The sequence below is a fragment of the Sesamum indicum genome, linkage group LG3, assembly GCF_026168435.1.
Source record: "Sesamum indicum cultivar Baizhima isolate 11 linkage group LG3, ASM2616843v1, whole genome shotgun sequence".
Lineage (NCBI taxonomy): Eukaryota > Viridiplantae > Streptophyta > Magnoliopsida > Lamiales > Pedaliaceae > Sesamum > Sesamum indicum.
Genome location: NC_142659.1, coordinates 22,859,281 through 22,931,369, shown reverse-complemented (window position 1 = coordinate 22,931,369; position 72,089 = coordinate 22,859,281). Strand labels below are relative to the sequence as shown.

Here is a 72,089-nt window from a genome sequence, read left to right as displayed (position 1 = left end):
CTTCACCACACCCCCCAAAAAAATTAAATTTTATCGAACTATTTTCCACGCAATATGAAAAGGGTACCTGATTATTTTGACTTATATTTATATTATCCGAATTAGTTAATACCATAATAGTTTGATATGCTAAAATACTTATTTAAAAAAGATATTACATGAATTGTGTTCACATTTATTTTATTTTTAATACATGTTTTAAGTTGCTCTCATTCTTAAATATTCTAAGAATTTTGTTCATTCACATGTCGCTCTCGCATTTGCTTCCGCGTAAGCAATATATGCCACTTGCATTCATAAATAAATTAGACAACTCACTGAAATCAATAAATTTTGCCAACATTTACTACACAAATTATTTTTTCTTTTTTTTTCTTTTTTTATGCAATGAAAAATAAGAAGAAAATTAGCCCATACACCTCATTTCTTCACTTTTATCTCTTTGCCACTCATGGTTGAATTGTAGTTATTAAATACGAAAACAAATTTTAAAAAATCGGAAAATTTGTGTTTCATGTTTAATTAATTAGTTAGGCTTTCGGTTTTATTAATTGTATATTATTTTACGTAAATATACATATGTATAAATTTATTTGTAATTTAATTTGACATATAAACAAAATTGAAATAAAAAGAGCTCTAAATACTATAGGATTACGAAATAAAAAGAGCTCGACAAACAAAGGAACTAAATTAACAAAGCTTCCACAATCTTAATTACGTAACAACTCCCTTGGCCTGTTTTATAGTAAGATCAATTAAATGCTTTTAGCTAAATTCATTGGGAAAAAAATGAAAAAGAAAAAGACATTATTTATCGTGATGTTAGAATCAAAGACTTGAACTAAACGATGAAAAAAAATTAGAAAAAACAAAAGAAATATTCGCATTTGTCATTATTCTATTTCTGTTTTTAATACAATCCTTTTGTTTTTGTAATTATACGGAAAATTTGATATTCAGCATCAAATTTTTAGCCCCACATAGGACGAAAAATCAAAAAGGTAGAGAAGAAGAAAAATAAAATGGATTGGGATTCTCCAATTCTTTTATATGTGGTTAGATAATCAAATTGAGTAGTTATCGATGGTCAATTTCTTTATACATAGATGTGTACTTTAAAGTTTGTAACTTTTCACATTGTCAAAAGTATGTTGAACAATTTAAAAAGTTTTCTTCTTTCTCTTTTTCTGCCGGCCAATTGTTACAGCCACTAGAGAAAAAATTTTACATTACTCCTACAATTTTAATAGCTATGAATTAAAAGTCGAGATAAAAAATAATTATTAATCATAATTAAATAAAAGAATAAATTATATATATTGATAGTCCATAAGATTCGGCCAAATATACAAAAATATATTGGTCTTTTGCAAAATTACAACTACACTGCTTGAGGTTATAATTGTATTACAACTACATTCTCTATTCGAAACCAAAGCATACACGAACACCACCTAATCACATTGCACTAACACCCCTCAAGGGCTGTAGCTGTAATTTTATAAAAGATATGGGGTATTTATGTAATTTAATCTAATCTCAGAGGGTCTCAATGTAATTTGCCCTAAATAAAGTCGATGCAAAAAATCTGGACTTATTAACCATGAAAAATATTTTTTCCTTGGCTCATAACCGTAACAAATATTTTTGCGATCCCTCTTAGTCATGACAAATATTAATTTTAGCCGCATTCGCAAAAACTACAGCCAACAATCATTGTATGATCGTGTTCATTTACTACAACTATTTATTTTTAATCATGATAATTAACTGTGGTTAAATATTATATTCCTTCTAGTATATTTAAGAGTATGTCAAGAATTAAATGGAAAATAATTATTCTAACTCATCTTATTTACTACCTTCATGTCATTTATGACATTTGATATCGAAATATTATGCACTATTAGAAAATAATGTACATATACATAACGTTATAAGTTTTATTGCGCAGAGCAAAAGTAATTAAAATCTTTTGTTAAGTAAAACATTATGTTTGGAATTTGAACTTTTAGTAAATAGAAAAACTTTGAAAATCTTTTACTTCATAATTTGTTTATATAGAAAAACACTTTTACACATTAATATATATCATATTGTATAAAGTGGTTCGTTAATTTTCCTATTACATATTTTTTATTGCAATATTTATATTGTATTTCAAATATGAAACTCTTTTATGATCAAATTAGTTTTCGAGCATTTCGCTTTTCCTTATTATTTCACATCTAACTTATAATAGGTCCAAACGGATCAAAGCAAAACTTGGACACCAGTAAGTCAACAGAGACTAACAGTACGCAGTTCTATTGTTTACATTTTGTTTTCTTATTGTTTTAAAAAATATATTTTCACTATAAGAAAACAGGCAATTGATCAGAGACAGAAAATTAAATACTGAATTTTGATCTCATTTAAAATTTTTGAAATATATAAGATGTATATATCGCTTAATACTGCATATATAATTAATTTTTTTATAAATATATTGTGTTTTAACAAGAGGCGCCTAATTTCAAAGGTATATATTTGTTAATTTTCATTTCTTCATATTAAAACTTAATTTGTAAATGAAATATTTATCATCATCATCATCATTATTATTATTATTATTATATTTCGATCTATAACCTTTAATTAAATTTGAGTCCCACAACTTTAGATTTCATTTTTAAATTCAATATAACTTCACAACGTACATTGTGTAGGTAGCCTACCATGCCTACAAATAACTTAGCATAATTTAGCTATATATATATAACATAATTTATACAAATTAATCACTACATCTTAGAAGAAGAAGTGTTTCTCTAGTGGTTGCAACTATAATTGCCTCAACACATACATGCAAAGACCTAATGTTCTACCTCACCAAAAAGTACTTAAAACCCTTTCTAGATGTCTTGAAAAGGTCAAAAAGAAATTGCTACTCCTTTTATATCAACAAGGAATTAAAGGATGGAAAGAACAATACTTAAAACTTTCTGCATAATGGTAAAAAGTTGAATGATGTTGAGAACTATAATCCATAGTAGGTGAAATTGTTGACCATGTGATTCAAGAATTCATAATTATGTAGAATTAATTACAACGACTTCTTCTAGAAGTTAGTATAATTATTATAAATTCATATATGTATTGTTTTTTTAAATTATAGAGACTTTTGTGTGCTAAGTTTATAACGGAGACTCTTCCTTCCGTTAGGTTTTTAAACAGGAAATGATAATGTCATAACACGTTTAATTGATTTTTCCAATGTATTATTAGTTATTATTAATTTGTCAAAAATAATTCAAGGGGCGTATTGTAAGGAATTAAATTTTCTAAGAGGTTGATATTGTGTAAGATAAATAATTTTATATTTTATAATATCGGGTATAGTTTCGATTATCACTATGAGCAATCTTGCTAGAGCTCTACAAATCTATTTTTTTTTCTCCAAAATCCAACCTATTAAATAAGGAAATAAGAAAAAATGTATTCATTGTCCATCTTGTCTAATTTTCATCGGTTGAGGCTAAATTATCTGGAAATTTTTCGGGCGTTTGCTTCGTAGCCATGCATCCCATTAATAAACGCTTTGATTGTCGCTTTTTATTAATATTAACATCGGGAATCATGCTCAAGAGTATTGGAAATGATGTGATTCTCGCAATTTAATTGTTGTTGGATGACATAATTTTGCCAAATCGAATATTAACTTATATAAGGGACTGATTGTACAATAATATTATTTGTATTGAGTACTTGACGGATGCCAAAGTTAGTCTTTTATTATTTTATATCCTCATGTCGTATTTACATAATATTTTAAATAATTTTAAAGAATTAGGCATACCTGTAGAATTAGGAGTCTTTATACTTAAATAAACCAACCAAATCGAATCGAAATCGAAAATTCAATTTTTGGTGTTTGAATATTCGATATATAGTTCAATTTTTTAGTGTAGCTTTATCGAATCATACCAAATACCGGGATATCATTTGGATATGTAATCTTTATATACATATATATATATTAATTCTCTTTATACTATTTTTGTTAGTTTACTTATTAAAAAATATTCAAAAACTAAATAAGAAGTGTGATTCCACAATTATCGAAATCAAACCCACTAATTCAATATAGCATTTTTGCCCGTTGAATTTTCAATTGGTGAAAATTAGTTCGATTTTATCGAATGAACCTCTCGACATAGAGTGTATCATAAATTACTAGTATATAAAACTAGTTAGGTTTGAAAGGTTTTATCCAAAACCTAGAAGCCGGAAAATGGGGAAAATATTAAAAACAAAAGATGGTTTCAAACATCACATCTAAGTGTTAGATCCTACTGCAACATGTTCAATTAATGTACAAGCGACGTTTCGGGTCCCGTTGACTTGGGATATTTGTCCGGAGCTTTCGATAATGCTAGGACATATTTAATAAGGGAACCGCGTTTTTTTTTTTCAGGATAAATTATATTGATAACTTCTGAACTCAGATTAAATTATATAAATACCTTCTATATTATATAAAATTTTACATCTTGTGCAGGTGTAGTTGAATAGGAGGTGTAGTTGTAATTACAACTATAATATCAGAATGTGCAGTTATAATATTATAAAACACAAAGGTGTTTGTGTATTTTGGCCTAACCTTAAGGGATGTTGATGTAATTTACTCTTACTTTTATTTAAAGATAATTACAACCTGTGGTTTATTTTTGTTGAAAATTACCAATATACTCATGAAAAATTGGGATAGTTACACCTTCTTCTACTGAGATCTGATGTAATTATACATAAACTCTCTGTGGTTTGAAAAATTATATTTAGTACCTGAGGTTTACTTATATCTAATAAATAAGTTCATCCATTAGTCAAAATTAACTGAAATTATTGATACTAACAAAAAAAATTGAATAAAAATCGATATTTGTCCTTGATTAACTAATTACTGACTTGTTGCAAGTAAAATAAATCTTCTGTGACTAAACCATCCTTATAATGGTGAAGGTATACCTTCTCACATGCATTAACGTGTGAATATGTATATAACGGTAATTTAGTCATAAATAATTTAGTTGACCTGCAATAAATCACTAATTAGTTAACCGAGGGTAAATATGAATTTTTGTTCAGTTTTTTTTGTTAATATTAATAATTTCAGTTAAATTTGACTAATGAAGGGACTTATTTGTTAGATAAGCAAACCTTAGGGCTACTAGATGTAATATTTCAAATCATATGGGGCCTACGTATAATTATACAAGCTTAGGGAGGGGAGTGTAATAATTTCTTAAAAATATCAACATAATTTATACAAATCACCTCTACTTTTTAAAAAATTATACATGCATCCCTATAAATATCAATATCATTACACAAACTATCTTTGTTCTTTAACTATGAGGGATGATTTTTATAATTACTCAAAAAATATCCATGGTTTGTGTAAATAGATCATAAAATTAAGGGATGTACATGTAAATATTTCTTTTATTTATTTATTTTATAAAACTGAAATTTTAATTAAGGTAAAATAAACATTTTATGATTTATTAAAAAAATTAATAGTGTAATAGTCATTTCGTTAAAATTTATTAGAAATATATAAATATATATATATATATATATGTGGCCCAATTTTATCAAAACAAACGTAATCCATTTGCATTCTTTAGTTTTTCTACGTCTAGTGTGATTGCAGTCTTTTTCTTTTCTTCCTTTTTTTGTTTGAGTAAAAGCAATGGAATATTTTTTTTAATAAATTTATAACAATAATTAAATCAAATATTCATATTTAACAACTATCAATAATTAAAATAACCATAGTAGAATAATATCCCACACGTTAGTGGGGTTCGAAACCCATGACCTTAGAGTCATGGAACCTCAACTTTGTCAATTGAGCTGAATCTTATCGACAGTATAATTACAATTATTAGTTAATTATAAATTAAAGATAATTATATTTACACTTGGTCTATTCACACATGCCACTTCTAATTTTTTTTTAAAAATTACACATACATCAATCAAGAATATCGACATTATTACACTAACTATCCATATTTTTTACTGTCAGTAATTTTTATAATTACACAAAAAATAAGAATAATTTATATGAATAGACGATAAATCAGGACAGTAAATATAATTATCCCTATAAAAAATTATAATTCTGGGCTTCAATGATTGAACATGTAAAGTTTACACATATTCAACTGCATTGACAAATTGGCATACCATCCCCAGCTGGTCCTATTCCTATATATTTTAGTTCAACAAAGTCAGAAGTCAGATCTTCTAAAAGCAACACAATGTGCTGGTCCATAATATGTGTTCAGATTTTCGCAATATACATACATATCTATATATATATAATCAATTATTTTTAAAAACTAGCTATTCTATAATATTAGTCTTCAAAATTTTAGAAAACACTCAAAACAATAATTTTGATTATGAATAATTATATTTACAGTATTGAATGATCCCGGCCGGTTGCTTTCCGTTCATATAATGCATACAGCTCTGGTTGCTGGTTGGGCGGGCTCGATGGCTCACAGTCATTAATTTATGATCATTTTACATACATAAATCATTTATGTAATTTGTTATAAAAATTATTTTCGACAGTCAAAAAGTAAAAGTGATTCGAATAATAATATTGATGTTTATGGGAGTGTATATATAATTTTTCAGCTTTTTGCATTATATATATACACGCATAGAATCTATTATTAAAAAGATTAATTATTCTATAATATGGGTCTACAAACTTTTAGGAAACATTTTTAATTGGTTCTCCACTCAAAACAATGATTTTGATTAGGATAATTGTTTTTACACCCTTAATCTATGATCTCTTTATATAAATTATTTATGTATCTCACAAAATTATAAATATTATTTCATTAATTAAAAAATAGGGATAAAATATTATAGGTGTATGCGTAATTTTTCAAAAACGAAGAGTGGTTTGTGTACATAAAGTTGAAGTTTCTGGTAGGTGCACGTATAATTTTCTAAAAAGTGGGATAGTTTGTGACAATGATATTAATATTTCTAGTGAATGCATATGTAATTTTTCAAAAAGTATGAATAATTTATGTAAATAGACCATAAATCAGTGGATGGTAATATAATTGTCCCTTTTGATTAACGAGTTTGTAGATGTGGTGTTAACTAAAATTGCACGTTAGCAAAAAAAAAAAAAAAAAAAAAAAAAACTTTTAAAAGGAGTTTAACTGAAAATAGCAATTTTAATCCCATGTGTTAATTAAAACTCATTGTTATTAGGAAGTTAAATAGTAAAACATTATGTTGCATTAATACATAATAACTTTTGGTCGAAAAATTCAAATACGTTCATTGAATATGCGTTTCTTTTCGACGAACTGCCCATAATTGAATTCAAAAATACAATAAGTAAATACGAAGATAATTCTCACATCCAACAGACTCGGAGGGCATAGTAATTATATTTGGTTGACAAAAAACCACCAAACTTGTCTATTCTTGTATAAAATAACCATCTCTTTTAAATTGTTCTATAAAAATATTTTATTCATACTACATTTAAAATTAATAAAAAAGTAATTTAAAAAAATCAATCATGACCAATTATTTATTTAATAATAAATTCAAATTATACATGCCCATCAAGTATGTTGTGGCACCCAGTGGTCAATTATGAGTGGGCTATCATAAATAAATTGGCATTTAAAATGGATTTAATCTCATAAGATGCTTATAACATTTAAATGAATTGACATAATGGGCCACATTCATCATTTTATGACTGTTGTTGGGCCTTTGTCCTAACACCACAAAATAGGTCCAAGACATGGGCCCATTCACTCTGAGTTAAAAGACAAAATCCCAATTATTTGATTAAGTAAAAGGAAATTCCTAATATAGAATTTCTTTATTTTATAACATTACTTTGAACCCTTTTAGTATTTCATCATAATAAGTTGTTTAATCATTTTATTTTGGTTTTAACATTTTTGGATTTAAATACAGATAATCTGGGAATATGTTCGGCCTAGTCATAGCAGATACTCGTGTATCTGCGTATACAACTAAAAAACTGGTTGTTAGCTATTTTTAAAATTCATATATTTGTTGCTAATTTTAGCTATATTATTTTAATTGGTGTTTGTATGTGGCAAGAAAGAATAACTAACTTTATGCACCATAAACTACCAACACTTTTTATAATTTTAAATAGATTAAAATAATAGATCAAATTAATCCAAGAAGAAAACACTTATCCAATGGTCAATTTTAAAAAGAATATAGATAAAAGACAAAAAGACGAAACAAGAAAGCGGTAAGAGAGAAAAGATAGAAGAGGAAAAGGGGGAGAAAAATAAATAAAAAATTGAAACAATCATTAAATGAGTTTAAAACTTTAATGGGTTTAAAGGACTAAATAAGCTTTGTAATGTGCATCTTTGATAACTTTTGAAAATTTATAATTTTCTTGTAAATAAATCTAAAAGTTTATATTTTATGAAAATAATTTTTGAAATTTAGTTTTCAAGAATTTTTGAAAATTTTCTAAAAAATTTTCGGTAATTTTTGAAATTTATGAAACTTATTCTAATTTTTCTAAAATTTCTAAATTTTTTTAATTACTAAATTTCTGAAAATATTTTTAAAATTTATTTTAATTTATCTGTAATCATATGAATATTAGAAAAAAGTTGGGATTTAATTTTATGTAATTTTTGAAGATATGTATAATTTGTATAGTTTGTATAAAATTTGTGTAATTTTATGAATATGTGCAATTTGTTTAATGTTATGTAATTTGTGTTAATTTTATGAATATGTGTAATTTGTGTTATTTTATGTAGTTTTTGTAAATTAAAAAAAATATGTGTAATTTCAAAAAAATTTCCTGAAAATTTTTAAAATTTATTTTTCTAAAATTTTTGAATTTTTTTCTGAAAATATTTCTGTAATATTTTCAGTAATTTCTGAAATATATATTTATGCATGTTGTGGAAGTTATTTTAATTTTTCTGTTCTTCATGAATATTAGAAAAAAAATTTGAATTTAATTTTATGTAATTTTTGAAAATATGTGAAATTAGTTTAGTTTTTATGTAATTTGTGTAATTTTATGAATATGTGTAATTTTATGTAATTTGTGCTAACTTATGAATATGTGTAACTTTATGTAATTTGTATTAATTTATGAATATGTGTAATTTATGTTAATTTATAATAATATTCTTTAATAAATTAGCAAAAATATAATTTTATACATAATATAATACATTTAATAGTTATTATTTTTTCAGATCCCAACCACCTAGCCCGGTCCTCAGCCACCCCCAACAGTCCCAGCCTCCAGCTGAACATTCAATGCTCGACAACGAGGAAGAAGACGATGCTTATGTGAAGCATGATCTGGATTAGGATAGTTTATCTTTCTTATTTTATTTTAAATTTGAATTTGTATATATATATTATGAATACAATTTTTAAATACTACTTTAATTTTGTTAATTATATAGTTACTATTTTCTTGCCAGACAAATTAATAGTATTTCACATTTAACAAATTCATCAAAAAATAACTAAAAAGGATCAAGAAAATAAATATACAACATTTGTAACGACTTGTGTAATGATTTTAAGAATAAACTTCATTATCACAAAATCTGGATCAATTCCTAAAGCCGTTTCAATAATTTCAAAGAACCATTCCAAAAGTCGTACCAAAATGGGATACAAACACTAGTATGTCTCCGGTTTAAAAAAATATTACTAAAATTGGAACAAAAATCACTCCAGAGATCGTTCCAAAAATTGGTCTAATAAATTCAAAATGTCGTGCCAAAATGAGCTCCAACGTCAATTTTTACATTCGGCCAATTATTGTAACGGTTATGTTGGCCGTTACAACATCCGGTACAATTAGGAAGCGCTTCGTCTAGAATTGTTATAATTTTTTGTAACACCTAAAATAGCGGTGGTAGGGCTTATGTTTCAAAAACGGTTCCAAATTAATAAAAACTGTTACAAAATTAAAAATGACCCGTTTTACTAAAATATCTTTTTTGTAGTATTTTTTACACCAATTACAACGAGGACCACATTTGATGGATACTTCAAATGTTAGGGACTAAATATGATAACTGTGAAACTTGAGAAATTAGATGAGAATAAGTGACATCGTTGAAGAATTAAAAGTGATATTTAACTTAGTAGCACACGTATAATATCAATGCAATGATGTATAAAATATAATACTCACGGTCTGATTATTTCTAATAAAACTTTTACATAACATTTACATAATAAAAGAAATTACTAATAAATAAACAAGTAACTCACAATTATAACATATATATGATTTTGTTTATTACAATGTCTTAATTTTGTCATCATCTAAACAAAACATTCTTAATGAAAAACAAACAATTTTTTAAACTACATTAGACAAGTTGGATGTGATCATCGTACAATAATTTTATCATTAAACGCGTCAAGAAATTAAACAAAAAAAAAAAAAAAAAAGAATGAAAGAAAGAGAAAGGGAGATGGCAACTTAAACGGGCAACACGTCCGGCCCTACCCTACCCGTTTCCCACAAGACAAGCGGATGATCCATCTTACTAGCAAACAATTTGTTGCAATATGATGACTAACCAATGGAAACTTACAAAGAATTGATGTTTGGATGATATGCGTGTTGGGAATGATTAAACTAATCCCCTTTTCTTATTCCACATAGGTTGTATAAATTCTTTTCTATTTATATATATTAAGTAAACTTATTATTTTTGAAATGAAAGAATAAGTGGATTTTAGGAGAATTACAACACGTGCGCGTCACTCGTCCCATCCGGTCCGAATTGAACACACACGATTATACATTTTTGGGAAATTTATATTTAAATTGTATATTTTTCTCATTTTTGGACTCTTCAGAATGACCAAGTCATGGAAATTGAGAAAAATCCTCCTCACTTATCGGTTTTTATTTTGCTGATGAAGAGTCCTACTGTTTTTTTTTCTCAACAAACTGAGCTAGCTCTTTTATAAATAGTCCCAGTTTCTGATTCATTTTACACATAAAAATCGAGCTCTCCTCTATCCTTCTATCTAGTTTTCTCTCTTCCTCTTTCTGGGTGTTCTTCTATTCGTTGTTCCCAACTCCCTACCATGAGTGCAGGTGTTAGAGAGTTATAGTTGTGTTAACCTTGGGGAGCAAATAGTTTACTATTTACATCCCGGTAGTACAAAAACTTTGTTTTTAAGGCAGTGATTTGTCCACGACACAACTTTTAGTTTGTAACAGTTGAAAACGAAATTATTATAATGGTTGTTCCCGTCAGTAAAATATTGGCTGATCTATCTAAGCTGGAGCCACTTGACGGGACCAACTACAAACGCTAGTCACAGAAGTTGTTCATTTTTTTCAAACAGTTAGATGTGGACTATGTGTTGTTCCAAAATCTACCAGAAACTCCAGCAAAGACCTCTGTAGTTGGCACGACCGTGAAATCTAAGGATGAGGCAAAGAAAAAATACGACAGAGACAATAAAACAGTGAGATGTCAGTTGCTTAATCATATGAATAATTCTCTGTTCGACTTGTTTGTAAATTATAAGAGTGCTAAAAAAAATTGGACTACATTAGAGGCAAGAAACAAACGTGACGACACTGGAAGAAAGAAGTACGTCGTGGGTAAATGGCTCTAATTTCAAATAATCGATGAGAAGTTTATAATGGACCAAATCCACGAATATGAGAACCTAGTGGCAGACGCCCTGAGCGAAGGTATGAAAATGTGTGAGATTTTACAAGCCAGTGTACTACTTGAAAATTTCTCTCCTACCTAGAGTATCGGAACCATCTAAAGCACAAGAAAAGGGATCTAACTCTCTAAAATTCGATCGGCCATATGAGAACAGAAGAAGTGAATTGCCTGAAAGAGAAACTTCTCTCTCTTCTCTTTCTGCAAAAGCTAACCTTGTTGAATCTGTTGGATCTAAAGATAGGTTTCACCAGAATAAAGGGAAAAAACTCCAAAAGTAATCAACAGAAATCATTCAAAAGACCTGACAGTAAGATCCAAAAGACCTGACAGTAAGATCCAAAAGAATAAACAATTGTGCTATTGCTGTGGGAAACCAGGACATAAAGCGTACCGGTACTATCAAAGGAAAGATCAACATAAGGCAAACCAAAAATTAGCCACTCAAGCTACTCCACAAGTCAACCTAGTAGAAAATGACGAGATCATCGCTACAGTAGTTGTAGAGGCAAACCTGGTGGAAAGCAAAGATGATTGGATACTAGATACTGGCGCATCTAGGCATTTTTGCTCCAACAAAGCCTATTCTATGAACTTCTTGACGCAACAGATGGCGAGTGTGTCTTCATGGGGAACTCCACATCTGCCAAAGTATTGGGTAAAGGAAAGATCTTCATTAAACTTATTTCTGGCAAAAGACTAACTTTGAATGACGTATTATATGTGCCTTCTTTACGCAGAAATCTAGTTTCTGGTAGTTTGTTGAATAAAGATGGCTTGAAAATTGTGTCAGAATATGATAAAGTCATAATCACTAAAAATAATGACTTTGTAGAAACGGATACTTATCAGATGGGTTATTTGTCCTGAACACTGTTTCCACTGTTCTTAATAAAAATTCCTCCAGTACTGCTTATTTGATAGAATCTATTGATGTATGGCATGGTAGCTTAGGGCATATAAACTATTCTTCAATTAAAAGGTTGAAAAATATGAATCTTATAAATATTTCTGACACAAAAGAATGCTCTAAATGTGGAGTTTGTATAAAGGCAAAGTATATAAAAAAACCTTTTAAACCTATCACATCTGGAAGCATTGAATTACTTGAATTAATTCGCTCAAATCTAGCTTATTTCAAAACCACATTAAGCAAGGATGTTAGAAAATATTATATCTCTTTCTTTGATGATTTTTCTAGATATACTAGGATTTATTTACTAAAATCAAAAGATGAGGCTGCTGAAATATTTTTGAAATTTAAAGCTAAGGTCTTATAGAGGTGGAGAATAGAAGAGTAAGTTCTCGAAGGAATTTTGCGAGATTAGTGGAATAATTCATGAACTTAGTGCACCTTATACACCTCAACGAATAACATAACTGATCGAAAAAATAGAGCTTTGAAAGATATGATGAATACTATGCTTTTAAGCTCATGTATGCTAGATAATATTTGGGGAAGCAGTTTTGTCTACATGTTTTTTTAATTACATTCCATTATATCGTCCTACCATGAGATTTGATGGAATTATATATAAATCTTTTATAGTTTGAAAAATTATATCTGATATCTTTAATATTTGTTTCTATCTAACAAAAAGACCATCCTGTTACTCACAATTCAATGAATTTACTGACATTAGCAAAAGAGTTAAATGAAAATATATATTTAACCCCAATTTATTTATTACTGACCTATTACAGGTCAAATAATAAGTCAAATAAATCTTTTCTCGCCAAAATATATATCCTTATAAAGGTGAAAATATACATCCCGCACACATTAGCTTATGAAGATTTATAAGTTTGGATAAAATAAAGGTAAACGTATACTTTCTCACATGTTTGGTTATAAAATATTTGTTTGACCTGCAATAGGTCAGTAATAAATCAATTGGGCCGAGTTAAATATGAATTTTCATTCAACTTCTTTTGTTAATATCATTGAAGTCAGTGAATTTTGAGTAATAAAAAGTTCTAGTTATTAACCGGAAACAAACATCAGGGTACTAATTAAATATAATTTTTCAAACCATATACGGGTTATGTGTAATTACACTAAATTTTCAGAAAGAATGGTGTAATTATCTCTTAATCGTAATATTATGTTTATTATTAAACTTATTATGATTGGTCATTTTTTTAAAAAAAAAATTATATTAATGATATTATAAATATGATGCACCCACCATATGATTAATTTCAAAATATTTAGCTCCGATCATTAGTGTAAAAATTCATCAATCGCAAATGATTTATTAATATCACATTTATTCTTTTTAATCCATACACGATCACAAAATAAATAGAATTGTCATCTATCAAATTTTTGTTGTGGTGCAAGATGAGTTAAACTGGCTCGTGAGCTTGATAAGCCAACTTGATCGAAACTCGATTGAAACTCGATTTGTGCAAAATTATACATATTTAAAAGCTCATGAATTTTTTCTGAATATTATTATTTTATCATATATTTATTAATATTATAATTCTAGTAATAGTCACATAATATAATAAACAGAATTATATTTTTATGTCATGTATACTAAAACGAAAAGTACTAATTACATGTCCTATTTAAATAAATGAGACATAATTCATGTTAATTTAATGATATTATATTTTAAGACAGGTGAGCTCGAGTTTCAATTGAAACTTGATATTTCTAAAATAAACTTAAGCTTGAAGCCCAACTTCTATACCCGAAGAACTCAAACTCAAACTTTGCGATATGATCAGCTCCTGAGCTTGGGTCTTAAAATTTTTATAAATTCAACTCGAGCTCAACTCGTTCATAGTTTAACCCTTATAAATGTAACACTTCTAACTTTCAAAATAATTCTATTTTGTCCAAATAATAGACAAACTTGATCGTGGTTAGAATTTTGGATACATCACATAGTTGATGCATCTAATGCTTCTTCACAAACTTAGACCACGAATTTGGGCTGCAAGCAGAAGTCACATGTAACTTGCATCATAGTACAACATTGTACAAAATTGAATTCTTGAAAAGAACTAACTTGTATGGAGATAATTTTAGTATTGCATTGTTCGGACAGCTATATGGAATATATATAAACAAACACACAACACATGAAATGAAACGTTGTAATTTTATGGCAACTTCCTGAAATTTGACTTAACTATAGATCTCAAAGGATGTAATATAATTTGTTGATCTACACAGGAACAGTCCTGTGAGCTGTTGGGGCTTGCCCGGTCGGCTCATCTACATCATCTTCGTTCTCGCCCGATAACTCCTCAAGCGATTTCCCCTTTGGCTCTGGCACCAAGAATGTAAACAGCAAACCTAATGCATTAACGCAGCCAAGTACGACGAGTGAGTATTTTACCCCTATGCCTGCCGGGTATCCAGCGTCCCTTTTGCTCGGGTCTTTCGGTTGGGCAGCGTATAGGAACCCGAACGCCCCGACTATTGCTCCAGCCTTCCCAGCAGCAGCCGATATCCCGTGGCATGTTGACCTCAACCGGGCTGGGAAAATCTCGGCAGGCACAACGAATGTCGTAGCATTAGGGCCGAAATTGGCGAAGAAAAACGTGAGGGAGTACATAACCACGAAACCGATCCTGTTTTTCTTGATGGTCCAGTGATCGTATGGGATTGCCAGGGCAAACATGAAAACTGTCATGAAGAAGAATCCCATTAACTGGATGGCAAACCTGCCGATTACATCGATGAGCAGCACGGTGAACCAGTAGCCCGGCACAGTGGCGAAGAGGGCGATGAGAGTTTGAGCTTTGGCGACGCGGAAAACTTCGTGCACGGCGTTCATTTCCTTGGCGGGCGGGATCCACCCGATGGCGCTGAAAATGTCTTTCTGAAAGAGATTGTTGCTGTAGAAGGCGATATCGAGCAAGAACCATGTGGTAGTGGTGCCCAACAGGTGGAGGCCGTGGCGTCTGAGGAATTGTTTCGAGAAAAGCCCGAAATTGTTTGTTGGCTTTTGGGCTAGTTTCTCCACTTTTTCTTCTTCGGGATCGAGATCCACGTTTAACACCTTGGCCATGTCTTGGGCGGCCTGTTTTGCGTTCTTGGCGACGAGGGCCGTGTAGCGTGCGGTTTCCGGCATCTTCATACGCCAGTAGAAGGTCAACGCCGCGGGCACGGCGCCGAACATGAGGATAATGCGCCAAATGTAGTCTGCCTGCGGCACTGTTGACGCTGCCGGGTTGTCCTCGTATGCGGGCGCGCCATATGCATGATCAAATGCCACAGAGACTATCAACGCAACAACTCCACTCGTTAGTATCCCGAATCCCTGCATGGCGAAGACGGCCGCTATGAAGGCTCCACGGGTGCGTTTATTGGCGTACTCAGACATGATCGTGGCGGAGAGGGGGTAGTCACCTCCGATGCCAAAACCGAGCCAGAATCTGAAGAAGCACAAGGTTGCCATGACGCCTTTCGGAGTTGCTCCAAAGGATAGCCCAGAGGCGAGGGAGCACACGATCATGAGAATTAACGTCACGCCATAGACTTTCTTACGCCCCATTTTGTCACCAAGCCATCCAAAGAAGAGCTGCCCCATCAGCGTGCCAACAAGGGCTACACCAGTAACGGAGGAAGAGACCCGCGGAGGTAAGGTTCCGGGCTTTGGTGCCGCAAAGTTGGTGTAGTAAATGCGACCAAGTAACCTTGTCACCAAGGAGATGCTAAAGAGATCATATGCATCAGTGAAGAATCCCATGCCTGCTATCACAATAGCGGTGAAGTGGTAGAGCTGCGTCTTGGCCGCATCAAGTGCATCAAGCACTTGCAGTTGTTCTCTAGCCATAATTGGAAGTGTTGCTCAGTTTTCTCACTGGAATTTACAAGCTGCCTGCTGGGATCCTGGTAGAATTCAAGCACAAAACAAGAACATAAAATCAGATCAAGACACAAAATTGTCATGGTTTCAAGTCGGACATACGACCGCCCCCGAAAAAGTTCCCTCCATTAGTTTAAACGGTCAACTAACAATCAGGACTAATTTTGATCATTTCAAGAAAATTTGAGAACCAAAATTGATGAGGTCTGAACACAAGGTACTAAAAGTTATTCAGTGACTAAGTTAAGAGAACAAAAGTGAAATTAACCCTATTTTTGTTGGGAAATTCTGAGCCAAACCTGGTTTGGTCGGACCCCAGTGCAAGTGCAATACACTTGTTAGTCGTACAGCTCACATAAAATGACCAATCAGTTTGTTTTGTGATTAATTTAGTTCGATCAAACCTGATTCAAACAAGAATTGCTCATTTTTGTCAAGTAAAGTAGTAGCTGCCGTACCTGCTAGCAAGACTGAAGCATGAGGAAACAAAGACCTCAGCTACAAGAAGAATCAAGAGAGACAAGAGGAATATAGTTGATAATTCATTCGGGTTAGAGGTTGATTTTATGTGAAATTTAAGGGGATCACGGGCCGGAGACACGGGAATCATGTAAGAATATTTGTGGTATATACTCTCCAATATTATATTAATGTAATAAGGGTCAACACTTATTTTACTTACAATGCCCTCAAATTAATTAATCTCAATATTATATCTCCTTAAAATATTTATCTTAAAATTCTTGATATATTTAATCAATTCCGGCATACGTAACCGCGAAGACTATATTTGTTGGAATCTTCAAATATAGGTGACTAAATGCGATGAGTTTAAAATTTAAGGGACAAAATTCAATGAGTTGCATAGTTGAGGACTAAAAGTGATATTTACGTGCTAATTAAGTTATCGTTGGCTCAATAGAGATGGAAAATTTAAACATATGCAGTTTATATGAAAAACAAAAAATTGATTTATGTGGTTCAAATAATTCTCCTACATCAATTATATATTGCTCAAAATCAATTTTTACTAAGATAGTTTCATGCGAATTATGATGAAAGACCACACATCAGCTTATTATATTAGAATATTTGCAAAATATTGTAAAAATTATAATTTTATCTCTGACAATTTACTTATACCAATTGGATCCCTAACCGTTGGATCTGAATGTAACGTGGGGTAAGACTTTTAGTGCATCATAAATTTGTATTGATAGGTTATGTTGTGTCCTATATATATGTCCATCATATGTGTCATATATCAACCAAATTGTTGTTTCTTGTTTTGGTTTATTTGCACATCTTTAGTCAAATGAATAAAGAATCCTGCAACCAAAATACAGGTAAGTTTAAGTCCTAGTCTTCTTGTAATTGTCCGTTTCCTACACAAATTCCGTGAAAATGAGATGATTGCAACTATTTGGACTTGACGGATATGCATCAAGTTTTTTTAAATTTTCCACTTTTTTTTATAGGTAAATTACATCGATGTTCCCTAAAGTTTTGCATAATTATAAATACCTCTTGGTATTTGGAAAATTACAAGTGCCCCTGATGTTTGATGAAATTGTGTAATCTTGGATAGAGGTATGAAATTGTCAACTAGACCCTTACTGTAGTTTTTTCTTTTTTCAAAAAATAAAAACAAAAATTTGTAAGAAAATTAGGCGGATTTGATGAAAAAATTTAATAAAATATAAAAAAAGTTATGCACTTAGTTAATAAAAAAAATTATAAAATAAATAAAATTGTAATTTTTAGCCCATAAAGGCAGTTTGATCAGTTCACCACAAAAAATAAATGAAAACCTAATTGAGACTAACGGCATGAGCTAATTATTGACGGCCTTTAAAATCAGGAAGGTATTGGTAATTTTTCAAACAATAAGGAGGTATTTGTAATTTACCTTTTTTTGTAAATATTAATTATATAATTATAGCAAAAATAAATTAAGCAATACATCAATTTGATCAATACATATATGTAAATCATGACAATGAAACAAGTTACAATAAATTCATAAAAAGTCAAATAAATACCTACACATCTATTAGAATTCGTACCCATGACTTTGGGGCCTTGTTCATATAGCCTCGCCCCTTATATATTAATTATTAAATTAAAACATCATAAATTCTTAAATTGTACACCTCGTAATAATAATTTGCGTGTGAATGCCACACATGCATGAAATTTATAGGAAATTTTGAAATCAAATCAGTAAAACTAATGTTAGTGTTGTAAAATTATTATTGTTATTATTAAAATTATATTTAGAACCTTCATGTAATATATGTTAGAGGGCGGATATTAACTCCCACTAAGGTGTTTATTCAGTAAAATTCAATCGGAAATTGAATAAATTAATTATATAGATTTTTTTTATATATTTCAATTGAGCTCAATGCAATTTACCCCTTACAAATAAACAAATTATCCATTTATAATAAAAAATAAAAATTTAATTCTCTATACTCTTTAAAATGAAATGACTAAGGAGGTAAATTGCTACATTTTAAAAAACACAGGAATATAAATTGTTATTTTTTTGTGTATAAGAATAATCTGTTGATTTATAATATCAAAAAAATTACTTGCACTTTTCCGTATTTCAATTTAATGTTCTGGTAAACTGAGCTGCTTATCAGGAAAAAGTAAAAAAGTAGTAATAATTTTAAAGAATCAAATATTAAAAATTATAACTATATTTTATTTATATTATTTATGATAAGTAAAATAACAAAGATGGTGTAAGATAATTCATAGATATAAACATATGCAAATAAAAAAATGTATTAATATTTCATATTTTGTAAAACAAAACCAAAGTCGAATCAAATAAATATGAAAATCAAACGCCAAAGAGATTTTTCAAATTTTTAATTTCAATTATTTGGATTAATTTATCCAACTGTAAACACATTCCATCTGCAGTACGTAATAGTAGCGCATATCATCTCTTATTAAGTAACATCGATTATTCTTTTTGAATTACATATAGAAAATAGGATAAATTACACTAACAACCATTGAAGTTGGGACAAAATACACAAACACTCCCTATTTTTTGCAAAATTACAAATACACTCCTTGATGTTATATTCGTATTATAACTACAACCCTTATTCAGAAGCAAAACTTACCGAAAACCCCCTAGAAAACAATTCACTAACACTTTTTAGAGGGTGTAACTGTAATTTCAAAAACAGAAATTGTATGTGCATTTCGACGTAAGCCCGGAGAGTTTTTCAATATAATTTACCCTAGAAAGTAGTAGAAATTACATTTTAGCCCCTCAAAATAACAGAAATTTGTACATATGATGATTTTTAATAATTTTCTCATTACATTCCACAGTTTCCACATATAGCATAATGACAATATATACTCTCATGGATAGGTCCGATAAATATAGAGGAAAGATATGAATGAGCGGAGAAAATTCTCCGCCCAATAATATAAGTACTAGCGCATGTGACACACTCAAATATATGTGCATAATTAGACGGAAGAGTTATAAACGTTGAGATATAGCTTTGAATTTCACATAAAAAGAATAATATAATCAGTAATTATCCCAACTCGCAGAAGAAACCATTTTTATAGTCAATGATTAGGGCGCAAGCCCTCGAACAAATTCAGTACCATTGGACCGTTCACCTGAACGACTTACGAGAAGTAAACAAACTCAAAACCAACACACAGAACGCTTTACAAAATACGACACAAAAATTCAGACAGAGGTAAAACAAAATGGGTCGTTTACCTTGGCTGGTTTGCCTTTCATCCCCTGCAAGAATGCATCACAAGGTCCTGCAGATGAGTACTATGTTTCTTGTTTTTCAGGTTCAATAGTTAGGCTCAGAAAATCTTTTGGTCGACAAAACGATCCATCTGACCGGCAGCAACTACACATTAGGCAGAAATTACAACAGCTGAAACGGTCCTAGGTAGAAATCTTCCTATGCAATTCCCGCTCATTAACTTCCCTTATTCTGAGATGGTCCTCAAAACTTTAGAGCCCGCCTTCAACCCTAAATATTGGACATTGGAGAGTGGCTTTTCCATGGAACTTCTGAAGATAATGAGTTTATCCTATTTTCGTACCAAGAAATGACTGCAAAGATAAACAACAAGAAATGACTGCAATGATAAACAATACCAAGAACTAAGGTTAATTTAGTACGACGAGGGTGGATTATGATACAATTACCTTACATGTTGGCCGAATATAGGTTCAAGAATGCAATGAAAGCAAAATGGAAGTAGGACGAAAAGACACAAATATTTAAAGGATTATTTAAAAGAGAAGGGGAGCGTACTTGATGAGGGGTATGGGAAGCTTGAGGGGTGTAAGGGAGTATTTGGTGGAAGGTAATGACATAGCTTCGGTATTTCCAATTCATTTAATATAACACGAATCTTAAAGCCAAAGAAAGTAGAAACCTTAAAGATCATTTTCATGTAATAAAAGGAAAAAGAAACGTATAAATAACATTTTCTTCAGTATCTTTTTAGTCTTGTACTGTTTTCCTCCTTTTTTCCCCTACTTTTGTTCGAGAGAAGCAAAGTGGCATTAGGTAAAATGAGAGAAAAGAGAATTATGATATCTCAAATGGAAGTATTTTTTTTATGTGCTGATTCTACTGCATCAGATATGTTATTTCAAGAACAGTACCTTCATTTTCATTTGTGGAGTTCCTGCCTTAGCTGTAGTTGTACTTCCAAAGCCAAACTTGGGCTTCTTTTCTGCGGGCTTTAAAATTTGAAATGAGCACATCAAAGTCTCATCCACACTCATCATGGCGCCAGCATTGTCGAACTCTCCACAATAGTTTGGGGCTGAAAATATTGTCACAAGTTGTCTATCAGCAAAAAACTCATATCCATCTTCGACTACCTGCAAAAATCTCATGGCTGGTTAACACGCGTTCCAAAACCTGCAGATTAAGTGTCGAGACGACATATCGTTCATACCTGGTGAGCACGGCAAATAAGATCGAGATCATGCTTTTGAAGAAATTCTGTCACCTTATCAGGGCCGAAAGTATATGAAACTCCCCTATCATTCATTCCCCACCCCTTGACATCTTTGCTGGGATCCGACCATAGTAAATCACATAATAAACCAGTTTCCGGGACATCAGTTGGACGCTGTAAATTTCTAATTTGATCCAAATCATGCAGGTCGGGAGAGAGTCCTCCATGCATGCACAATATCTTGTCATCGATTAGAGCAGCAACAGGTAGACAATTAAAACAATCTGTGAAAACTTTCCACAGTCTTATGTTAAACCTTCTCTTGCATTCATCATAAAATCCATATATACGATTGACAGATGCGCATTCGTGGTTGCCCCTAAGTAAGAAAAAGTTCTCGGGATACTTTATCTTATAAGCAAGCAGAAGGCAGATTGTTTCCAGGCTTTGCTTCCCACGATCCACATAATCCCCCAAGAACAAGTACTTTGATTTTGGGGGCAACCCACCATATTCAAAAAGTCTGAGGAGATCAGAATATTGGCCATGAATATCACCTGCCAAAAGATGTGATCATAAAAAAGGAAAATTAAAAAGAAGTTCAGATACTCTGAGAGATTAAAAATATTCCTCTGTATCAACAAGCCATCCTAAACTGATCACAGAGAGAAGGCACCAGTAGTTGTATTTTGAAACCCTACAGTAACATGTGCGAAGCAATTCTCAATATGTGTTTTCATACAATTGGCGAAAATGAATCATCAATCTCGTATTTGCTTGAAAATGAATTTATTACATGCGATTAGCAACCACTTGGTATAAATTAAGCAAATAACAAACAAACATATTTAGTTATTGTTGAATTTGTCTTATTCAAACCAGCCATGGATTGTCATAGGCACTCATCCTATTGCATATAGCTGGTTCGTAAAGGATATCTGCCTAAATTGCTGGATCCCAAACGAACAGCCAAAAGATAGAAATCAAAACAATTTCAGAAACTCAGAAGAAAGAATCAAAAGGGAAGACAATAATCACAAAACATTACACAACACGACAACTGGTTTTCCACTCATACTGTTAGTTTACAGCACTATCTAGCCACTGATCTGAAGATAAACATACAGATAATAAGCAATGACGCCTGGTTAGTATCAGGTCCTGTGGATGGAGCTACATGAGTGGGGTCAAGTGGTAATTAATTAAGACTGTTTACTCTCTGTGCATTAATCTTTTATCAGCTAAATTACTTCAAGTTCTTAATTATGGTTTCTTTATCATCACGTTAGTCAATTGTTAGTAAATAGAATAACTAAATCTCGTAAAAGCAATCATGAATGGCATAGGAACAGACTAGTCAATGTCAAAAGCATGTGACCAAAATTTCATGAATGCAATACACTAACTGTAAAAATAATAGTACCTTTTACATTGAAATGAGCCCAATTTGCTCGTGTATGAAGTGAGCACTTAAATTTAATGTATCTTATGTGCTGATCCCAGTGACAGTTAATGCTGGTCTCATCCCTAGTATTAAATTGAAACCAAAACTTCGATCCTCTCATCCCCCAACCCAACAAAGTTGGATTGATACCGCAGTCTTCAGGACCTCTTTCAAGAATTAATTCTGACATCCAGTATTCAAGGAAACAAAAGCATTTACCGCACCACTTCAGAAAGAACTAGTTTTTCTTTTTTCTTTTTTTGTTAGGCAAAATTAATCATATGCATAGGTAGTTTTCGAGAGAGATTTTGTTAAGCACTTTTTAGCTTCTAGCCACAAGAAAGCACCTTTGGAGTACTTTGGGACTTCTGAAATGAAGAAAATGCACTTTCAGGCCAAAGCTAGAAACACCTATTTTGTAAATAAACTCAACTTCATTTTGAACTCTTTTACCTCATTACAATTGTCTTAATACTGATCCACCCTTCTTCAATTATTTTTCATATTTGCACATCTAGAGTTTATATTGGGGCTTTCATATAATTTGAATAGTTTAATATTATTACAATTTACAGTTTCACAATTGTATAATTTTTTAGAATTTTTATATTTTAATCGCTATATCATTTGATATTGTTCTTATATAATAAAAGAATATGAACTAAACTGTTTTGATTAATTAATGAACCAGTAAATTTTTCTTTTACAATTATGTAAATTTACTTATTGTGCATTGATGAACAATCATGTTAGAATGCTATTTAATCACACAATAATTTTTCTATTAATATTCAATATTTATATTATCCTAATAATACAAATAAGAACTATTAGTAAATAATCGCATAGAAAATATACTAATTAAAGCAAATTTCATTATTCTTTTAGGAAAAATTATTATATGGCAAATGGCAATTGCATATATTAAGGAAAACAATATTGTTTTATGCATGGGGATAAAAATAGTCTTCAACTAATCAAACTCGTTTTAGATGCATTTTTGTTTCCCCCAAACACTCCCAATTTAGCTTTTTTCAACATTTCACTAGTTTTTACAAGCATTCCCAACTTTTGATTTTGCTACAAATTTCAACTTTTTCTATAATTGGCCCTGTTCTAAAAGTATAAGCCTTAGAAAAACTCCTATAGTCAAGTTAATGCAAAAAGGACTTGGCACAATGCCCAAATGAAACTTTTGGAAAGAAGAGCTTCTTCACATACTCTACCATGCATGCATGAAGACAAACACACGCACCAAGGACACCCATGCGTATATTGACAAATAATAGATACAACAGATTCTGGTAACAAGTGAAAAAGAAAAGCATAGTCATATGGTATTTTCTATAAATATAACAGCTAGGAAACTCTTTCTTGAGAGTCATCATGTCATGTTCAAGACACATGTTAGAATTGCACGACCTATATGCTATTATGAGGAATCTTATTATGCGCAGAATCGTGTCTTTAGTGGCCATGTCCAGTTAAAAGCAGTTTAGTCCTTCAGCCCCGTTTAGCACTAACCTAGCTGAACTCTCTCCTCCCTTGTCATTGTTCATTTCAGGTTTTCCATTGGCAGATTTCCAGTTATATTCTATTTTCAACTCTTAAGACATAAGAAAAATAGCAAAAGGTGGTACCCGGTTCTACATTTCCCTTTTTTTTCGTTTCAACATTTACTTCCTTTTATGTATAACCACCTCCAGGCACTGCCTGGGAGCTGGAAAAACTATCAATTATAGTCTGTGAAACATAATGAATGGTACGTTGGACAATTATAATAGCTGCAGACAAAAATTGTTTAAAATTAAATTCTTCCTAATCAAGAAATATGTTTGAGGCACTATGGTCTCAATTACCTCAACACAAGTACATAGAAAACTATAACTCTTAATGATGATAAATGACTCGAATGACATGAGAATTAAGCATACAAGAGCGCCTGGCAGAATCCATGTCAGTTAAATGGTAAATTCACATGCTAATACCATGAGGTCTTTCTTCCTCTGGTAAGAAATAAAACATCCAACTGGCTTTTAGATTTCAAGCTAAAAAAAGAAAATGGAAAGAAAGAAAAACTGCCTGCTGCAGTACAAAGAGTTTGCAGCATCACATAGTCAAAAGTGCTATTGAACCAAGTGAATTTCAATCTCTATCTTAGGTCCCTAATCTCCACACCAAAATAAATTGAAGCACTCCAGCCTTAACCATCCATAAATAATTATTTTACATTTCTACACTAAAGCTCAACAAATAAACCACCATCTTCATTCTTTTCAGTATCCCCACAAAAGACCAACTGATATAGGGTGAAATAAGTTAGAAAATAAACACACCCATCATTATATACCCACAAATTTGATAGTGTCCACATGAACATAGAACCCTATTACACAGCCCACTTCAAGTCAACCAACTACTGAAAAGATGAAGTGAGAAAACAAAGCCCATTCAGAGGAAAATCAATATAAGCCCATTCAGAGGAAAATCAATATAACCATAACAACAAACAAAAACCATCAATTCCTGACCAAAACCCAACTCAAATATTGCAAGCAAACAAAAACTAAAGACCCAAAATTTCAAGAAAATTCGTACCACAGATCTTAATGGGTGCTTCGAGCTCAAGAAGATTAGGCTGTTGCAGAAAAATCTCTCTAGACTGCAAACAGAGCTGCCTGATCTCTGACTCCGAGAGCTGCACCTGCTTCCCCGGCCGCCCTTTAACCTCAAGCAAACGGTTTATTATGTCATCAAGAGCCACTGAATCCATCTATTTCCTTCCTTCTTCACGGATTATACCATAAAAGGATAAAAAAGACTAAAGAAATATCACAGCCTTCTTTGAGCACCTGTCTGCGTAATCAAATTGACAAAAAGAAGGCGGAGAAGAACAACGATGGAGGCTCGCGTGTACTTTCAGTGGTTTTGAATTCAAGAGTTCGCTTTTAGCCTCTTATGGTGTGGGATTTTTTCTTTTCCTCTCTTTTTTTCCTTTCCTTTCTTCTCTTACTTTGGTTTTTGTTTTGAAATGGACACCCACACGCATACACAGAGAGAGTGAGAGCGCTACTTGGCTATCTTTTGAGAAGAGTCGAGAAATTTCATCAGTCCATTTTTCCACCAAAATAGAAAAGAAAAGACATTTATTCTTCTTTTTTTTTGGTGAATTGCATAACTTCTCATGTATTTTGATCAAATAACGTGAAATTCATATATATTAAAGCGAAAAATTCTTTGTAATATTAAAATAGGTAAATTATAATTTATCTATCTGTGATACAAGAAATAGGCAATTAATCTTCTTGTGAAAAATAAAATAGCAATTTACCCTTCTCAATTTTTAAAAAAGATGTAAAATACCCCTTCACACGAGTGGTGTTGTGCATGCGTGAATCTTCTTTTTTTTATTACTATTATTTTTTTACAACCGTTTATATACTATAAATTAACGGTTCATATTTTACCTATAATAATCTACAATCCAAATGATATGTTACTTAATTTATGGTCGATACTTTATCTTTTTAAATCAATCATTAAAACTTAATGTCATATATTATTTACATATAAAATTTATAAGAATATAAAAATACAAATAATTAAAAAAGAAAAAGAAAAAGAAAAGCAAAAATGGTCATCTTCCTCATGCTGCCCCCCCCCCCCCGCCCGCCTCCATCTCTCCCCCTAGCCTCTCCACCCCCGCCTCCCCAGTCCCAACCTGCGTTCCCGCATCCCAAGCTCGCCCGTGTCCTCGCCTCGCCTACGTTCCCTCCTCCCTATCTTCGCCTGCACTAGCGCCTCTTCATCCTTGCCTGTGCCTCCACCTCCCGCCACCACCCCTTATTTTTTTAATTTTTTAATACTATACATATACACACACATGTGTATGTGTATTTTATGTATTATTTATTATATATATTTATAAATTTATAATAGATTTGAATTATTGATTTGTATTGATGTGCATAAAAATAAGTTGGCCTAAAAAGGACTAAAAGATCCAAAAATAAGAAAAAATTGAGAGACCCATAACATCCTAGGAGGCTCAAGGAGAACTATCAAGCCGCCCCGGATGGTATCCCCAAAACATCCCCCTACTCGGATCATGAACAAAGCCCAATAAAATATTCGGCCCAAAAGGCCAGCGTGGCAGCCCACACTCCATAGTGGCATCCAGTTGGCTTAGGTGTTATGAGCCACCTTAAAACCACATTAACCCTAGTAAGGAAGGACTCCATGACGGCTGAAACTCCTTGCAGATGAGGGAGGTCCGCCTAAAGCTTTGGACTCCTTTGACAGCTAGGACTCCCTAGAGGTTAGGAATCCTTGCTGATAAAAAGTTCCCCAAACTCAAAAATAAGCATTCAATAACAAGATTAATAGAAGACAAGAACAAATTATGGTTTATCCGAATAGCCTTTATCCACTTTTTCCAAAAATGAAGAAAACGTACAGAGCCCCACCGTATGGGAACATCCCTTATAAATACAAGTTTACTCTTCCATACGAAGGAGACTTCCCATACTCTCTAACGTCTCTCACACCTTCCTGACACCTTTCTCACTCTTTGGACGTCCACCTCACGTCCCTCATACTTCTCTTACTCTCTAAACCACCTCTCTCACTCTCTAAACATTCTCTACGCACTCTACAAGCACGTTATCACGTGTTCTTACACTTTTCACCGACTTTATTCACCATATCTCAATTTTAATTATATTTATTTATTTTTGACTTTATTCATTCTCAAATTCAATACAACTTGAGCGTCGGAGTGTTGACGTCTTTTTTGTAGGTCCTCCCTTTAGGATTTGCAATCGCCTTGGCCAAAAATGTGAGCATAGTCCATATATATTAGACTCGTGTGTTTTTTTAATGCATCAATGGTGTTGTATGTGGGAGCACATAGTTGAAGACAAGAGTAACAATGGAGATTTCCAGCAACTTCGCAAACAAAAAAAAGGTTGTGGAGGCACCTAGCAATACCCGGGCTTTGAAAGTTGTTGCAGGAAACCCTTGCCCCTCCGCCCTAGTGGGGTTTCCCCCGTCAGTGGTGCACCCTCCACCAGTGGAGCGATGGTACCATGACCACCTAGACTCACTGACTGAACCTCCACGTCACAGTACCTCTTTATATAGGGAGGTAAATTGTTTCATTTTAAAAAGTATAGGGGGGTAAATTACAATATTTTTCTCATAAGGGGATAATGTACTCATTTTCAATATAATAAGGGGGTAAATAACTATTCACCCTTTTAAAAAGTTATAAGCATTTTAAAAGAAAAATTACGAAGCAGCTTTACAGAGCTTATATCTTTCAAACATGTTATTATAAAATAATTTGAGAAATTTGTTAGCTTAACCAAACACCCTCTTAATCATCATAAAATATTTTCTCACTAGAATTTATTGACATAGCAGCGAATTTGGTCATTCTAGTCCCATCTAGACATTGAAAATTAAACAATCCCTATTATACCAATGACTAAATTGTAGTCACTCTTTTTGAGATTCGATATAATTACAAATAATTCTTTGTTTGTTTTGAAAAATTAAAAATAATTCTCTAATTTTAATGTCTGCATAACAACAAATCTATTAGGTTTCATCCAATTTTTGTGATAAACTAACCAAAATTCTCTTTTAGATTATATTATAGGTTTGTATATTTTTTTAAATTTTTTCTAAAATATTTTTATGGACTACTTTGCTCTGTGGATTATTTACTATACATATCCTCAGATTGTTTTATATTTTTTCAAATATTTTTTTGAGAAAAAAATAAGCAAATGACATTTAGTAAAGTTCTGTTCATTCTTTCTGCTACATCATTTTGTTGGGGGGTGTAGGGGTTGTTCCATGCCTTTTGATACTGAACTTTTCACACAGATAAAAAAATTGTTTATTGCAAAATTCAAGACCATTATCAGTTCGTAATGTGTTTCAGTATTGAGAGGACCCCAAATATCTTCATGAACATAATTTAGAATGCAGTTTGAAGAAGACGGACCTGGGGAAGATGATAAAGGAAAATGCACTCTATGTTGTTCTCCTAGAATGCATTTATCATAGAAACTTAAATTTGAAGGTTTTTCATGCAAAAAATCATTTTTATGCAATAATTCAAGTCCTCTAAAACTAATATGACCAAGTCTCTTATGTCATAAGTCGGTTTTATTTTCCTTTAAAACATTTACAGCGAAAGAGTATATTTTATAGTACAAAAGTAGAGGTTTCTTTTCCTTTCTGCTTTAAAAATGGTAAGAGAACACTTCATAATTTTCATGACCCCTTTTCCCCACCTCCCTTCCAACCCTTCTTGTTCTAGGGCTGAGCAAGAGATTAAGTTATGAGTTAGGTCAGGGACATGCCTAACATTTTTAAGGGTAATTCTTGAACCATTTTCAAAGGTTAAACAGACATTACCAAAACCAAGCACATCACATAATTTTTGTTTTGCCATGGACACTGATCCTAAATTTTCAGTTTTATAGTTCATCAAAATTTCACTATATGGAGTCATATGAAAATTGCATCCAGAGTCAATAAGCCATTCAAATTTATTTAAAGAATTTTCAACACAATTTATATCAGAAACCATATAAACTCCATCTAATGTTTCTTCACTCACATTTGCAGAATCTTTTTTAAACTTCTTTTATAAAATGACCCCTACCTCCACAATTGTAACACCTATAATCTTTCTTAGAATTTTGTTTTCATCATTTCTTTTAATATTAGAGTATTTAGACCTAGAGGGACTTCTTCCTCTACTTTTGCTTCAACTCTTACTATGTTTCTAAATTTATAATTACAGTTCCTTGTTTTAGGTTTTCCTCTGACAAAGTTAACTTCACTATTGCTTGAACTAGGTTGATTAGTTTTTAAATCGAGTTCCTTACTTTTTAAGCCACTAATTACAGTTTCAAGACTTACATTAAGCAGCCTTAACATCCCCATAAGATTCAAGTATAGCATTAAGCAGGACAATAGGTGAATAGTCATCTATATTTTTATCTCCTATTAACTTAATATCTTGAATTAATTTTGTAAAATCATCAAGATTTTCTTCAATAGTTTTAGATAAATCAAGTTTATATCTAAAATTTTTTTCAAGTAGAAATAATTTACTAGGAAGTGAAGTTTCAGTAAAAAGTTTTTCTAATTTTTCCCAAAGTTCTTTGGCAGAATTCTGTTTACCAACTTTTCTAATTACATAATCAGACATATTTAAGATAGTTGAAGAATAAGCGTATGCATCATTTTCAAATCATTTTTCTTTAGAAATATTTTCAGCATATTTCCCATCTATGGCTTTAAAAACTTTCTATTGGATCAATATATCTTTCATTTTTTGTTACCATATAGAAAATTAGATTTTCCATCAAATGGTTGCAGGTTATATCCAGCCATAGATAATAGAAAATTTTACAGATAATATCACAAAAATATAAATAGAGATAATAATCTAGAATAATAAGAACTGGGGCGTTTAAACTACCCCTCAAGCCAGATACCCGACGGCGTCAAGAGCTCAGCCAGGTGAGGACAATAGCAAGGTTTTTGGGGAAGGGGATTATTAAAAAGTAAAGTATTAGAGTAAGAGTAGGAACAATATTACCATATATGTGGAGTTTTTGAGCCAGAAACTTAACCCAAGGCTCTGATACCACTGTAAGGTGTGGATCGCTCACTAGCTCGAACAAGCATACAAAAATTTAAAAAATTATTATAGGCCTTTAGGGTTGAACAAACCCCTATAACAAATTACAACAAATATAATGAATAGAAAGAATAACACAATACTTAATCCTAAGAACTACATGATTAATGAAATATAATGCATGTAACAAACAACAAAAGTAAAGGCTCAGATTAGCCAAGATCCAGAAGCCACACAAGCTAAAAGGCCACAACCCTTCATATCACACGGTTGCTTGAACTCACAGTGCCACAAAGGCCTAAGCCACAAAAGCTTAAATCATAGAACCACCAAGGTCAGCCACAAAGGCTTTTTCACAGTGCCACAAAGGCTAGGCTACTAAGGCTATCAATTAACCAGTGCCTTCAAACTTTAGAGCATGAAGAACTGGTCAAGGTTCAGAGAAAGGGAAGGAAGACGAAGATGGGGTTTTTCACTCTGTTATCCACCGAACCATTTTAGCACTAGCCATTTAAAGATACTGGCCATTAAATGGCTCGTAACAACCATTATCGGAGAACGAACAGTCACAAAGGAATCGAAGGAGAAGGGGGAGACCCAAAGGGTCGTTTGAGAGAGAGAACAGAGAGGCAGACGGCTGGGAAGGGGATAAGGGTTAGGGTTTGAGTGAATGACAGAGAGGGTATTAATAGGGCAGCAGGCGGGTCAAACCTCGGTGCGCCGGGTTGGTGGCTCAGACGGCCTAATAGGCCACAAGTGACATCAGCCGTCCAGTGGTGATGAAAAGGGCCCAAGCCAATTGGTTTTGGGGCACTTTATTTACAGACTATAGCTCTTGGTTGTGGCAAATAATTTTTTCATGGTGGAAAAACTAGTTTTTTGCATCAGTTTTGTTTAACTGTAGTTAAAGTACTCATTTACCATGGTTTTTAGCCATAATCATATATTGTAGCCAATAGTAATTTTTTGTCTAGTGTATGAATTTATGAAGGCTTAATTTTTATCTTTGAAAGCATGTTGTACCTGATCATGTGCGTAGAGAAAAGATAGTTGAACTATATATTTTCTTTGAAAGGACAAAATAGTCATTAGTCAGGTGTAAGGACCAAAATGGTAAATATATATTTAGGGATTGAAAACGAATTAGTGACAATATATGAGAACTAAAACTGTAATTATCCCACTTTGGTCCTTTCATTAAAAATTCGTAAAATTTAACAAATTTGTTAGGGAAAAAAAATCATAAATGAAATGCCAAAGAATTGAACCCACACATTTATTTACCTTCACAAGTAAGTGGACTCACCACTACATCAAACTTATTTTTAGTTGCTTTGCTAAATGACATTATTTATAACTTAAATTAAAAAGAATATTAAAAAATCTCAACAATCATACTGAAAAATTTCCAAAATTGATCGTTTTAATAACCATGTCAAATCCTAAAGTATTCCTATATACCTAACCAACCAAAATAACATAAATACCATACAATTTCATAAATTATAATATATAAAGTACATAAAAAAGGCCATAAAATTCATAAATAAAATATAAAATTATGTCATCAAGTACATAAAAATAATCTAAAAAATATTCTAAACATCAATTAAAATACAATAAAAAAATTAGTTCCATCACAACAAGAATATTTATTATATGTTCCTTTTCTTCTCCTTATTTCTACTCCCACTTAGTTCTCCTTATTTCTACTCCCACTTAGTTCTTAGTTTACGTGGCTGCTAGGATTCGTGAAAAAAAAAAAAAATTAAAATTCCTTTGGATTGTTGTCGGAGATTTGGGACTAGGTCATACTTTGTGAGACATAAGTAATATCTGAGTTACTAAAACGTCAAGAAAATAGATTTTTTTTTTTTTTGGCAAAAGTCGCCTATGCCTAAGCGGGGGGTTTGGCAGACCCCTACCTGTTTATTATCTCAAAAAAGTTATAGTGTACAATTCAAAAACAGTAAATGAGGAGTACTTACTCCCTTTACAATCAAAATAATTCTAATCTATGTGCAAAATCAATGATGATGAAAATCTACCTATTCTAACTTGCTGCGTAATGCCCCCGCTAATCTCTTCCCGAATGCCTGACCAAAAATCATCTCAAAGCATCACTCAAGCTCACCGACGAAGGTAGGGAGTGCCCAATTTATCCAGTCTGATAATGTCTCGTAGTACTCCCGTAATGTCCTCCTGATACATAACCCTAGTCAATTGCCGAGACGCGGCGTCCTTCGCAAGATAATCAACCTCTCCATTAGCATCTCGAAAAACATGTCGTACATCCGATCCTAATTCCTATTGGAGCTGCAAAATGCGCCATGATCAAATGTTGCACCTCCCACATCCCAGATACTCATGACTGTAAGAGCTGGAGAACTACAGTAGCATCCACCTGAACAACTATGGGTGCTAAACTGTGTGCTCTAGCTAGCTCTAGACCATGCCAAACAGCAGTAAGCTCCGAAACCACACTAGTGGCCGTACCCAAAGCAAACTGGTATGCTAGATGCACCTGTCCAATTTCATCCCGAATAACACCTGCCGCTGCTGCTGGCCCGGGGTTCCCGAGCGAGGACTCGTCCGAATTCAACTTAAACCACGCCGGAGCGGGGGTACTCCAACGCACCACTCTGGGTGCCCGAGGCACCATCGGCCTTAAGCAAAAACCCATAGCTAACGCCCGGTGCAAATCCCCTTTCCACTGTATGCTCGTCATAATCCGTGCAGTATATAGTGTGCGAAGCTGGCGCTGAACCTCCAATATGATTCCCGTTGTCGTAAAATGTACCTCTTGATACTTTGCAGCATTTCGTTGCGTCCAAGTAGACCATAGATACAAAAATGGTACCAAAGTGCGAATGTGCAAATCTGAGTGAAACGGGGTGGAGTATCGCTAGAAGTGCACCATAAGACGCAAGTTCCCCATTTCACAAAGTTGAAGCCCAAAGACGTTAGCAAAGTGCAGCCACACATCTCGAACTATTGCCCCTTCAACAAACAGATGAGAGATGCTCTCCTCTGCATCACAACATTGGCATTTTGATGGGAAACTAAATCCCTTTCGCTTCATGCGTTCATCCACCGGGATCCAATCCAGGAAAAGTTGCCATAAGAAGACAGACACCATTGGCCGCAAAGAACGGTGCCATATATTTGTAAAAAGTTGCCGCCGAGGAGATACCACTCGAATGGCCTCCCATGCCGATGTCGTGGAAAATGTCTCATTACTCGCCGCGGTCAACACAATTTTGTCTCGCTGTCCCACTGCAATAGGAATTTGGCAGATAACATGTGCAATCTGTGGCGAGTCTATCCTGAAGATCCTGGGGACATTCCATTCTCCCTCATGCCAATAATAGTATACCGGCTCCATAGTGTCAGGGGCCCCGTGAACTAGCTGGGCTAAAGGCTTCTCAACGAACCAATTATCATGCCAAAAAGACACTGCACCCTCGCCCAAAGTCCAGAATATTAGAGGTTCCGCCACATCCCTGATGCGACACAGATGATGCCAACAGAGGAATGATTGCGATTATACGGCACATGAGTAGGATGACGGGTCCTACAATATCGGTCATGCAAGAACTCCGACCATAAGGATGATTTCTACCTAAATCGCCACCAAAACTTTATGAAAAAAGTCCGAACATACTCCGCCAAAGTCCAAAGTCAAGAAAATAGATTTGGTGGATGGTGATGCCTCTCATAGGTCAATAGGAAGGTGCTGGTTCAACTACTTGGTAATAATCCCATTTATGATTTTTTTTTAACAAATCTATTAAAATTAACTAATTTTTAACAAAAGGACCAAACTCGATGAAATCTTTAAATTCAAGGGACTTAGTTTGATGAGCATGAAATATGAGGGACCAAATCTGGATAGATGGCATACTTCAGAGACCAAAAGTGATATTACCCTTAATTATATCAATTATTTTTCGTTTATGTAAAGTCAAATCTAATCTATTTTACATATAATCTTTTTTCGAAGATGCTATAACTGATAAATTACTTAATATTTGATATATAATGAACCACAATATCTGAATATTATATATGTAGATATACTTAGACAATAATATAAAATATAGATTAGTACATATAAATATATATTTAATGATAATATAGTAATTTCTTCTTTTATAATTATTAGTGTTTATCTAAAAAAAATTAATCATTATAGGGAGAATCGCTTCATGATTATCAGTTAATATTAATAATAAAAATACATCAATTTTATCAAAAGGTATCTATTATTATTGCCATTCAAAATTTAAAATTACTCAATAGATAAAAAAAATTGTAGATTATCATGAAAAATTCTCTTTCCACCTTCACATTTCTCGTTGTACTTATATTTTCGATTGGTAAAAAGCAATAATTTTAAAAACATGACAAAGTTATTTTTTAAAATTGACGATAAAACCAGTATGCACACGAATGTATCTCGTGTCAATAATAATGCAATGATTTACAACTCAATATTATTCATTAATAAGTTTAATATTTATTTTGTATTTTTATGTCCCAATAAGACGCAATATCTCTAATTTTATTATTTTTTTCTCGAATATCTAACTTTACAAAATTAAAGAAATAAATTAAAATAATTACTAATCAAAGATATTGCCATGACAATTTTAAAAAATGAGGAACCCTCCTATTTGTCCTCTTCTTTTAATTATTTTTTAGTTTTAAATTACTTATGAAGTACTCATTTTATTTTAAATTTAAAATATTTATAATTTTTATTGTTCACTCTTAAAGCACATATTCACCTTATGGTACCTTTTTTCTAAATTTTATTTTACCACCTAATAAAATAACATATTTAAAGGAGAGTTGGATCTATGTACATTAAAAAAGATTCATCCATCAAATGAATAATGAGGGTAAATTACATTTTTGGTCCCATAAGTAGATCTGTTTTTAATTTTGGTCTCACACTCAGGCCAATGTGCACATTGAGTCCCATATGTGGTTTTTTTTTTTTTTTTCAATTTGAGCACCATTGAGGGATTTCCGTCCAATTGATAATGACAACTACTCTCTCCGTTAGTCAATACAATCAAAAGAAGGGTAAATTACATTTTTCGTCCTATAAGTGGACTTGTTTCCAATTTTGGTCCTATATAAATTTTTATGCTTTATATTAATTGCGAGATGGGATCATAATAAGTATGTAGGCGTAAAAATAAAATTAAAACATAAAATAAATCAGCATAATCTAATAAAATGAAAAAAAAATCAGATAATAAAATTAGTCAAAGGATGGATACAAAAATTATAATTTCAAAATTATAGGGTATATATTGATTGTTACTGTAACAAAATATTTTGATTTTTTGGCTTAATGTACTGTAAAGAAGTTGTAAATATTAGGGCACATTTTTATAGAAATCATCATTTTGCTAATTATTGTTAAAAAAACTTAATTTGAAAATGTAATATTAAAAAATTCTCGTACATGGAATATTTGACATTAAAAGTTTAAAAAATTAATATTTTAGCTAATTATATTTAAGTAAATAAATGAGTAAAAAGTGCAAATAAATTCTTTAGGAAATATTATAAACAAAGAAATAAAATTAAATATCATTATATCACCTTTAAAACTTGTCATATAATATACTAAAATAACCATTAATATATTTATTGTGAAACTTAAATATGAAAAATATTAATTCCATGCATGAATAAACAAAAATTGATTTATCCACCTCATTTTCCAAATAGGAAAAAGATGGAATCATTTGTTGGTTTTCGTTTGAAATAAGGGGAAAATTGCAAGCAATTCTATTGTGATATTATATATGAGCAAATTATTCTCTTATAAAAAAATAAATAGCGACTTACCTCTCTGTATTTTTTAAAATACAATAATTTACCCCCTATGATTTTTAAAATGAAGCAATTTACCTTCCTGTATAAGGAGGTAGATTGTTTCATTTTAAAAAATACAGGAAGATAAATTACTGTATTTTTTTTTATAAAGGGATAATATGTTCATTTTTAATATAAGGGGTAAATTGCTGTTCAGCTTTTTAAATAATATAATATGATAATATTATAGGGCAGTCCGTTTGCCATACTGTAACATTCTCTGCTATTGTCTCCAGTTCCAACAGAAGTTGTTTAACACGAGAAATTAACTAATTTAACAACGAATTCTACCACCACAAAGCATTCCTCGTTGTCATGAAACACAGAAAATCTGCACTAAAGGATTCCCTGAAGGAATTTCCTCAAAATACGCAAATTAAAACAAAGAATCTTTCATCGGCAGGTGATGGGGAGCAGGAGGAGGGTTGAATCGTCGAACTACAGAAACCCATGTTTGACAATGCATCAGCCATGGGCTTCTCTACTTGTTTATGGCATCAAACGCGTTGAAGGCAGATCATGGCCTGCCCCTGTTAGAGGTACTGTACAACTCTATTCAATCAAGTTTTTGCAACCCCTTTCGCAGATTATTTTGCTTCCTCTTCTTTGTTTTTTTTTTTTTTTTTTTTATATTTTTCAATGCTTATTATCTAAATTTCGGGATTCTGAATTTGTGAGTTTTAGGGTTTTAGGCCGCTCGCATAGTTGATTTTTCTATGAAGCTTGTTATATTTTGAGTAATGGAGTCATCTTTCTCTCATGTTTTTCCAATCAATATTGAACTTTCTTGCTGATTTCTATTGCTCGAGTGTAGCTGCTATTGGGGTTGAATTCGAGAATGCAAATTCTTTTTACTTGGCTATTGTTATGTGCTTTTGGGATAATGTTTAATGATTTTAGTGGAGGTTTAGTGATTGGCAGAGGGATAGAGACTTACTGATTGTTGCACTTCTGTAGTGCGTTATATGTGTATGTTTTCTGTCTCATTGTTAATTTGAGTATAAATGGCAGTGGTTGAAAAGTTGGTGCTCTGAGTGAACGAACAGAAAAAATTAGATCTTAGAGTTGATGGTGGGATTTTGATTCTTTTTGCTTTTAATTATCAGGTAAAGATAAGACAGCTTTCTAAATGCAATGAACTTATGATATGGACTGAAAATTTCTATGTTCTTCGTAATTTTGTGCTGTGTAATGTGAGTTTGGGCTTAAGAGATGACAAAGTTAGGTGATTTAGGATGTTGATATGGCTTGATTAAGGAGATTTGAGGTTTTTGATTTGTGGGTTAAGATCGGACTACCTTATGTGAGAATTAATGGATCAGAGTCCTGCCATTGCTCCTCAATAAAGCGGTTTTCTCCCTGTCCGACTGACAATGGTTTAAATTTTTGGACAATATGTCTACTGTTGAATAGTGTGGTCATATTCTTGCATGACAAATAATGTCCGGGTCATGATTCTCGACGTGATAGGATTAAGTGTCAAGATGTAGGCATCACATTTACTGTTACAGAAATATATTATCAATAATCAGAATATTCAGAACGTACTGATGAAGAATGTTGAATGGTTTGTTTTCCCCATATTCAAACGTGAATAACCATGGCTTGCCATTAGAATGTTTATGATATTTGGCATCTACAAATGATGTTCTGTTCTGGAACTTCACATTGTACAACATTTTCTATGGTCAAAATATTAGACTTCATAAAGAGATTCCTTTTAACGCTATTTCATTTATCTTTAGGGTGGAATTTAGACTATAATTGATCTAAGCATTGCTAGTAATGTCTTGAGGATTCGGAAAGCTCTAATGCATTTTGTCCTTCTAGTTGGGGTTGTCAACTTCAACGTACTTCAGTTTTTCGTTATTTTTGGAGTATGCTTCTATATATTGGTCTCCAACATGTTTTTGGCCTCTGGGGTATATCCTACTTAGTATCACCATGCTGCAGTCTGAACCTACATTCTTCAGTCGAATTTAAATCATTATAAAATTTCAACAAGCTGTTCAGGCTGACTGGGCCTTGTATGATGGAGAAAGTTGAAATGGCCAACAGCCTTGTGTCACGTGGTTGATTTAACAACCATGTCATCTGCTCAAGAATTACACTAGACTCATCAGTAAGACACCTAGTAAGTTTCTTTCATACTGGCTTGGTTTCTTCTTAGGATTCTGAGGTGACTTTGTCTAAAGACATATACGAGAATATGTGTCTCTCAATTGCTAGATCAACAGTAATGTGTAAAACCATATCAAATTAATCATGTACATTTGCATGTATATATATTCTTCTGTGTGTGCATTCGTGTGCAATTGAGTGTGCATAGATGTTAGAACAAAGTTAACATTACATCTGACTTTTATGTCCTTTCCAAAGGACGGCTGTGGATTCATGCTGCTAGTAAGATTCCTGAACCGGAGACAATCAGAGCCATGGAGGACTTTTATAGAGAACTCTATGCAATGAATGGAATAACAGATATCAAGTTCCCAGAGCATTACCCAGTCTCCAGACTTCTAGGTATACCTCATACAAATTTTTTGATGCCTCTATATTTCCTATCCTCCATCATTCATATACTGGGATTTTGCACACATGTTTGTTTCTGGGGATTGATCTGCATTTGATATCTTTCTCCTGATTGGAAATGGCAAATACCAGGACCGTAAAAGATCAAATGTGGATTTGCATTTAGAACCACTTTTTTCAATTTGCATCTGATTGAAAGCAAAACATTTTAGTTCAACTTCCAATGCATGATCCCACTTCAGCTGCCAAAGGGCTGCTACATATTGTTCTCAGGCACGAATTTTGTTGCGATAACCTTGCATAACCCAAAACTTCATCTTTTAACAGGTTGTGTCAACGTGGTTGGTTGCGTTACCTGTGAAGAGCTAGTAAACTGGGAAGAACTACCTGCATCAGTGAGCACTTAAAACATCATATTTTAACTCAGTCTTTTCAGCTGTATTCATGTAAATATTGGTATAATTTGCTCTTAACACGTCAGCATATTCATGCACGGAATATAAATCTGTCTACCACAGGTGAGACTAGAAGGGCAAACTGCTTTTTGTTGGCTTTGTGAGCAACCCCAGGTTTCTTTCTTTCCTTTGTCTTCTTCTTCTCTCCTTCAGTTGTTGGTTCTGTTTCTTTTTGGAATACCATACTGGTTTTCTCTTTATCCGTAATCTAAATTATTTCAATTTTACATTCCACATAATGATACTTGTCAATTAATTCATGCAGAAACTAATAATCCCATTTGAGATGCGCGGATACCAAGGAGTTTATAATTTGGAAAGGAAGGTAGTGGCAAGAACCATTCTGTATATTTTCACTCAGCTAATCTAATTTATCACCTTCTTGTGTTGCTGTGGAATTTGGATTTACTTGACCACTTACATCTTCTCACTATATCCCCAGATATATGAATCGGCTGTTAGAGGTCTCTCTTCTGTTAAACCTCCACTACCAATTAAGTTTCCACATCCAGATCCGAAAGATCCTTTCTCTTTAAGGCCCGGCTCTCTTGCTTCTCGTCCAAATGGCTCCAGAATATCAGAGGAGGAAAAATCACCTAGTCTTGTGGCAGCTATTGCCGGCGCCAGAGCAGCTGCAACACAATTCGCAAAGAACAATATGTCTCCACCAACAACTGGGGGTGATATTGAAAGCGATGAGAAGCCCGTATCATCCCGAACAAGGAAGAACCAAGGGGAAGGGGTTCAGTGACTCGGTGGGGAAAATACCAGAGAACTCTGATGCCTAAAGTTTGAGTGCTAATTTTATTTAGACGGTAAGCTAAGCCCGTAAATTCTGTCCGTTTATTTGGGTGGTCGTTTCCATTCTGTCTTCCGCTCAGGCTCATTTCTGCGCAAGAATGTGCAGCGGAAGTGTACATGTAAAGTATCTACTAGTTATTTACATGACATATTCTCATTGTTCTTGGCAAGAAGTGGCTTTGTACTATAGTTTGATAGGAAATGTAAAATAGAAGGAGATTGTGTAACATCGTTTTCAATTATACTAGTAAAATGTCTCCGTGTTGCATGTATTGCATTATTTTTAAAAAATATTAAGTTCATAAAACTATCATTTGATATATTGAGTTAGGAGTAGCCAAATCAGAGTCAATTATATAGCAAATGTAATATATTTATTGTATGATAGGTGTATAATTCAAAAAAATCGACTAATTACATAGCAATTGTATTTGTTTGGTTCGATCAGACTTTGTTTTGGTAAGAATTGTACTTAAATATAAATCAATAAATTAAAAAAAAAACTTTAATTAATTTTGACCGTGTTCATTATGAAAACCTTTAGTTATTCAGAATAATACGTTCTTCATAAATTTTCTGTAGGAATATTTCAATCCTTCTTTTTCATAAGTAAAGGACAAATTATATTCTGTTATTCGATATTATATCTGTTTCTATACTCTGTCATTGAATTTTTTATTTTGTCAATTTATTATTTTAACTTTGTAAAATTTGCATTTTGCCATATATGACTGTTTTTTTGTTGAAAAAACATTACATGTTGTTCATATGTGAAATAATTTTCAAATATTACATGTGCACTGCATATCATGTTTTTACGGGAAAAAAATTGGTTTAAAAATAATTATAAATGATAAAGTGCAAATTTTATAAAGTTGAGATGATAAGTTAACAAAAAAAAAAAAAAATTTAAATGTCAAATTAAGTGTAAAGTTGACATGATAAATTAACTCATAAATAAATTATGTACACAAACGTAAATTTATGCATGCCTTTTCGGATAATTTCTTAACCTTACATACTTGTCTGTGTTTCTTCGGCAGCTATATCTTTTACATTATTAAGACATGTACTTTAACTCTCTCAAGGTAATATTTAATATTTAAAATCAATTACATAATTTGGGTAGCCAGATATTCATTATTATGATTCTTTTGTGATTAATTTTAAATTTATAAATAGATAAATTTTGTTTATTAGTACTTTTAAATATTTCAGTATGACTTTACCCAAAAAAAAAAAAATGTTAGTATATATATGTATATTGCATTTTAATATTTAAATTAAAATGTATGTCTCTTCGTATTCCTCCTATTGAAGTTGAGGTTAGTGGATGTTTATGGTTATATGTTTGTAATAATCTTTCTTCAATACCATCATCCCACTACTACACCATATTCATACACATTACTACACATTTATCACCACTTTCTATTACATAATTGTCTACTAATTCACATTAAAATGGTGGATGATTTCTACATCTATTAAAGGGGATATCATTCTACTTATTTTGAGACACACATATACACATATACTACATGTAATTATTTTATAAGAGAGAGTTATATTAGTTGTTGGAAGGTATTCTTTTTTGTGGAGCTTTGGACTTTACTACTTGTCCAAGGTGAGTTAGAGCCATACGACGTTGTCGGGTTGTTATATTTTGGAGAGGTAAGTCAAGAGTGATACTATTGGACCAGCGAGAATTTTACTGCAGTGGGCTTGAATTTTCTTAAAGTAAGCGAGATATTCGCGCCTCAACTTGAAGATCTATTTTCATTCTTTCAATTATAAGTTGTTATTTTTACAATAATTTTAAGGAGATTCATATGGTTACAGTTGTAATACGAGGGGATGTTAGTGTGGGAGATCTCCACAAGCCCTTTTGTTTCACTCATTTCAAGAGATGGAAGGGTAAAGTACTTTTTAATCTAAGTTTTCTCAAAATTTCCTATATTCTCAAAAAGAATCAGAACAAGGTTGATGACATTAACATGAATAATGATGAGTATGCTATCCACTAAGAAAAAGTGGAGAACTGCAACTATGATGCATTCAAATGTCGGTATAATATTCTTAACTGTCTATCTGATAATTTTTATGATTATTATGATAGAACATATTCTACTGCAAAGAAAATTTGGAAACCGTTGCAGAGTAAGTATGATACCAAAGAGACAGGTGCGGAAAAATATGCTGCTAGCAGATTTTTTTGATTTGAAATGGTGGATAACAAATTAGTGGCGGACCAAGCTCAAGTTTTTATTTATGATAGTTGGAGAGCTCAGGCCGGAGGACCTCAAAATTAGAGATAACCTTGTTGTTTGTGGCATCATCGACACACTTCCACCTTCATGGAAGGAATTTCATAAAACAATGCGCCACAAGCAAAAAGAAACGACGCTTACAACATTGATAATGCAAATCCGCATGGAAGAAGAGGTAAGGGACCAGGATGCGAGAGGAGAGCACAACCCATCGTAACAGAGGTAAATTTAATTTTATCAAGTAATGTTGCACTCAACTCTCACATAAATATCTATTTAAAGCCAAAAAAGAAAATTTTCAAAAAAAATTATAGTAAATTTCCCAAAAAATAATGGGGAGATCCTTTTTAGTGTCTAAATCAATTTTGGTTTGTTATTTTTTTAAAAATTTTAAATTCATTAATTGTTTTTAACTTTTCCACTCGTCATGATCTTTCATAATTATATTTCTGTAGGTTTTATTTCTCATATATTTTTATATGATTTTGGTAATTTTTAACTTTACCAAATAAAATATAATTTATATAATATTTAAAAGTATATTCTTTAAATATTTTTAAAAAATTATGCATATACACAAGATGTGCCACGATTATGAGTATAATTGAAGAGGGTGGTTGTGGTGTCTTCTAGTTTTTGGGTCCATCGTTTTTATTTTTATTTTCAAATTTATTTATTAATTATTTTGTTTTTTTCTCTCTTTCTATGAAGTAACTAATTCGACCCCACTTATTATTCTCTCATGCATATGTTTGTTTATTTCATTTATTCTATCTATTTTATTGTTACTCAATTGTATTAGTTTAAATAAAAATATTATTATATTGGCACACGGGTCGAGTGTGCATTTCCAACTACTTTGATTTATAAACTATTCTATTCACTTTGGTGGGTGGTCATTAATTTACAGATTGGTTCTTATTTATAACAGGTGGTTATTTTTTAAACTGACATGACATAATTAACACTATTTACATTTTGTACTCCCTTATTTATGATACAAATATACAAATATTCGACAATTAGCAAAGCGTACATGTATTTTTGTATATTTTTATTTATGATGAATGCTTGATTTTATCATGAAAAATTAATACGACATAATTCACATGGTCTAATTTGGTAAACTATTACATGCTACTCATCCTATCATAATATAGATTCCTACCAAATTAAATACTGGCATAACTACAAGGTCTCTCATTCCTCTATAAAATCTCGACCATTTTTCTCATCATCACAATTCACATAAGATTCACAAATTCAAGACCTTTCTAGCCATGTCTACTCCATACTTGATGCTCATGTTCTTGCTCTGGACGATGGTTTTTGCCACCCCTATCTCAGCTGTTGGCGCCGGCGTCTCTGATGATCCGGGCCGAAAAGTTGTCCTGGGCCGTTTTTCATCTCAAGGATGGCCTAAGCACAAACCATCACCGTCGCCATCGCCCTCAAGCAAGAACGAGGCTGAGGCGCTCCAAGCATGGGGAAAAACAATAGGGGAGAAGGGCGACGTTGAGCCAAATTGCATCGGGGTGAATAAGCCTAGAAGAAATTGCGATGTCCCACCTTCTTCACATGCACCAAAGGGATCACGGGTGCCTAACCACGGCATGGATACGCCGAGGAATTAGTGACCTTCTTGTTTGCTGGATAGATGGTTATAAGATAAATGTTGTGCTTGATGGAGCTCACATTGTTATCATGAAGTTAATTTGATTGCTTTGGGCTGACATACTATGCCATTTTGACATGATACTCTGTTTCTCTCTCTCTCTCACACACACACACACATACACATATATTTAATATTTTATTAATTACTGATCTTTTTTGTACTCGATCCCACGAGTATATAAAAAAGAATTGTGGTATGAAATGATGGAAAGAAAAGAAATTTGTAAAAGAGAACAATTTGTATTTATAAATTATAATAAACATGGAGAAGTAAGGTGAGAGAGAAATCTGTAGTAGGGTGTCGAGAGAAAAAAATTAAAATATGAAATTACTAAAATACATTAAAATTATTATTTTGGCCAAATTTTTTTGAAATGAAGAAATGAATTAAAAGAATAAATTTGGATATTTAAGAACTGTTATGACAAAATGTATTATTTTATAATAGTATATATTATTAATAGTGAAAAGGTCAAAAAATTTAAATTTTTCATTGGGTTAAAACCTCATATGAAAGGTATAAATAACAAATTATCTTTTGTGTTTTAGAAAACGAAGCAAATTGCCCTCCTATTTAAACCCTTGCTTGGTGGGTGAATGGGGGAGGGGGAATTTTTTTCATTTTTCTAAATACAAAGAGAGTAATTTGCTATTTTTATTTTACAGAAGGAGTTTTCGTCATTTCTCATATCACATAAAGATAAATTATATTTAACTCAATTTTCATCAACAAAAAAGTAAGAAATTTCTACAATGGGGGACGACATGCACAAGAGGAAGTTGGTAAGTAATTTATATTAGTTTTTAAGGTTTATCATTTTTTTATAAATATTATACTAACTGTTTTATGCTTCTGAAGGAGACAAAGCTCCATCAGCCACCAAGTAGATGAATTATTTGCCAAATGCTACAAAAAGAAAGCCGACGGCGACTGGAGCAGCCTGAGAGCAGTTGAGGTAGCAGTAAGTATAATAATAATTTTATTTTTTTTCAAAATAATTTAATTGGGGTAAAGTTTTAATGATTTTGTTTGTTTTGCAGCAGACATTCTAAAAGCTAATGGAGAATCATCAGTCTTAGCCCACGATTGTGGACCACGATTCCCCGATTGAATTAGAGGCTTCGGTGATGATGCTGCAGTTTGGGGCAAGAAACAAGGGCCTTGTTTTCGGCCTGGGTTCTGAGGCCACGTCTCCAGCTGGACCTACACGTCACCATCGGCATCGCCACTGCCACCCCCAAACTCGGACATGGAGGATCGCATGGTCCAACTAGAGACGATGATGGTCAACATAATGGCCATGATCAATTCCATGTAGGCCAGCTCCTCGACTGGGGGACCATCACACCGACCGCCTTCACTAGCACCCCGCACAGCCTCCAACAAACCCCTTTGCCCCGAATGAGGATGATATGGAAGTTGCTGATGAGGAATGTTTAGATTAGATTTTATCTTATTTTTTTAAAAATTTTGTAATTGGATAATATTTTATATTAACATAATATTTTTTCCTAATTATTCATGTTTCATAAAGTTTATTACATTCTATTATTTAATATTTATTCAATTAATTAAACTAATACATATAATTAGTTATAAATATTAAATTATTTAAAATTATATAATTAAAAAATTAGGATCGATTTTAGTAATTGTAAATAAAATATTACAAAATTAAAAAAACAACGCCGTTCCAAACACCATTGCTAAAATAGTTCTAAAAAAGGTGTTCCTAAAAAGAATTGATCATTCCTAAATATATTCCAACTCAACTAATGCATACACTACAATGGGTTCCAATAAATAATCCTAAAACACTTACAAGATAGTGTTTCAAACAAATAATAAATCGTGCTTAATACTATTCCAAAAAATGCACCATTCAATTTCAATGATCGTTCCTAAATATATCATCATCATAAATTAACAACAGTTCCAAATTTCAGTGCGTATTACAAAAATCGTTCCAAAATTATCCCAAATTTATTTACATAATATTTTCAAAACTGATTCAATGTGTTCCAATCAAACAAATCAAATTTCATATTCAAATACACTATTAGGAATGATCAAGAATAATGTGGTATAATACCCGTTCCACGTTGAGAACAGTCCTACACCAACCGTTCCTAAGTTTTAGGAACGTCGTCTATAAAGATGGAACATAAAACCATTCCAAATTCCGGTTTAAATTAATTTTTTAATTTCAAACTGTTACAATAGGCAAAAAATCCGTTCCTAAATTTGGTAGAAATTCAATTTTTTTGTAGTGTTAAAAAAATTAAAATTTTGAATAAATTTTATAAAATTTATCTAATATGAAAATATAATTAAAAAAACCTAAGTTAATAATTTTTTATTTCAAGAGTTAAAGATAAGTTTAAAAAAATTAAAACCTTAACGATATTATTAAATGTTTGGGTTTTTGAACAAAAATTTGATAGATTATGCTTTTTAACTAGATTCATTGGTGGATCTCATTATATTAAATTTATTTTAAGAGGTCTTCTAAATATGTAGTCCCATTCTATAGAAAAAATCTATAAAAATCTCTTAAATGATTTTTAACTCCTAAGATTAAAGAACCAACTTAGATTTTTTTATTATATTTTTAGATTATATAAGCTTTATAAATTTATTTATAATTTTGATATTTATTGTCACTTTTGAAAATGAAAAAGAAAGAGACTCTATTATTTTAAGTTAAGCAATATGTGAATGTTGCGTTCACAAGAGTTCAAAGTTTTCATTTTTCATACAAGATAATTACATCGTACCATATAAAAATATAAAAAAGTGGTTTTCTTTTTAAAAAAAGGACTAATTTAATAATTTACAAACTTAAGAGACTAAAGTGATAAGATAAAATTTAAACTGACCATTTTACCCTCCAAAAAGTCAAACTCCGGCAATATTATTGCTGAAAAGTCAGAGAGACCAAATTGAGACAAAAATTAAAGTTTAACAATGCTAAAGTTAAGAAATAAACTTGAGGAACTAAAATAATTTTAAATAAAAATTCAAGGACCAAATATAGCATTTACTCTTAATTTTATTTAAAAGAGGTTTAAAAATGACTTTTAAGAAAAAATCATATTTACTTTTAATTTTGCCCTTGTTTACCTTACATGCATGCTTTAATTTTGATTTTCCTTTTACTTTCTGGAATACAAAGGACAAATGTAAAATTTTCTATGGAAAAGGGAATTTTAAATTTAACACTAATATGACCATTGCATTAACAAAAATATATATAATTTTGTGTTCGACATTAGCTTTTTAATAAATAATAGACTTTGGAGTCAGTTATCTCTAAATTTAAAAATTATTACACTCTTAATAATAATAATAAAATTATTACACTCTTAATAATAATATTTCCACCTGCATCAAGGCTATCGTTAATTAGGTGGGAAAAGTGCATTTTTTTTTGTCCTGCATATAATTTATAACTATTGTGAGATGATATTTTTTATCATTACGTCTTAAATATTTCATGAGGACAATAATTTAAAAAATATATATATACATATTGCATGTATGGTCTAGTTTTTGTCAGAAAATAATATATATATACATATTGCATGTATGGTCTAGTTTTTGTCAGAAAATCCAATTTTGCAGAAAAAATGAGAGTACAAGTCAAGCATGTGACTTTTTCAGACGAAATTGACTTTTTTGGGCTGAAATTGTACAAAATGTGCTACTCTTTTTTAAAAAATTATTTTCCTAAATTACAGAGTTAAATCAAAGTAGACCAAAAAGTGTCACCACCAAAACTATAAATCGAAAAATGCATTTTCGCCCTTCATTAGGCCAACTAACATGAAATTTCAGTAGGGTTCATCTAATTTTCTGTGTGCCATATTTGCCTATTATCCCAATGGCAAATGCTCGTAATAGCATGAATAGAAAAAAGGGATAATTACATCTTCCTATCTTGAAGTGTAGTGTAATTATATATAAATTATTTGTAATCTGAAAAATTATACAAAAAAATTATGTATAGTTACACTAAATTTCAGAGAAGGACGTTGTAATCATCCCTAAAAAAAATGAGATAATAGGGACATTAAACTAGTTTTGCTATCAAATTTCAAGTTCACCAAGAAGGAGAAATCAAATTAAATGGGATGAGAATAAGTATCTTGTGGATTGAGTTGGTTTAATTTTTTAAGGATCGTATGCATTATTATGAATTTCCAACAACACCAGAACAAATATAACTTTAATTATAATGAATTGTTATGATTAAAAATAAATAGTTGCAGTAAATATTTATTGATCATGGTCATGTTATAATTTTGGGACGTGATTTTTGTGAGTGTGGCTAAAATATTTGTCATGACTAAAAGCCATACAAAATATTTCCAATGGCTCATAACCATGGTGAAAAATATTTTTCGTAGTGTATAAACTAAATTTTTGTATCGATTTTATCTAACCATAGTTAATACTAGTTATTTACCATATCTTTTAGTCGGTAGCCATAGTGTAGGCAATAATAATTTTTTTTTTTATAAAAACAATATAATAAACCTACCCCTATATATATACAAATAATATGTGACATGCTCAACACATTTGCATGGGTAAGATGATGGCCCCTTATCAATTTCTAGTGCTATTGATTTTGATTATATTTCCAGTTATCACATATGGGGATCATGGTAGTGAGAATTCAGTGGATGGACCAAAGTTTTATTCCTTAATGGAGATTGGTAATAGCAAGCCGTGGAGGTATATACCGTATGTTCCTACACCCCGTAAGCCGATTAAAACACCACGACCGAAGGTGAAGCGTCTACCACCCCGTCGTCCGCCTCCTAATAGACCTCCTCCTCCTCATAGTCGTCTAGTTGTTGCAACATCTCTCAACTTTCCGGGTTCATCGTCTTCGTCCGGATTAGGTTCTCGTGGAAATGTCGGTAGTGGTAGTCGATAATAAATATTATGTGGAAGTATCAAATAAGTAGTCGATGATAAATCTTTTCTGGCAAAATATTTCATGTCGGAGCAAAAGTCTGTTTACTTATTAAGTCTTTATTTATTTCATAATTTATCCCTTTGAAATGATATATATGCAACAATCGTGGTTTTTGTTTTACAAATTTCATACAAATTTCTTCACGCCATCATGTAAATATTTCGAATTCTCAATCTTTTTCTTTGGAAATTAAAAAGAACAGGAAATATGACTAGCAATCACTATAAGAAAATGATTATATAGTTATCCGAAAAAAAATTCAAAGTCGAGGTAATTGGGAAAGAGATATCTTGCTAAATTTGTTGTTAATCTACATTATTTGCTACAAGAAATTTACTTGCTAGTGAAGTTAGCAACGAAATTTTTAAACAATTCATTTTAAAAAAAAGAAAGTTTTCCTATTATGAAATATTAGATCACAATAAAAGAATATAAATCAACAACAAGATATTGTTTAAGACATTATATAGGAAAACTATCTCAAAATAATCATGACATTTTATTTTATCTATATTATTTGAAGAGAAATACTAAAACCCTCATGCGGATAAGTGTAGTCAATGTATCCTCAAATTTAAATAATTTTGAACTAATAAACAAAATCTTTATACATCCATATCAATAACAGATAATGAATCTAGTAGTAAAAGATATCTTTAGGAATTAAACTTCTAACGCGGTCACCATCCCCAGTATTGTTCTTCGTCCATCGCTTCCTCTAACTCATGTTCAAGACATTACCCAACTGGCTTGAGCATGAACAATCATATAATACCATAAAACAAGTCAAATTCATTTATCAAGAGTTTCAAGAAAACGAGTAGAAAAATAGTGTAACTTTACATAAAAGAAAATGGAATAAAGATTTGAATTTTTTAGAATGAAATATTAAAAGATTAGTGACAAATGTACAAATATTATCTAATGCTTTATGAAGAAACTACAACATTATCGATTTATTGAATATACGTCTTATAACTCATATAGGACACAAGAACTACGTTCAAGACTGAACACGTCATTCTACTATTTAAATAGTTGGAAAGTGAGGTAAGTATAGTTAATTAGATCTACATACGTATCTACTTGTCTATGTGTGAACTTGATCAGGAATTTTCATGTGCTTAACTAAGTTACATGGTAGTCGAGTGAAATAGTCGTTATACGTTTTGCCTACGGTTCAGTGTGATACATGTGCGAATAATGTGGTATACTTCGATTTGGTTGTTGACTAAAGATAAATGATGGAATTGTTGTGAATGATTGTGACATGCTTTTATTCGAAGATTGACTGGAGCTAGATTATGAAGTTGTCAATGTGCAGATAATAAGCTGAGATGAAAAGGTAGCTTATCTAACTTGGGGCATGTTCAATGGTTTGCGATGATGTGATATGATGTGGTTGATAATGAGCTGTATGCTATCATAATGATGTGATATATGATATGAGAAAGATAAATATACAGCTAGATACCATGGTGCGAAGGATACCGTAGTATTTCGGATGGTAGGAAATATCTTGTGCTGACGGCTATATACTAGGGTGGTGTGGGGGTGTCAGGTTCGGCGTGATGTCCTTTGCTGAGATTGCTATAACTCGGCCAATGAAGGATATTACATACGATGGGTACCCTGTACCGGTGGTTATATGATATTGGTTAAGATGATGAGAGCCAACAAAACCATTGAATATACTCTAGTTAAGGAAGAAAAATATTAGGAACAATTCAACACTTAACATTCATCCTAGATCCCACAGATTTCATTGTTTTAGGTAACATAAAGGCATAAACAAAGGGATAGAAAGGATTAATTTTGAACATGACAAGTTTGATGATGTTAATGTGGGCACAACTTAAGTAATATACTTTAATTACCCTGTTATGGAGAAGATATGGCTCAAGACCTATAAACTAGTAACAATAGATAATTGCTACACACTATACATTGATGAAAATTAGGAACAAGTAAAACAATGAGTATATAACATAGTAACACTGTGAATGGTTAAAGTCACAAATTTATGCCTTTTTTGATTACTAGTAATATAGCAATACCATATGGTGTCAAAGAACCCAACTTGTGAATCATGAAAGTTTACCCAGTATCAAATAAAAGTTTTCAAAACTTTGCCCCAAATCGAGACTAAGATCATCATGAAAAATACGATACATGACCCCAAAATGAACCAAGCAGGTAATGTACAAGATTCATTAAAAATATAGGGCTAGTGTATGAGCAGGTAATGTACAAGATTCATTAAAATACAGGGCTAGTGTATGAGCAGGTAATGTACAAGATTCATTAAAATACAGGGCTAGTGTATGAGTAGGTAATGTACAAGATTCATTAAAATACAGGGCTAATGTACGAGCATGTAATGTACAATATTTATTAAAATACAGAGCAATTTCAGGTTGCACCATGAACAAACTTTCGAAACTCAAGGAAGAATAATTTCCCATACCTCAAACTAGAAAAGGTTAATAGCAGTCCAATTTTCTTTAGGAAGATCGTAGACAAGCAACGACTGTAGGTAGGCTTGGCGATTTATCAAAATAAGGTATTGTTGCAACACACATGAAACGTAGAAATATTTGTTATGATTGTGCAATAAAAAGTAGAAAAAAAAAGAAAGAAGAAAATCGGACGACATTGCTGGGATAAATAAGTTACTTCAACCGTATTAAGAGAAAAAAAGGAGGATAACATGGGAGAAGGGGGAAACCGAGTTGAAGAAGATGGAAGGAAGCTGCTAGAGTTCAATATGGAATTGTGTAGATGGTGAAGGAAGAGAAAATGAAGCTCAATTTTGTCAAAAAATTACTGAGAAATCATCTTTTCATGCATTGATTTGTTGAGAGAATTTATTACAAAAGAAGGGTAAATATGGAATATTGGATAAATTAATGAGGACAATTGCGTCAAAAAGAAATTAGCCAACTTGTACTCGGCCATTGTGTTAAAATTATAACTCAATATGAATGTTGATTTTAATCACATCTGAATAGGAATTAGTGATGGGCTTCAAGCAAATGTCATGGGCCAGCCCATACCCAAGTAAACATGAATAAGAGATGATTAGCTATGACACAATGGCCAATCATTCAAAGTAAATGAGGCCTAAAGGACTAAATATGTTTATCCAATAGGAAAAAGGACTAAAAGTAACACACTCATATAAAATTACACTAAGAATGGAATTTTGCCAAAATGGGATCATTTGCACAGTAGATACCTTCATTAAGATTTTAACAAAAATTGTACGTGTCCATCGATCATGTTGTTTTAGTGCCTAAATGTCACGTGAGCAGCACGTGTTGGAGCTCTCTAGGGTAGGGATGCAAACCAGCTCAGATCGCAAAAAATCTGAGCTTGAGCTTGACGAGCCTACATGTTACAGGCACGAGCACGAGCTCGAGCTTGAGCACCTTGTCATGTTACAGGCTCGAGCTTGAGTTCCAGCACCAAATAAGGTGCTCGAGCTTGTATATCACGAGTTGTGCTCGATTATTAAAATACATTAAAATTATTATTTTGGCCAACTTTTTCTTAAAGGAAGAAATGAATTAAAGGGTACATTTGAATATTCAAAAATTGTTATGACAAAATATATTCTTTTATAATAGTATAGATTACTAATAGTGAAAAAGTCAACAAATTATAATTTTTCATTGGGATAAACGCAATTTACTTCCCTATAATATGGTAAATGAGCAAAAAACCTCGTATGAAATTAGTTTTAGAAAATTACACCCTATACTTTGAAAAATCAAGCAAATACCTCTTTCCAAGCCGTTGCTTAGTGATGGAGGGGAGTAATTTGCTTCATTTCCCAAACCACAATGGGGTAATTTGTTGGGTTTTTTTTCCCTTTTCTTTTCCTAATAGCGATTTTCATCGTTTTTCACATCACATGGGATGAATTGCATTTAACCCATTTTTCATCAACAATAAAGTAAGGACTTTCTTCGACGGAAATAGACCGTCTCAATAAACCTTTTTTTTTAATTCTTTATAGTGTATGTTCATGGTCGAAATTTAGAAGTTTGAAATATACCATGTTAAAACTAATGTCCATATTAAGGTCACACGATTGAAATAAAGCTAAACTGTTATACTTACCCTATTTCTAAAGTAGATAAAATATGTTATATCTATATATTATACAATTAATTGAACATAACAAACTATACCAAAATAACATTATCAATAATTGTCCTTACATTAGTTTTATGTAAAAGAGGTTGAAATATGAATTTTAAGAAAAAAAATCATATTTATTCTTAATATTTCCCTGATTTACCTTACATGCATACTTTTATTTTGATTTTCCTTTTACTTTTGGGAATACAAAGGACAAATATGAAGTTTCCTATGGAAAAGAAAATTTTAAATTTAACAGTATGTCTATTGCATTAACAAAAATATATATAATTTATTGTACATTAGAGTCAGTTATCTTAAATGTTCAAACTGTTTTATTGTACTCTTCATAATATAATTTCCACTTGCCTATTATTTTTTTCTAATCATCGACTAATTAGGTGGGAAAGCTGCTGTAACTATGGTGAGATTGCATTTTTATTCCGTATGTTTTAAATTTTTATTGAGGATAATAATTTAAATTGTTTTTGCATGTATGGTCCAATTTTTATCAGAAAATTCAATTTGGTAGAAAAAGGGTAGTCACGTGACTTTTTTCGATGAAATTGACTTTTTCTGGCAAAAATTGGACAGAATGTGATGTTTATTTTAAAAAGTATTGTCCTTAATTAAAATTTAAAAATCGAACTGGACCAAAAGTGCCATCTCAAAGCTGTAAAATAAAAAGTGCATTTCCACCCTTCATTAGGCCAACTAAAATTATTTTAGTAGGGTGCAGTTCTGTGCCTTATTTGTTTATTTATTTATTTTTTTGAGTGAAATGTAAGTTGCATTCATCCAAAAATATTTACAAGTTATTCCAAACATATCCAAAGAGGTACAATGAATCCACGTTGTGGATTAACGTGCAATCAATCCTTGTGGAAAGAGTGTCAAAAGAAATCTATACATTATAATTTTAATAGAAATTACAAGACCTTCGGGATAGGCATTAAAAAATAATTCGTAATCTCAATGGCAAATGCTCATAATAGCATAGATAGAAAAAATGGATAATTGAGCCATTTTTTTTTTCAAAAATTAGTATAATTATACGTAGATTTGATTTCAGAAATTATATAAAAGATTTGTCTATAATTATATCAAATCATAAAGAAAGATGATGTAATTATCTCTACAGAAAAAAGGAAGGAGAGATAGGGACATTAAACTAGTTTTACTATCAAATTTCAAGTTGACTGGAAAGGATAAGAATAAATATCTTGTGGATTGAGTTGCTTTAACTTTTTCGGGATAGTATGCATTATTTCGAATTTTCAAGAACACCAGAGCAAATATAATCTTTAATCATCGTAAATTGGTATGATTAAAAATAAATAGTCACAGTAAATAATTATTAATCACAATTACCAATGATTTTAGCCAGTAATTTTTGTGAGTGTGGCTAAAATATTTGTCATGATCAACAATTATGGGAAAAATATTTGCATCGGCTCATAACCATGGGAGAAAAATTTTTCATAGTGGATAAACTATTTTTTTGTGTCGATTTTATCTAAGTGTAATTAATAATAATTATTTTTCATAGTTTCTAATCCATAATCATTAAGAGTGTAAAAAATAATAATTTCTTTTACAGTAGAATGTTCTAAAGTAATATAATAAACCTACCTTATATATATATAAATAGCATGTGGGATTGCTCAACACAATTGCATGGGAAAGATGATGGCCCCTCATCAATTTCTACTGCTAATTATCTTGATTATATATCCAGTTATCACATGTGGGGATGATACTAGTGAGAATTCAGTGGATGGACCAAAGTTTTATTCCTTGATGGAGTTTGGTGATAGCAAGCCATGGAAGTATATACCGTATGTTCCTCCACTGCGTAAGCCGATTAAGACACCACGACCGAAGGTGAAGCATCTACCACCACGTCGTCCGCCTCCTGGCCGACCTCCTCCTCCTAACCGACCTCCTCCTCCTCGTCTAGTTGTTGATACCTCCATCAACTTTCATGGTTCGTCGTCTTTGTTTGGATCACATTCTAGTGAAAGTATTGATAGTAGTAGTCGATAATAAATATTATGTGAAAGTATCAAATATGTAGTCAGATAACAAACTTTGTCTCGCAAAATGATTAACATATTCTGCATTGGAGCAAAAGTCTATTTACTAACTAGGTCTCTACTTATTTGATAATTTATCCGTTTGAAATAATATACAATAGTCGTGGTTTTTGTTTTACAAATTTCATACGTATCCTCGAAAACGCAAATATGTAATAAAGTGCACATATATATATATATATATTTCTTCATGCCGTCGCCTAAATATTTGGGATTTTCAACCTTTTTCTTTGGCAATTCAAAAGTACAGGAAATATGACTAACAATCACTACAAGAAACTAACTACATAGCTATGAAAATAAATCCAGTTTCATGCTAATTAGCAAAGAAAAATCTTGCTAAATTCGTTGCTAATCTACATTATTTGCTGAAAATAATTTACTTGCTAATGAATTTAACAATGAAATATTTACATAATTCATTTAAAAAAGATAATTTTCCTATTATGAAGAATTACATTACAATAAAAGAACATAAATCAGCAACAAGATATATAAAGTGAATTTGCTCTTATGGTAAAAAAGATCTCTGTATCCTTGCTCAGCAGATTCTGAAGACCATAATAGAAGGATATGTGAGAATTTGAAATTGTTAGTTGGTAACTTATACATTGATACGACAATCTTTTGAAAACATCAAGAGATAGATCCGTACATGTAATTTTCATTTTTATATCTATGTTTATAAATTAGACATACATCCACCAGAAATATTTGAATCTTGAATGGTATGAAAAGGACTCTTGCGTATCGAATTTCACCCATAATCCGCGTAAAATCAATTCTTTTGGGGTTATTTGGAGGTGAGCAAACTGAAGAAAAGTAGAAAAGTTTTGGAGAAAATATTCTCATTCTTTTGTTTTGTTGGACTTATGGTAAGTTCTTGAGTGTTCAAGTAAGTAGATCTCTCCATACATATATATATATATATATATATATATATATATTTGCTTTTGAAAAATATAGATTTTAAATGTTACTTTGAGTGTTTTTAATAAAAAGAACACGTTTGTTGAATTGTTTTACATGTTTTTGATGCTGCAAAAGAGTGAAATAGGATGGTGTGGAAAAACACTAATATGTTGCATTTCTGATTTATGGTCTATTTATATAAACTATATTTGCCTTTTGGATAATTAGACATACATACACTAAAAACGTCAACATTATTTATACAAAGCACCCCTATTTTTAGGGAAAATACACATACATCTCTAAAAAATATTAACATTATTATACAAACTACTCCAGCCTTTTGGTTGTCAGAGGTACTTTCCTCATTACACTTTCACAATATAATCATCCAAATTAAATCATCCACCACCGATACAATTTAAAATAATCAGTTCCAGCACTAAGCTCTTTTCATTTTGCATCATAACTCCTTCATATCCGACGTAGCTCTTTTCATAGAGTATTATAGCTCTTTTCATTTTATTTTACCACACAAGCTATTCAATAACATCAAGGAGTATTCATATCACAATTATATTTAATTACCATCATTCTGCTACAAGAAAACAGGGTATAAAAGACGAAAAATTCTATTTCCAAAACTAATATTTCAATCATTGAAAATAAATAACGATGAAAAAATCAGTCGCCGCACTCTCGGGCTGAAGGCCCGGTGGCTAAATATATATTCTTCTCTAATTCTTTCATAAACAACAACAAAATGTTAGAATAATCTGTCTCTATTTTCATGGATAATCCTTTGTGATTCCGTCGATAAAGAGAAATAATTTTTTTGTCTCTAATATGTCTATAATCCGTCCCTGAAGCAAAAATTTTTATTTGTTACTTCCTTTTGTAATTCCATTTGTAAATCCTTACAAATTTCTATCTCTGATTCGTCTTTAATCTCCAAAAGCTTTCCGTCTCTAATCCATCTCTAATAGTTCTTTTTCGATTTTACAAATTTTTTTATTTTTGTACCCATATTAATATCCAGCTCATTATATTATAAAAATACACCCAATCAATATATAAACTCTGAACTTCTCAAACCAACAACAACAAATAATAACCAATAGCATCATGGAGTACTCATATCACAATTATATTCGATTTTCATCACTCCTTTGTTTCTATATATCACTATTCTCGTGAGCAACTAGTGGCGAAAAATCACATCTCAATATATATCCATTTGCAAAAACTAACAACAACATTATTCAACAAATGAAATATTTCAATACATTCCTTAGCACACTTTGACAATATAGGGATTCAAATTAAATCATCCACCACTCATGTAATTCCAAATAATTAGTCTCAGCACAAACTACACACCTTCATAAGGGTAGTAGCCTCACAAGGAAAAAAAAACATATATAAATAATACTAATTATTTACTTACCGTGATCTTAGATTAATTTAATTAGTATATAAGAAGTTGTTCAATCCTCTACTTTGTCACCGTCTTATAATAGTTATAAGGCACATAGTTAATATCTCGAAAATTTTGTAATTTATAATTAAAATATTAAATAGTATTCGTACATTTGCACCAACTTTTTAATATTTTATTTCTATCGACATTCAGATCTTCGTTCAGTTTCTTCTAAATAACTGGACAATCTAAACTTTCTAAAAATATACATTTATCTTATTAATTAACTCATTAGAATTTATTTTATTAAACCCATCATCTTCTTATAGCTATGGTTCTTAATAAAAAATCTTGATTAAATTATCTCAAAATTCTTTTATTAGTTTCTAACAAATTTAATATTTTTAAGTATAACTTTATAATATTTCTCAATATAATTTTCTAATATCGTTATATGTCTTTCATAAATTTCTCACTATTATAAAAACTAATTAAATACCTACCCATGTAATTAAATATCTGATAAACCAATCCGATTAAATTGAACAAATCAACTATAAAATGATTAAATTTAATAAATTAAGTAATTTAATTTATTGTTATAGCATTCATAATCCAATTGAGACATTTAATCGATCACTAATCTATAATTACTCAAATTCAAAAAACTTTTTGAATTAAATATTAAATTGAATAATATAAATTATATTTAATAAATGCACAACTAAATAATATAGTTATATAAATTAATACTAATTTAAAATAATTCCGTACCTCTCGTTTTTGCTCTGTCAAATGCACTACTTGAATAATCGCCCCCCCCCCCCCCTTTAATTTTTTATTTCCAGCTATCCTTTACGTTCCTTATGATTTTCTTAAATAAAATTTGTTTTTGGATAGTTTATACAACTCCAATTTAATACTTCATTCGAATTTTAATATAATCAAAATTTAAATTTATAATTTATTTACTAATTAATTAAGTTTTTAAATATTTAATTATCAATTACTCCTATAATTAGGTATTAAAAATTTGTGAATATCGCACTGTCATTATACAATAATTTAACATAACAGTCTATACCAAAAGAAAAAATTATTTTTTTCCTCATCTAATTTTACCTCGCATTAATTTTAGTCATGTAATGCTCTTTAGTTATTTAATCCTATATGTTACAAAAATAATGACAAATAATCCTGCAATTGTCGAAATTTTAGTTTTTGAAAGACAAATGACATGATAGCCGAATTAGATAATTTTTTTAGAATTTTTAATCCTATGTGGCTTTTGAAGATGAGTTGAAAGACATGCTGAACATGTTTTAGAAGATAAAAAAATATAATAAATTTTGAATTATATTATATATATAATTTTGACTTAAAAAATAAAATTATTATTTAAAAAAAATAGCCCCCTCCCACCCCCCCACCCCTCGCCCCTTCCCCCGCTAGCCGCCCCCTACACTCTCCCCACCCTCCCACCTGCCCCAAACCCTCGCCCTTATCCCCTCGCCCCTTCCCCCGCTAGCCGCCCCCTACACTCTCCCCACCCTCCCACCTGCCCCAAACCCTCGCCCTTATCCCCTCGCCCCTTCCCCCGCTAGCCGCTACCTACACTCTCCCACCCCTTGGCGCGCCAGGTAAAGGTGGGCGACATCGTCGCTATTCTTTGTGGGGGCAGCGTTGATGCCATCGCTTGCACCACCATTTTTTTCAATTAAAAGTAATTAAAAATATTAAGAATAGATAAGTTTTTAAAAGAATTGACTTATGCTTTTTAAATATATAAATAATATAAAAAAAGTATTTAGTATTATTTAAATAAATATTATAATTTATTAAAACATATGTTTTTAATACACGTGTCATAATACGTGGACATACAGGTGGATACGTTACAGGACATTTCAGCAGGTATTTGCCACGTGCGCATTTTTCAGCTAAAATTCTAAATATTATCGAAAAATTCTAAAAAGGCCATAAATCGAATTTAATTTCATTTTTTTTTCAAACTTATTGGATTAATTAATTAATGGGTACGGGTTGCTGTAGGTCGTAAACTTATTGTACTAGCTTTAGTTGTGGCTGTATGTATTTCTGTAGTTGTTTGGTTGTTGCACGTAGACATGTCTTAAGCATGTGATCGATCATAATCCGGCTTTCAAAATGTATAAAAATTGCATCCCTTTTTGTAATAATGAAAATAAAGCTTGCGAGGATTACCCCTTCACTCAAAAACTTTTACAATTGCTTTTTATAACAATTGTATCAATGCTTCGTTGATACAATTGTTATTTCTTGAAACTCGAGAAATGGATTGTTAAAAAAGAAAATATAGTACAATAGTGCTCCTTATCACGCGTCTCCCTCGACAGGTCAAGGGATACGCCACAGTCTATTACAATGCACACGTACTAACAGAGTTGGTAACTTAATACTGAGAATACGTTGACGGACATCTTCCACAATTAAGTTAGCCACAACGCTCGGAGGTCTCTCCTCATTCTTAAAGCGTTTCAAATTTCTCTCCCTCCAAATATGGTAGACGCACGAACCAAGCAGGGTACGATAGGCTAATTTGTAGATTGTAATCGGTAGGAAATTATATATAATTTTGGTGAATGAAATAATGGGATTTTGGGGAATATTTGGTTGATTCAATGATAAATTTTAGTGGCACTATAGGAATATTTTTCGTGTGAATTAATTGCCTTCCAATGCTCACAATGCAACGATCAAGAATGACCATTTTGTCATTGTGTTTAAAAAGTGGACCAATTTGATTTGCTGGATATGTATTAATTATATGAAGGGCATTTTAGTCAAATACTCTTTTTTCATGAGTTTTGACTGGAAAATGTGGCTGGAAGGACGACATTGCAAAAATCGAAAATGCATAGGATGATCTTACAATTAATTTATATACATAGAGATGAAAAAATAAAAATTACCCACATTCATGCATAGGTTAATAATACTTAAAAAAATAATTTAAAAATACATGCTATCTAAAATTTAAACCCTGAATCTGAATTTAAGTTTTTGAAATCAAATTTGTATATTTTGGATTAAAGGCAAAAAGTACCTTTGAGAATGAATAATATTTTAGTCTTATATCTTTACTGTATTAGAACAAATTACCATTTTAAGTATATTTCTTGATTGGACTTGACTATTGAGATAATTTATTTTTAATAATAATTTTGAACGATAAATATAATAGAAAGTATCAAAATAACAAATATATAATAATCTTCATGACTAAATTAATATGAAAATTAAAAACAAATGGTTCAAATAGAGTCAAAATATATAGGTGGAAATTTGCGCATTTTTTCTTATATATTTATCACTTTTCATTTTAAAATTGCCATTACATAAGAAAATAATAAAAAAAATAAATTAAAAGCATCTATTGAGTATTAATTTGATATTAATGGCAAAAACCAGGTACCAATTAATTCATTTGTAATTAAATTAATACTAAAAATGACATTAAATATTGATTATTCAAATTTTCTAGTTTTAGTATTTAAGTGAAATTTACAACTTTACCTTTATTCAATGTATTTTATCTCTTATCTCAATAATCAAAGCTCATATAGCCGAAGACCGAGCATTAAACTTGTTTTTCCCTTCATTTCATGTTAATCGATAAGTTAAAAATGAAATTGAACAATGGGATAGTATAGATAATCTCATAGATCAAGTTGATTTCAATATAATTATCATCCCTAATAAAAATGAGATAATTACATTCTCCACTCCTGAAATTTGATGTAATTATACGTAAACCCCATGTGGTTTGGAAAATTACATTTAATACTTCTAATATTTACTTTCGTCTAACAAATAATTTCCTGAGTTAGTCAAAATTCACTGAATTTGCTGATATTAACAAAAAAAAATTGAAAACAAAATCTATATTTACTCCCCATTGACTTATATATAGCAGGTCAAACAAATATTTTTATAATCAAATTACCCTTGTACGTCTTCACACGTCAATGCATGTGAGGAGGTTTATCTTCACCGCTACAGGAGTAGTTTAGTCTCAAAAAATTATTTGACCTACAACCAATTGATTTTAAGTCAATCAAGGGTAAATATCACTTTTCATTCAATTTTTTTTATTAATATCAACAAATTCAGTGAATTTTCACTAACGGGTAACTTATTTGTTAGATGGAAACAAACCTCAAGGGTGCTAGATAAAATTTCACAAATTATAAGAGATTTACGTGTAATTACAGCAGGCGAGTGTAACTATCCCTATAAAAATTTGTGCTTAAATTGTCAAAATTGCTAGTTTGCATCGCCTATATATATAAAGAATGTAGTTGATTCAAGTACTTGCATAAATTGGACAGAAGATGGCTCCTCACTTCTTACTATTCCTAATTAGTTTGATTATTCTTCCCATCATCTCTTTTGGTTATTACGCGGATGAAAATACTTTGGATGTTGGACCAAAGTTTTCTGCTTCTCAATTAGGCCAAAATCCTCTGCTGGAGACGGATAGCAATGTTGTGAAAAAAGGGCATATTCCGCTGCCAATTGAAATCAAGTCTAGGAGCCCAAGAGGAAGACGACCGATTAAAAGGCGTCCTCCTCCTCGGCGCCGACGTCCTCGTCGGTCACCTCCTCCTCCTCCGCCACCGTCGGACGACGAAGGTGGTGATGAAGGCAGTGGTGATGAAGGCAGCGGGGATGAAGGTGGCAGTAATCATGGTGATTTTCGTGGATAGATTTCATGTGTGAAGATGAAATTAATATATGGTCCATGAAATTTTCGTGGATGGTCTAAGATAGTTACCTATTTTTAATAAAAAAGCACAAAGTTGTTCTTGTTATGTTTTTGTGTTTAATATATTAAGAAGTACATCATGATTTTATGTATTAATTTACTACAAGCACGAGACCGAAGAAAATGTGAAAATGACACAAATAAATAAGGATGCAAGCGAGTCGAGCGTGACTCAACTCGACCACGATTAGCTCAAACTTTTGAGCTTGTTAAAAAAATTATGTAATATAATTAAAAAATAAAAATAAGAATAATTAATTATGTTATTTTTTGGAAATAACTATATTAGATTGACAAAGAAGAAATTATGTGGATCTAAATATTCCTAATTTTTCTGAAATTGGTTTATAAGTTTAACAAATCGAAAACTAATTAATATAATATAAGATACACGTGGTACTGCCTTCCAATTCTTGTACCTTGTTGACGTCTAGCATCGTTGAGCATAAAATCTAGAACTTAAATAGAAGGTTGACATCTATCAACACACTCCACATGCTCGAGAAGCATTTCATGGAAGGTAATTGGGATCAACTTCTATATGAATACGTGATAATCATGACTCTTCATGCCGTACATCCTCAGTTCCTTCATGTCGACACAATAAGCAAAATTAGATGTGCGTAACCATAAAGAAACTTAAGATGGCTAATTCATTCACATATCTTCCTCTTCTGATCCTTCGTCAGGGTATATACGGCTTTAGACACCACGTTCAGCCTCCTTTCATCCACCTCAAGCTCCGGTAGATCACTTATGATCTTTGAGTCCTTTCGTGCATTCAGATTGTACATTATTTTTTCCTTTATGTTCATCACGATATTGAATATATTGTCTAACACATTATTCTCAATGTAACATGATTGTGTCGTATTAGTGTCTCCCCCAGTACTCGAGCTTTCAGAAGTTTTTCTTTGTCCACTTATGTTCACTTTGTAGCAGGGTGGGAGTGCCAATAGTACTTCAACTGCAGGACTGAACTCTGCAACCCAATCGCGAATTTGTTTTTCCTGTCAATCTTGGACGTGCAATATTCCTTTCTACTCAGTTGTTAGTAAATATTTTCTTGTTCCTATGGTATGGATGGTCTTGGTGGAGGAACAATCTATGGCAATTAAAGTAGTACGACTTCCTACCGTTCTGTAAATGAAATGCACGTGTTTCATCCATACAAACTGAACAACCCATAACACCAGCGGTACTCCAGACGCCATCCCATAAGTTGGTAGGCTGTTCGAGGTCCACATCAACGCGGCACGCATCGTGAATGTCTCGCTATTTGCTTATCGTGTGCCAGTACATCCACATAGTACAAATTCTGCAACTCCTTGATCAACGACTCCAAGTAAACAACGATGAGACATTTCGAATTGGAAGGGCCAGAGATCACCATTGTCAGGGACATATACTCAGAACTCATGCACATTCCAGGTCGGAGATTGTACGGTGTAAGTACAACAGGCCAACAAGAATACGTACGGCCCGTGCGATGCAAATCTATTCATGCACAAATCCAGTCTAGTATTATGGGGGTCTGCTGCAAAATCGGGATATGTACGATCAAAATATTTTCATGCCTCTGCATTACACAAATGACACATGGATCCCTCGTTCGTTTAACGGTTAGCATGCCCCATCATTGGCTTGGCCGTTGCTTCTAAAGCATACAACCTCTACACGCGAGGGGTAAAGTGGCAAGTACCTAAGAACGACATATGGGATCTTCTTACGGTTAGTATTTTGCTCCCTAGTCGACTTGTATTTACTTTCTCCACAAAACCTACAGTAGTCCAGATCTATATCGTCTTTCCAATACAATATGCAATCATTTTTACATGCATCAATATTCTTAATAGGTAAACACAAGTTTTTTATCAAATTCTTAGTACTATAGTAATTGAGGGCCAGTGTGTGATAGCAGCGGAATATATTATTAGCCCATTAGAATATTAAAAATCATATGTTCGCTCAGATAAATGGATCTTGGCCTTGATATGTACCAACTCAACAATAGATGCCAATTGAGATTGAGTGCAACCATTCCACAACGGCTGATCGACAGCATGCACCACATCATAAAAACGATCTACCAACCCAGACACATTATTACAGGGGCTCACTCCTTAATATGAACTAGGTTCGACATCAGTAGGACAAAACCTCGTAGCACCATCGAGCGCACCATCCTGGTTATAATTAGACTTGAAACCCAGTCCAAAGGCATAGAAAACCATCCTCTGCGCCTAATCCATCTACACCGCATCACTCCAGTGCGTACTGGTATCCTCATCCTCATGAGCAGTGGGAGTTTGCTCATCTAAGTGGGGGCAGGACGTCCTCAAAGTACTCCTGCACTCTCTCATCGTCATGTGAAGTTCAATCATAATACTCCAGTATAATTACTTTCATATACAAGTTAAAATTTACCCGATTCGGGGTTTTGAAAATTTTGTTTTTGCACTTCCGACATAGACATTCAATTTTCTCACCGTCCATATATGTATGTCGAGACCTGGCCCATTTTATGAATGCAGTAACACAATCCTCAAACTCCACCATAAGACCCGGCCTCCTTGGCAGGTTTTTCTCATACATCCGTCTCCTCAACTATCTTAACATGATGAGTCCTACACACATATACATATTTTATCATAATATTAAATTAATTGATAAAAGTATAATAAATATAATCAATAGACAAAAAAAGAGATCAAATATCACAAAAATTCGAGAGAGATTGACAAACAAGAGTATAAAAATATTAGTGGAATAGTGAGAAATCAAGAAAATTCAAGAGAGACCGAGGAAATAGAGAGAATATAAGAAGAATGAAAGAAGATATTGATATTAAATGGAAATATAGGAACATATATATAGAAAAATTGAAACGATCGTAGGAACAATTTTTGGCACACATAAATAACCGTCGATGCACATTTAGGAACAGTGTTAGGAACACATGGAGGAACGGTCATGTATCTGTTAAAATATTTCCATTGTACCATTATTGGAATGATTTTCGTAATAGTATTATTATAAATACATATAAATCGTTCCACATTATAACAGTTTTTGACATCGTACTTGTAACACATTCAGTTTCAAATAAAACTCACATTTAAGAACGGTCTTTTTAATATTGGTTCTCCTATGCATTAAAAGTGTTCCAAATTGTACTTCATTGTGGAATGAACTTACGAACCGTCATCTTTTCATCACTTTTTGATTCACATTAGGAACAGTCTTTTCTTTTTCGTCCCTACTTTTAATTTTGTGTTCCAAAATGAGTTTCAATTATTTACCATTACAAGTTTGGATCGGTATTAAGAACACATTTTGTAACACTAGTTTTGGAACAGTTTTGGTAAAGGTGAAGCCGCCCCAAAAACAAATAACACAAAAAGGGAGAATCGTGACGTCAACAACCTATTTTCATTCCTCAAGAGTACTAAAGGCCGTGACAATATGGAACGATGTTTGGAACAATCGTCCCATCCGTCCTGAATCCCATTTTTTTTTTTTTTTTGGGCAGTGGTACACAAATAATATAATAATAAAAACTAATATTAATTAAATAAAATAAAGTACATACAATTACATGGCTATTAATATTATAAGTTACTAAGCAATGAGGTTTTTTTCCATAAATGTTTAGAAATAAAAATAGTAGAAGACGTCGAGTTAATAGAAACATTATAATCAAGCAGAGAGAATTGCAGTTTCAGTTATCAAACTATGCTACTAAAGTCATCAAACAATCAAGGCTGACAATTTTGGTTCACAAATACTGCATTTTCTTATAGAATTCGTCATTTTTCATTTAACATCAAATATAAAGGAAAGTGAAGGGGAAAAAATATATACTTTTCCGACTAAAAAGTAACCCTCTTCAAGGTTTAGAAAGAAACACTCATTTTTGTTAATTGTATTAACAGAGAAAAACATTAAAAAATGAGTTCAGGCACTTCGTTTTAGGAATAAATATTCTACTTCATTTTCAGATCAATTCAAAAGTTTAGTCTCAGAATTACCTACGTAAGAGGAATTACATAATTGAAAATGAGGATGAAAAACCATTAACATATATATCATCTGCCTTTCACAGGATTCTAATTATAGTTGTAGCACAGAACCCATTGGACTTTGAAATCTATATTAAAGTTAAAGTCGCGTATTGATGTAGGGATGTTGATTTCGAATAATTAAGTCGGATAAAAAATTTGATTAATCAAAATTTTGATACACCAAAATGGCGTACTGAATATCGAACAAAAATATTTAATTCGGTTAGATAAAAATTAAATTTATTCCCGATTTGATTTTGTACCGAATAAACTGAAAATTAAATAAAATATAATGTAACATTAATATATTAATTAAAAAATACTTGTTAATTAATAATTATAATTAATTAAGAATGTATTGACCATAAAATTATTATTTGTTATTGTAAACATGGATATTAAGATTTTATTATTTATATATTATATTTATATTTTTTTTATAGCCGATTCGATTCGTCACAGGAATAAATAAATTAAATTGAACCAAATATCAAATCTACAATTTGATTAATATATATTCGATAAAATTTGAATTTTTGATTCAATCAGATTAATCGTAAATTGCACACTCTAATCGTATTCAACTCCGGCACACATTTTTATTTCCAGCAAATTAAACACCCAAATTTCACATCTACGAACTAACATTCTAATTCGTCGACTGATGATAACAAAGCGAGCGAACTACAGTGTTGAAAATAAACACGCGTAAATGCAGCCATTTCAACCGCCAATAACCTTGGTAGCTGCACGCACAGGTTGTTGCCCCACAAGACCATCTGTCCCAGCCAATGCTCTATACTTATCCTTCCTAGTAAGATTGGTACATTTATAGTTCAAAGTCTTTGCAATCATTTCTTGAACACTATTTGCAACCTCATGGCTGGATTTTCCTGCACTGCAAGTCTGATCAGGCGATAGCTTGTTCAAGAATGTGACCTCATATGCCGGGACAGGGTTCATAAAGAAGAAGAAAGGGTCTAGCCATTTGTGCCCTCTAGCTGTTGTACCATGGAACATACTGGTTTTCACGACGATGGCCACCGGCACAATTTGATCTGTCAGTTCAGCAAACAAGGACGAGAACCTAAGCAAATAGGGTTCTCGACAGGTAGTCCCCTCGGGGCACATCACCAAGTATCTTCCTTGATCCAAAATATCGTTGATCAGTTGAGCATCCTTGGTACGTTCTCGTGTAAGCCTAGAGGTCTTTATTGGGCTCAAGAACTCAGTAAAGCTCGCAACAGAGTAGGAGATGGTGGTGGTCATGCGACCAAGGGATGCGGATACGAAAACTGCATCGAGCACAGTTCTATGGGAGCAGACAAATACCACACCTCTTCTGGTGGAAGAACTTTTGGCACCACGAGGTGGGGTGCCTTTGACTGTGATTGGGCAACCCATGAAATTCACAATGTAGTACGTTAACGATATAGGAGATAGTGAACCGACGAGGACACGCAGGATGGATAATATAATGCCAATTGGAAACCATAGAATGATTAGTAGTGCCATCAATGGTGTAGGCTTCTGGACTAGTCGACCATCGTGGAAGATCACGGGCTTTGGTAACGCATCGTGTCTCACGGGACGTACCTCCGGCCTTGAGGGCACTATGTACCTTTCCTGCATCCATGCAAAGAGCAGTAATCGATCAAGGATTTCATGTATCATATGGATCATTGATTCGATATATTGATTTCTCTGTGTAGTACTCTTTTTTCAACAAGATATTTTTTAAGATGTACAAATCATCGTATCAGATTAGGATAAGTGCTTCGAATCTTCTATTTCAATTTAGGCCGTGTTTGCCATTGTACGTCAGAATCCTATAAACAGATCCCAACCAACTTCTGCAACTTATTAATAAAATTGTAAAAATTAAGTCGTTTTTCTAAACACTTAATTTCAGTTTTTCTCCACTTTTTTTACCAAAAAAAATAAAAGTTATCACGAATATCCCATAGAATTATATATATCTCCTTTCCCACATTGCGTATGCCCTCCTGGCGTATACCTTCTATCAATTACCCTATTAGCACTCATTGCCTTAGATAAAAAAAGCATTTGGTGGACAACTATGTAACTTAGATAGCAGTTTGGATCTTCCATTGCAAGATAAAACACCAAGAAGAAAGAAGATCCAAACTGCAGGAAAAGGTGATTATTTCCTACACTAGAAATGGCTACTGCTTAAATATTATGACAAATCAACACCTTTTATCAGGGTTTAATCCAATTTATCCGCTGTGATATGAGAAATGAGAAAAAATGCTTTGTAAAAAAAAATAAAGCAAATTATTCCTCTGTATTTTTTAAAATAAAGCAAATTACCCCCCTCCCCCCTCATATCAATGGAAAATATAGGGGGTAATAGGGATTAATTTGCTATTTTTCTTTATAGGGAATTTTTCGTTCATTTACCATATCACACTAGAATAAATTACATTTAATCCTTTTTTATCATAGTCAAACAAAATGGATGCAAAAAATTAAATTTCAACCACAATTAATTTTCATGTCATAGTTTTAGCTATGTCAAAACATCTTCCATAATTTTTAGTTATGGCTAATGTTTAGACATCGTTTGCAAAAACAATAACTAATAATCATTACATAACTATAATTAATTAACATTTATCAGGATTAATTTTTCATTTTAACCATAAAAATTAATCATGACACAAAGTTACGATTTTTCTAGCAAAACTTACTTCACATATTTCATGTATTAGATATGTAAAATAATCTCAATTATAACTACAAAAGAATGGGGTGGTGAATTCAAAACCTTGCATAGTCTCATAAATGGAAAATCTGTCTTTCTGTCGCCGATGCCAATGTCCGGCATTGATTCAGCTCCAAACGCCCTTCTCAGAGCAATGGCCTTGTTCCTGCCAACAAGCACCCCGGCACTAGCCACAAATCCCGTCGCAATGCCCTTATACGACGATATCTCCGTGCCTAAAACAACGTCCACACCCAAATAGTTCTTCAAGAAGGGCTCGACCATGATCCTTGGATTTGCCGTTAGCACGCATTTTCTCCCACACGACGAGAACACACGCCAGGTCTCCGGATGCATGTCTTCAGAGTAATGCTTCGGCAAAACTGCGCTTGCAGCCGACTTAATTGCCGACACTTTCACCCCAGCAAACGTCGCGAAAATCAGTACACGGATGCCTGCGGCTTCTGATACGAAATAGTACAGAAACCCGGCGAGTGGAGATGCCAAGAGCAGTAGAAGTAGCCTTAAAATCCCTCCGACATCGAACGCAATTAGTGCAAAATAAGGGAAAGAACTGCGTCCGATGAGCAAGGTGCCATCCAAATCAGCTACCACAGTATGGTTCTCGCGGCCTTTGGAGTCACATTGGAAAATCGTGGGGATTCTGTTAGGTGTGTTTGTCTTTGGGACAGCCATACTGCTTATCACAAAGGCAATTCGGGATTGCAGCTTGTCATGTCTGTACGTAGATTATATAAGCCTGAATGCTACAGTTTCACAGGAGTAATTAATGACAAGGTTTAATTGCATTTTTAGTCCTTTAATTATGTATTTTGGGTAGTTTAGTCCGGTGACTTGTTGAGTTAATTGTAAACTGGTACTTCAACTTTTTTTAAATTCGGGATTTTAGGACAAATTTTATAGTTATTTCTAAAGTTGGTCAGAAAGTGACATCACAATTTCAGTCAACTTTGAAATTTCCGACCATAGTTAGGAAAATTCATAAGGACAATAATTTATTGATACTTAGCAATGAACTTAACAAGGAATAAGAATTCTAAGTTCTTGAAATTTCAAAATTAACATTAGAAAAACAAAATATTTTTTTGCCATAAATATTAAAAGGAATTTCAAGGCTGCAAAATTTCTTAGTTGGTCTTGGTCAGAATTTATTAAAGTTTCCTCCAAAAGTTTACTAACAAATATTTTCGTTATTAAATCTTTTAGCAAAATCAAAAACAAAAAAATTCTGTAATAAAATCAATGATGAACTAATCACCAAATATATATTTTTCTTGCTAAAATCATTGCTAACGTAAATTAGCAATGTATTTCACTAATTCTCAAGAAATTTGTGTTGCTACGAATGACATTATTTCTTATAGTGCATGAAAAGTAAAGGATCAATTTACGACTCCTAACAAATTATAGAATTAAAGTGTCAATTGACTATAATTGCAGGGATTAAAAAATATTGCAATTAAGTCTTAATGACAACATTAAAAGCCCATCCAACTCTTGAGCTAATAGAGTTATTAGCATACCCTCGGAGTAATTAATCTGGATTACAGCTAAACTTAATTAGGGGTAATGGGTATTAGTTAATGCAGTTTGCTGCTGTATTGCAGAGTCAAAAGTGCATGGGAAATGGTTAGGTCTTCTTAATTTTCAAGTTGCTGCACATTTCAGGAGACTACCCTGAAATAGTATCTTGATTAAAGCACCCATAATTAAAAGTAGATATGTTAATTAAAGATTGCTGCAAAAGAATCAAGTCAATTGATTGAATGTGTTTACCTAACTTTAATATTAATTATCATCTTCCACCACTGAAAAAAAAAATTGATTATTCCTTACCTATAATTTACGAATATTCCAAAAAATCACCCGATGCATTATCGGACATATACTCGAACACGGCATCCGCTTGTCCAAACATATGAAATATAAAAAAGAAAGAAAAAGACACGGCGTCAGACACGCCACAAACACGCATGTTGAGGTGTCCGATAAGTGCTGGAGGCTTGTCGGACACAGTTTTAGCACGCTTCGGGATTTTCTTTTTATAATTTCAAAAATTTTTGGGTTGTAAAAAAAATTAGGCTTAATAAAAAAGAATAAGATTTAATTCACTCCTTCCAGACTAAAAATTTTGGGATGAAATTACTAAAAATTTGAGAGATGATCATGATGATTTAACTAATTTGAATATGAGAAATTTTTCGCTGTGTAATTTTTAAAATAAACTGATCATGTATATTTTTAAAGTCACATTTGGTTAAAAAATATAGATGTAAGACATGTTTATTTTATATTTTATCTTGATATTTTCATGAGTGTATATTTTAATTTTATGAAAAATTGAGAACATATATATAATATATATTATATGTACCCATGTAAGTACCGTGTCGTATTCTAAATTTTTTGTATTTTTCGTGTCGTATTATGTTCGTATCGTTGTGTCTATATCCATACATCATAGTTCCTTACACTATAAATCACTATGGTTTAAAATTTATAGTAAATCAATACTATCTATGTCCGGTCTATAACTTCACCCACAGTTAAAATATTTGCAAACACTTGCAGAAACAAT

At 32.0% G+C, this 72,089-nt stretch overlaps 4 protein-coding genes across 4 annotated transcripts; 1 reads left to right on the top strand and 3 right to left on the bottom strand.

The window, feature by feature from the left end:
• Positions 1 to 14,774: 14,774 nt before the first annotated feature.
• LOC105158456 (low affinity inorganic phosphate transporter 1) lies at positions 14,775 to 17,159 on the bottom strand. The gene is made up of 2 exons (XM_011075221.3): positions 17,065 to 17,159; positions 14,775 to 16,629 (listed from the first exon to the last, which is right to left on the bottom strand). Exon 2 carries the CDS (start codon positions 16,571 to 16,573, stop codon positions 14,957 to 14,959), a length of 1,617 nt encoding a protein of 538 aa, XP_011073523.1. The 5' UTR covers positions 16,574 to 16,629; positions 17,065 to 17,159; the 3' UTR covers positions 14,775 to 14,956.
• Positions 17,160 to 20,181: 3,022 nt separating this feature from the next.
• Positions 20,182 to 26,126, bottom strand: LOC105158455 (serine/threonine-protein phosphatase PP1). Its single transcript, XM_011075220.3, has 4 exons — positions 25,632 to 26,126; positions 21,587 to 22,146; positions 21,288 to 21,509; positions 20,182 to 20,726 (listed from the first exon to the last, which is right to left on the bottom strand). Exons 1-4 carry the CDS (start codon positions 25,804 to 25,806, stop codon positions 20,700 to 20,702), a joined length of 984 nt encoding a protein of 327 aa, XP_011073522.1. The 5' UTR covers positions 25,807 to 26,126; the 3' UTR covers positions 20,182 to 20,699.
• A 10,754-nt stretch (positions 26,127 to 36,880) lies between these two features.
• Positions 36,881 to 40,654, top strand: LOC105158454 (RNA-binding ASCH domain protein). Its single transcript, XM_011075219.3, has 6 exons — positions 36,881 to 37,133; positions 38,974 to 39,117; positions 39,454 to 39,521; positions 39,645 to 39,695; positions 39,847 to 39,906; positions 40,024 to 40,654. Exons 1-6 carry the CDS (start codon positions 37,001 to 37,003, stop codon positions 40,330 to 40,332), a joined length of 765 nt encoding a protein of 254 aa, XP_011073521.1. The 5' UTR covers positions 36,881 to 37,000; the 3' UTR covers positions 40,333 to 40,654.
• Positions 40,655 to 67,339: 26,685 nt separating this feature from the next.
• LOC105158453 (glycerol-3-phosphate acyltransferase RAM2) lies at positions 67,340 to 70,214 on the bottom strand. Its single transcript, XM_011075218.3, has 2 exons — positions 69,554 to 70,214; positions 67,340 to 68,388 (listed from the first exon to the last, which is right to left on the bottom strand). The coding sequence occupies exons 1-2, from the start codon at positions 70,184 to 70,186 to the stop codon at positions 67,486 to 67,488; spliced, it is 1,536 nt and encodes a 511-aa protein (XP_011073520.1). The 5' UTR covers positions 70,187 to 70,214; the 3' UTR covers positions 67,340 to 67,485.
• Positions 70,215 to 72,089: the final 1,875 nt, after the last annotated feature.

What these genes read in the sequence shown, in the direction of transcription:
- LOC105158456 (XM_011075221.3), bottom strand. Translation starts at nt 16,573, where the DNA reads ATGGCTAGAGAACAACTGCAAGTGCTTGATGCACTTGATGCGGCCAAG.
- LOC105158455 (XM_011075220.3), bottom strand. Translation starts at nt 25,806, where the DNA reads ATGGATTCAGTGGCTCTTGATGACATAATAAACCGTTTGCTTGAGGTT. An exon ending in AGCACCCATTAAGATCTGTG is followed by an intron (nt 22,147 to 25,631) that starts GTACGAATTTTC and finishes ATCTTTTGGCAG; the next exon opens with GTGATATTCATGGCCAATAT. An exon ending in CTCCACAAATGAAAATGAAG is followed by an intron (nt 20,727 to 21,287) that starts GTACTGTTCTTG and finishes TTATCTTTGCAG; the next exon opens with TCATTTCTTGGTACGAAAAT.
- LOC105158454 (XM_011075219.3), top strand. Translation starts at nt 37,001, where the DNA reads ATGGGGAGCAGGAGGAGGGTTGAATCGTCGAACTACAGAAACCCATGT. An exon ending in ATGGCCTGCCCCTGTTAGAG is followed by an intron (nt 37,134 to 38,973) that starts GTACTGTACAAC and finishes TCCTTTCCAAAG; the next exon opens with GACGGCTGTGGATTCATGCT. An exon ending in GGGAAGAACTACCTGCATCA is followed by an intron (nt 39,522 to 39,644) that starts GTGAGCACTTAA and finishes TGTCTACCACAG; the next exon opens with GTGAGACTAGAAGGGCAAAC.
- LOC105158453 (XM_011075218.3), bottom strand. Translation starts at nt 70,186, where the DNA reads ATGGCTGTCCCAAAGACAAACACACCTAACAGAATCCCCACGATTTTC. An exon ending in CATTTATGAGACTATGCAAG is followed by an intron (nt 68,389 to 69,553) that starts GTTTTGAATTCA and finishes GCATGGATGCAG; the next exon opens with GAAAGGTACATAGTGCCCTC.